Source organism: Coffea eugenioides, chromosome 1, assembly GCF_003713205.1.
Source record: "Coffea eugenioides isolate CCC68of chromosome 1, Ceug_1.0, whole genome shotgun sequence".
NCBI classification, from domain to species: domain Eukaryota; kingdom Viridiplantae; phylum Streptophyta; class Magnoliopsida; order Gentianales; family Rubiaceae; genus Coffea; species Coffea eugenioides.
The window spans coordinates 10,171,184-10,243,272 of record NC_040035.1 but is presented as its reverse complement, the minus strand read 5'-3'; the positions used below and the strand labels follow the sequence as shown (position 1 = coordinate 10,243,272).

The window sequence follows — 72,089 nt, the reverse complement described above, 5'->3', positions numbered from 1 at the left end:
GAATGCAAATATCTTAGGACCTAATTGCAAGATCATGGAATGAAATTGGGCCATAATGCATTGCTGCAAAAATCACAGGGACCCAATTGATTAGTTTTCTCAATTTTGTGGGTCATAATTGCATAAGGTGACACTTGAGGGGGTTAAGAGGCAATTTTGAAGAATTATTTCATGCATGCTACGTAGAAAACTGAAATCTTCTTCACTTATGCAAATTTCTGCCGCAAGTTTGGACAGCTTCAAACCACATACCAGAAAAAACACAAAAACCCATTTGTTTGCCAATCCAAACTCAACTCAGCTTTAAACTAGACAGCAACCACATCTTTATCATCATCCAAACAGGCAGAAAACTTAAAAAATCTCATGCAAAAATTCTGGAAAGAAAATGTAGACATTTAAAAAAAACGAAACTGCTGCAACCTTTCTTAGTTTCACCTTCCAAGACCAGATTTATATTCAAACATATGCCTTAACAAAAGTTTTCTTGATCCAAACTTTGATATCCCAACAAGCAAAGACATGGGAAGGAGTTCAAACAGGGGAAGAACTGATGCAAAATCATGGAAACTTTCATGCCAAACACGCAGGAACACATGAGCCTCTACAACCTAAAGAGACATCTGCTGCATTTTCGTTTATTCATAACCAGATTTGGGCATAAACTAATGCAAACTTTGGACAAATTCTATCACACAAAAATCCAAATTTTGGTCAAGCAACACAACACACAACTTAAACCTCCAAACGAATCAAAACACAAAGGGAAAAACATGCAAATGCTGGGAAATTTTTATGCCAAAAGGTTCGACATTCCTCATCTCATCAGATTTCCAGCAACGTTTTTGATTATAGCTATAGCTCACATATTCTTAGACCCATACTTGCAAACTCAAATCACTCATCCAATTTCCTTTTTTGAAACAAGATTAACTAACACATTATGTGACAAAACTCACTTGATGAGCTATTTATGAAGAAGAAAACAGCAACAAGAAAAGAAATGGGTCATGGCCGAAAAAACCAAAGCTGCGGCAGAATTTCCTGAGTGCACTTTGCAGCTTGTTTCATGTAGTTGGGTCCTAAATAAATTCTATCAATGCCACAAATCAATAATGAATGTAAGACTCTTGACTCATGTTGTTCACTTCATTCAAACACAAACATCTATTACCTACAAGAGAATCTAAACAACTCATCCAAATACAAAATGCAGCAAAGTAATACAAGGATTAACGTCTACTTCATTAGACCAGAAATTCCCTTGAGAGTGTTGTTAGCAACACCCAAATGCACATGTTCACTCTCAATTTGTCCAAGAATGCTGCTTCATACGGAAAATACAACCCAGATGAACAACAATAAAATGATCACTGCTGCAACAAAGGATGAAACAAAAACTGTTGTCCGAAACAACTTTGCTCAAGGAAGACAATTCTGATTTCAAACATAAACTCACAGCTTTGTCCAACAGAATTCAATCGAGATCCTAATCTGTAACTGAATCAGCAAAACATATGTAACACACACAGGAAAAGCTGATGTAAAAGTATAGGGACGTGTTCATGTAAAAGAATGACAATCTGAAATTCATTTTTAGCAAGAAAAATTCAGACATTCCAACGCCCCCAAACACGCAATCCTAACGTCTCTTGTCTAATTCATTTCACCAAGTAGATGATGAGAGCCTTTTGACAGACTGGGTTGTCATGGGCAAGAACGACAGCGAAGGGAAACACAGGGATGAACCTTCAACATATGAATTTAAACGTCCGAAAGAAAAGAAAAGGAACGCATGCCAAAACTGAAAACAAATCCTTATTGCCACATTCTGTTTTCAACTGCTAGCATAGGCAAGAAACAACCAAAAAGATTGGCTAGTCTCAAGTGTGTTCAAGGTATCAGGGCTAAGCAATAAACAAGAAACCAAACTGTAAATTAAAATTTCAATTCAATCGGCCAAAAGCCGACAATTCCAAACTTGTAAACATCCATCAAGAACCCAAAAGATCCAAGCAAGCATAAAAAAGATAAAAGGCATGGCCTTTAAGACACCCAGCTGGAAAACTGTGGCCTTTCTACATGGCAAAACTAAAATATCATTCTTGAACCGAGAGAAAAAAGTAATAGTATACCTGAATCAGCAAAAGATGAAAACGGATTGGACAAATATTCAGCAAACAACTTTGCCTTTTCAATGAGGATAGCAGACAACAATGGAAGCACCGGTTTCCTCCTCAGCTTCGTATTTCTCTCCTTCGGTCAGCCCAGTTCTTCACCAACTTCCTTCCTTCGTTTGAAATTACCTTGTTTTCCTTTCTTCTCAAACTCACGCCACTAATCACTCACATCACCTTCCTTTTTCTGATTTCTTCCCCCTTTTTCCAGACCCTTGCTATCTTTCTATCTCTCACGCTCTTCCTCTCTCTTGCTCACTCCAGATTTTCCAGCCGTCCTCTTCTCCCTCGATTCACTCCCCCTCTCCGTAGCCTCTCTTCAGCCTACAAACGTTACCTTCTCACAGTTTTGTTCATCCTGTTTTCCTCTCTGATTTCTGCTCGTCGATGGTACCAAGGCAGAAAGTATTGTTGTGGTTGAGGTGAGCTAGTGGAGAGAATTCGTGGTTTAAGGGTAGTGGAGTGTTTGAAAGGAAATGGTGAGTGGTGACTGAGATGTCATCCGGCAGAATTGGAGATATTTTTTTATTTTTTTATTTTTTGAAACAAACAAAATTGATAATAATAAAAAGAAATAACCAAAACAAAATAATTAACATTTGATGAAAAATAAACTAGAACAATAGAATGCAATTTCCATTTCTTTTCCATTTCCCATTTTCATCGTTTTTCTCTTTTTTTTTTCATCTTTTTTTTTCAAAATAACTTAACAAAAATAAACAAAATGCCAAAAGATTGAATTTAGAAGACATAAAACATATTTTGTGGGCAATTTTCTTTTTTTCTTTTTTCTTTTCTCTCCTCTTTTCTTTTCACTTTCTCATTTTCATTCATTTTCCAAGAGATTCTATGCTAACAACTTAAAAATAAAAATAAAACTAAAAATAAAAATCGAATAAAACTAAAATGAAAAAATTAAAAATAAACAGCAAATGAAATTACACCAAAATTTGGTGTCTACAAGGTGCGTTTAATAAAACTGAAGTTTGAAAACTGAAATTTAAAATATGAAATCTAAAACCTGAATTCATTAAGTTATTGAATTGTTAAGTATTAAATCTAATACATTTGAATGTATATCACATTTATGATAAGTTAATAGTTTATCACTTAATTTTGGGAGCAGGTTTTGCCTAGAAAATTCAGTGCTACTTACTTAATTTAGATGTTTAATTTTTTGTTATCAAACGGTCTGAATATATTAAGATCTGAATCCCTTAATTTTAAGTGCTAAATTGGGTTATCAAACAAGGCCTAAAATACTGTACCCTAATCAGGGGCAGAGCTAAGACCTCACATTAAATGGGGTCAAATTTTAGAAAACTATTAACTTTACATACAAGTTAAAATTGTACCATACAAGTACTCATTTTTTTTTAAATGCTGCAAAATCAATTCATTGGCAACTTTTTAAATACATCTTTTTCAATGTAACTAAATGAATCTCTTGATTTTTTTAAAAATGATTTGTGAATCACCATCAACTTGATCTTCTACGAGTTTCTTTTAAGAAATTTATATTTACTGTGTTATAAATAAAAATCATAATAATTTAATTTCGTATTATAAATAAAAAATTTACCATCCACTTAAAAAGTTCTTGATTTTAGAAATTTTGAAGTTTGAAAAATTGGTTTTCTCACTCCACTCAAACAATTCCACCCCTTATTTTTGTAAACTTTGGATGAATTTATTCTTGAACTAACTTCCATAAATAACTTGAAATAAATTCAAAATTATTGTGATGATAAGAATTATGAAATTTCAATTGCTTGTAGTCAATATAGATAGAAAAGAGAATTTGATAAAATTTAGTGGGGTCATATAAGATGCAACTTCAAAATTTTCTAAGTTACCTAAACCTAAAAACTAATTTTCCAAAATTAAGTGGCGTCAATTAACCCCATTTGCTTGCATGTGGCCCCACCACTGACCCTAATTGAGGTTTTTGTTACAAAGAGGTGCTAAACCTCCTTCTCTTTTATAGAAATCAGTTTAAAAAATAAGAGTAGTGACTAGTGTAGCTTGTGTGATGAAAATTTTGTAAATTTTATTAGCTTTCTTAACGAAGTTAAATGCAATCAAGTGCATTGCTTGACAATGCCACGTTAGGAACAAGATATGTGAAACGTAGCAAAAATATTCAAGCTACATAATTTTAAGAATCATGAAAATTGCCAAGATCTTACGTGGACGCAAAGGTTTAGCACCTCGATATCAACTCTTCTTAAGAAATGCCTTTTATTTAAAATATGTCTATGTATGCTAATATTATAGAGACACAAAATGGCAAATTATTGGACTTCGTTACACATGATTCCATCAATATCCAGAGTTCCTTTTTTTTTTTTTTCTCTCACCGTTGTGTTCGAAACAAAAGAGATTAATTTTTAAAAGTTAAAAATTCCAAACTCTGCAGAAACTGCAGGATTGTAGTCGCCATATATACTGTGAGGACCCAAAAAAAAAAAATTTCTTATTTATCGGATATTACAAGTTCACTTAAGCATTTATTTACTCATTTTCTCCGAATTATTCATTTCGACCATTTACAAATCCATTGATATGGAACAACGCCTCTTTTATATTTTAAAACATTTTTGTTGGAAAATTCACTTTTCAAAAATTCGTTTAGTTCGAAATAACAAGTACACGTTTTCGAGGCTATACTTGAATCAAGAGTGTATTAATATTGGAGAATTAAAAATGATCAATAGTAGATTAAGAAAGGTTAATTGAGGAATTAATACTAGACTCCTGTGAGGACTCGCAAAATTTATTATTTTAAATTCCTATTTCGAGCTCATTGTATATTTAATTGCCCATTTATTCTGAATAATATTTTTTAGCCTTTTTAGACCTAAGTACATGGTTTTATAGTTTCGTTATATTTCTAAAGTGTCTCATTTTAAAAATAAATAAAAAAAAATATAGATAAATAAACAAATATTTTCTTACAAGCTTATTTAGCGAAAAAGTGAAAAACGTGTCTAAACACTTTAGCCAATTGGGAGTACAATAAGCTCAAAATTTGAGACCTATACAATGGTCCTAAAATAGACAATTTTAGGTTTAAACACACAAGTAATAGCTAGTGGTACGATCGTTATAAGAATTTCTCAAAGGTTTTAATTTTTATTGCGCCTAAATTAGAAATACGTGTTTTCACGTGCGCGCTTAATTGAGGGACTTTGGACCATTATTTTGGAACAATTAAGAATGAATAATATTTATATGAATGTAAGGGCCCTAGAGGTTTAGTGCACTAGTGCAACAAACGTAAGAGAAATCGGATACAAAACGCGCGCGTAGGGTACTAGTTAAAATTGATTTGACGTATCAAAGGATTTGACGTCAAGCGTCTTTTGTACGCAAAGGCTACAGAGCCGAAATTCATTTCCTTTTCTCTGCTACAATGGCCGGCTAGACTGCAGCAAAGGAACAACCAAAGTCACCATTTCTTTTCTTCTAAAACTCAACCAAATTCCTACCAAAACTTCCATAGATTCTCACCAAACTTCACATTCGTTTAGCTTTTCACTTGGACAACAACTTAGGCTGGAAAAGGGAGGAGTTTCACGGCTGTCTTCAGGCTTCATAGGGACCGAAATTTTCTGATTTGAACAGCCATCAAAGTAGGTAGCCATCTAACTTCTTAAACTTGTTTATGGAGTTTGATTTACGCATTTGAGTTGGAATCTTTACTTTAGTAGCTTGTATTGTTGGAAAAAGTGGGCTCTATGAATTCCCACTCTTGGGTTGTTGCTGATTCTGTGCTTGATGAAGTTTATGATGACGGATTAGTGTTTAAGTTAGTGTTTCGTTGAAGAAAAACTGCAGGAAACTCACGTAGAGAGCAAGGGCCAAACTTGACCATTTTGCCCCTGCTCTGTTCGGTCATTTTATTGCAGAAATTGAGGATTTAATGGCTTGATTGTGTAGTTTACATGTTGTAGAAGTTGTGTACAAAATTTCGTTGAAAAATATTGAGTTTTGGTTGCTCAAACGAATTTATTTCAAAAACTAGTAAACTGGAAAACGGTTTCGCCGTAATCCAGACCAGTGGTTGTATTTCGTCCATAACTCCGTACTCCGACGTCGAAATCAGGTGCCGTTAGCGGCATTTGAAACTAGACGTTTCCATGTTTTTATCGGTGTATAATGCACATCCTGGTTTTATGTGTGTGAGCCACACCATTCATCTGAAGTCGGCTGTCCTGTTTCTCCGTTCTGCCGAAATGATTTGATGATGCTGCAACTTGAGCCTTGATTTTGAACCAGTTGCATGCTGAAACTTGAAACGATTTCTTCTGTGAAGTTGTATCCCTATGAATTTATTTTCTAACACTATCAACCATTCCCAATTCCGAGTTAAATTGAGAGAGTTATGATCAAAATACGGCGACTGCTCGTTTTGAAAATCTTAGATTTGGACAGATTGCCTTAAGGATTTTTCCAAACTTTGGTTGATTGAATGACCCCCCTCCCGAGGGTATTTTTCCGTGAAATTTGATAGAGAGATAACCTTCATATGGAAGTATTATACTGCAAAATTTGGTGTCAATCCAAGTCCGTTTCGGCACTTAACTAAAGGTCCAAAGTTGGAACCAAATCTGGAAATTTTGTAACAGTCTTGAATTTTTCCCAACTTTGAGCTACCATATCTTGGTGCTCGAAACTCCGATTCTTGATCCGTTTGTTCTGACCTAAACCTTACTTGCACCTCTAATTGATCTATAAATTTCAAGGGCTGGTTTGCAACGAGTGAATTCTGCCGAATTTTCAAAGTTAGCGAAAAACCAACCCCGGCTCAATCCTGGGTGATTTGGAACAGCAACTTTAGGCTCATTTTTGAGCACTTTCCACTTCGATTCATGGAAAAGTGTCTTCTAGGAACTTTCAGTACTTTCTAAGAGGTTTTCAACGGTATAAAGTTTTCCAATTCTTGACTTATGCCGAGTGAGTTACGATTTTTCAAAGATTCATAACAAAACTGAAATTTTTCCAACTTTCAAGGAAATAGAGTTTTTCAAGAACTCTTTATTCTTTTGATATTATCTAAACGTTTTATCCCCGATTTCCTAGATAAAGACTTAAATATTGTTGAATGTTATCAAACCTCTCTCGAACCTCGATTTACGAGTAATTGAGATTCATTTTCACGGAATTTCCTAGAGTAATACTAGTGAACGAATTATTCCTCGATATTTGGGATATGGGTGATAATTCACTATTATTTGCTCAGGCACGCACGAGGACCTCCAAGAGGACCCTACTGTGGAAGTTTGAACTCTTCCTCCAATTTACTTGCTTGCATAACTTGGTGAGTGTCAAGTGTATGTCTACTTGAACCCTAAAGTCTTGATTCATGCTTGATTCACCTGATTTCATGCTTAGCTTAACTGATTTTGACAAAATGGAGTCGAGTGTGTACTTGATCGCACTCGTTCTCATTCGAAACGAATGACTCATGCTTAACATGATTTGCTTGGTTTACATGACTTGAAATGTCTGCTTAAACCTATCAAATGCTTGAATACATGAAATGGTATGCTATGATTGCATACGTCGATGGAGTGAATCTCCTCGATATTTACATGACAAATGGGGGACGCCCAAACTCATAGGCCGACCTTGGAACTCGAGCCGGCATGGGCTTGGTCGGGAACCTCGGTGAGCCATGAGACTCAAATGATAAGCTTGATCTATTGAGAGATCTCGCTTGGCATACTCGTATAGTATCGCCTTATAAATGTAGTGCGGTGTATGGTGGACGGATGAGAAATAAGTGGTGAACTACGGATATGAAATATCAACCCGGTTGACGGAGAGTCATCATGGGAAGATATACGAATGAACTGGCAAAGCAAGTGGAACTTAGCTCCTGAGAGCTACCATATCCTTGAATTGTTTCTGGTTACATTTTTGGTTGGCATTATTAATTACTTACAATCTATTACTTGAATCGTTACTTGGGCTTGTTATCTGAACTATGTGCCTGCATGCGTGTTCTTGGCCTCACGAGCGTTTTTGCTCACCCTGTAGATTTGTTTTCCTTAACAGGTTTGAACTCGGAGGTAAAATGGAGAAGCCCTCCTGATGTACTTTTGTTTTAGGGTTTGCTATTACTTTTGGTTATGCCTTTGATTTTTGGGTTGTATTTTGGGAAATTGAAATGTAACTTTTGAGAACTGTCACAGTTGGTATCAGAGCCATATGCCGACAGTTGGGACTTTAAGTCCTTCGTCTGGAAAAGCCCCGAGCCTCTCGTTCGTGAAGAGTCACGAAGCGAAACTCTCCGTAGGGGATGCCCGCGTGCGGGTGGTAAGCTGATAGGTACCCCGTGATGTGACCCTGAGAACTGTATTTTGTATACTAACGTGTGGTTTGGAGAATGGATGACTATTATTAAGTTTGAACGCTTGCGCATTTATTGTATCTAAGTTATTGACTTGTATCGTGTGGTCCGGTAATAAGCTTGAATGGAATTGCTTAAGCCCTGGCGAGAGCTAGGCAGGCGTTCCGCGGATACCCTTTGGTGCGCCTTAGGGAGAAGTGGGGGCGTCACATATACACGTTCCTTGGGAACTACAGGACTGAATCAGAGAAAACAAATTTTGTCCCAAGTCAACATATCAGCCCTAAGTAAGTACAAATTTGTTTAGTTTCTCAACTATTTGGGTTTTTTTTTTCCAGTCATGATTATTGGATGTACGCGTTGTTCTGTTGTGGTGATAAAGAATTTTGATTCCAATACCACAGGTTTGTTTGCTTTTATTGATACTATTATTGATAACCAACTAATTTCTCATGAACAAATCTTCATTAACCTTGGATTAATGACTTTTCAAATCTCAACAAGAAATTCAAGGATGATGATCACTAAACTGGAATGGTAAATTTTGTGAAAGATCATTGATTGCCAATTAACCAAATTCTTGATAATCAATTCGGTAGTTGTGCGTTTGCAATCCTTTAGCTGCATGTGACTCCCACCATCGGCTTATTTAAGCAGTTTTTGCATCAACAGAACTTATCTGGATTCCCCATGGAGAATGGAAATCATGCAAGTCTTGCATGCAAAACATTTGCAAAGAGCAGTATGTTGGATCCTTAATCCAACGTTGAATTTATATGTGAATAATTATGGGTTGCAAACTGTCAAATAAGGTTAAATCCAATTAAAGTGATCAAATATGGTTTGGACTTAATGCATCTAATAGGGTGTGGATCTTTAATGTGTAGAGACTTAAAGATATTTTCTATTTCTATGATGGATTGAAATAGGGATCTAAAGGGTAAGAGGATTGTTATCTATAAATAGGGTTATGGTCCCCAGGTCACACGTATTCTATTTGTCATATTTTCTAGTACTACAAAAATAGCATTTTCCTGATATCCCATCGTTAGGAAAGATACCAAAGAGATACTTAAGGGCTCTCTCAAGAATTGACAAATATGTGTTGACCTGGAAGACCATCCCAATATCTTTGGAGATTCAAATATCAGTTTGTCGATATGAATCCAGATACGCTTCCGCTATTTCAATGTTAATTTATTTCTTAATAATCACCATATAGATTTTGGGTTTAATAGGTGATGGTATTCACCAAAGGTTAATTTTAGATAACTACCCTAACAAGTGGTATCAGAGCCGGATATGGTTGATTATTAGGAAATAATTTGGATTTAGTAATTCATAGTTTTGTTAAAAAAAAACTATGATTAATTTAGTTTTTATTTGCACGGCCAACAATTTTGTTCCGTGGTTGTAGTCATGTTCATGATTTGGCTTTATGTTTCAGTTTCGTGTTTTGGCTTTTATAATCCCTAAAAGAATTGCATTCACTTTTGGTTTTGCTGCATGGCCAATGAATCCGGACTACTTATTTGCTAAAGTCATTCACGTGCTTTCTTAATGATTATCGTGTGAATCTGTGAACAACATGAATCAAGTTCCAGCGTTACTACCCAACCTTCTAAGGCTTGGTGGTGTTGGGAGGTCAAGGGTTCGATTCTTGCCTTCCACCAAATTATCACAACATGTGGCGGTTTTCGTTGATCATATTCGATGGAGTTTCTACTCACATCAAATCCCCTCCCCCTCCCCCCGAGATTAGACTAGTTTAGGTTATAAGAATCCTATCGTTGCGACCAAAAAAAAAAAAAAAAGTTCCAACGTTGCGTCTCCATCTCTATGCTCACAACATTGATCGCTTAGATGTCAATTCGTGACGTTAATTGACGTGAATTGTGTCTTTATGCCTTCGGTCAGGTCCCATGATAGTCAAACCTTGGTTGTTGGCTTTGATATTTTTACTTGGCCGATTCATTGTTTATTGCACAGATTCATTATTTTTAGTTAGCCAATTCATTGTTATGCAAATTGATTTTTAATACATTTATGTTAAGGATATTAGGGTTTCTCTAATTTAAGTTAACCTTAATAAAGATAAACAAGACATTTAAACCCAACAAAAGTCCATATGTTTGCCCAACTAAATATACAGTTTTATAAGACATTATGGATTTCAAGAAATATTTTAGGCTTGCATGATAAATTTGGATCAAATTATAGATATGGACTTTTGGTCCAAATAAGTCTTGATCCAATTGACTGGTTTTACTAGATTTGATTGGTTTGACCATATTTGACCACGTTTTGACCAGAGTTAACCAAAGTTGACTTTGATCAAAATTTTTGTTTAATTTGTATAATTCTAAATTTGAATTTTGGTATGATTATATATATTTTGAAATAAATTAATTGAAATAATATGCCACCAAAGTGACTTCTATTGTGAAATTAATTTATTTTAGAATATAACCGATTGAGCACTTGTGATTTTATGAATATTGATTGGCCCAAAGAAAGGTCAATATTTAATAAAGTTACATGTACACTTATAGTAATAAACATGTGATAATTATTCGATTTTTACATGTGAATTATAAATTGGCCGAAAGGAAAATTTATTTTTTGACATGTTATTATTGTCAGTGTTTATTACTACGCCAAGATATCACTTGGAAGTTAATATTTTGTCCAAAGATAAAATATTAATGGAACATCGGTATCTTGAGATGGGCTACCATTATTTGAATTTATTATTATTTGGTTTAAGTGAGTATAGTTTTAATTATTTTATGTTTTTCTGTTCAGTTGTAAATGATCTTACAAATATTACTATCAATATCAATAATATTCCCATGTTGAATGACACAAATTTCAAATCCTGGAAAGAAAATCTCTTGATAATATTTGGAGTAATGGATCTCGACCTTGCGTTAAGGGATGACTCTTCCTCACCTCTTACAGATCATAGTACATCTGATGAAAAAATAGATAAGAAAAAGTGGGAGAGATCAAATCGCTTGTGTCTGATGATCATTAAAAAGATTGTTCCAAAAGCATTCAAAGGAACAATGTCAGAAATAACAGTAACCGCTAAAGAGTTCCTTCAGGACATTAAAAAAAAGTTTGTCAAAAACGAAAAAACTGAAATTAGTACGCTCTTGACACGCCTAATTTCAATAAAATATAGTGGTAAAGGCAATATCAGAGAGTACATTATAGAAATGTCGCATCTTCCTTCAAAATTAAATGCACTTAAATTGACATTCTCTGAAGAATTTCTAGTGCATTTGATTTTAATATCTCTTCCTACATAGTTTAGTCAGTTTAAAATGAGTTATAACTGTCAAAAGGAGACTTAGTTTCTAAATAAACTCATCTCATACTGTGTAGAGGAAGAGAAAAAATTAAAGCAAGATCAGACAGAAAGTGCCCATCTAGTGTCAACCACTAATAATAAAAACAAAGGACTTAAGAGAAAGAAGGAAAAAGGAGTTGCAGGTACAGCGCCACAAAAGAAACAACAAAAGAAATCAGATGATCAGGGAAAGAATAGTTGTTTCTTCTGTAGAGTTGAAGGGCATAAAAAGAAGCATTGCACCAATTATCACGCTTGGTGTGCTAAGAAATGTATGCTTCTTAATTTAATTTGTTTTGAGATTAATTTAACTTCGGTACCTAGACACACATAGTGATTAGATTCAGGTGCAACAACTCACATCAATGTGTCTATGTAGGGTTGTCTGAATTGCTGAAAGTCTAATCATAATGAAAGATATATCTACGTGGACAATGGCAAAACAGTTCAAGTTGAGGCAATAGGGGTTTTTAGATTATTGTTAAAGACCGGATTTTATTTGGATCTTAATGAAATATTTGTTGTACTGTCTTTTTGACGAAATTTAATTTCTATTTCTGCTTTGGACAAATTTGATTATTTTTGTTCATTTGAAAATGAAAATTTTGAATTATTTCATGATTCAAAATTGGTTGGTTCTGATTTTTTAATACACTACGATAATCTATATTTAATTGATACAATTACCTCAGTTAATAAATCTCTGCATTTGAGTACTAGAGAAGTAAAGAGAAAATTAATCAATGAGAATTCAGCTGCATTATGGCACAAGAGATTGAGATATATCTCCAAACGAAAAATGAAAAGACTTGTGTCAAATAAAATTCTCGATCCCTTAAATTTGACAGATTTTGATGATTATGTTAACTGTATAAAGGAGAAACAAACTAATAAAAGGAGATTTGAAGCCAATAGATCCTTAGACGTCTTAGAACTTATACATACAGATATTTGTGGACCATTTTCTACATCTGCTTGAAATGGTCAACAATATTTTATAACGTTCATAGACGATTTTTCAAGATATGGTTACATATATCTCATTTCTGAAAAATCACAGTCACTAGATGTGTTCAAAAATTTTAAAATTGAAGTTGAGAATCAACTCAACAAAAGGATTAAAAGCGTCAGATTTGACTGTGGTGGTGAGTACTATAGTAGATATGACGGTTCAGGTGAACAACGTCCAGAACCATTTGCTAAATATCTAGAGGAATGCAGTATTGTCCCATAATACACTATATCGGGTTCACCTACTATGAATGGTGTAGTTGAAAGACGAAATAGAACACTTAAAGACATGGTAAGGAGTATGATATGTCATTCTACCTTACCAGAGTCACTCTGAAGAGAAGCACATAAGACTGCAACATATATCCTTAACAGAGTTCCAACTAAAGTAACTATCAAAATTTCTTATGAACTTTGGACCGGAAAAAAATTCAGGTTAAAGCATTTACATATTTGGGGATGTCCAACTGAGGCAAGACCTTATAAGTCAAATGAAAGGAAACTGGACTCAAGAACAGTTAGTTGTTATTTTATTGGATACTTTGAAAGATCTAGAACTTACAAGTTTTATGATCCCATAACTAAATCAATTTTTGAGATAGAAAATGCCCGATTCTTTGAGAATGTCGAGTTTGGGGGAGAAAATATAGTAAGAGAGCTTGTCTTTAAAGAAGAATATATCAATATTCCCACAGGTGTTATTGATCTTGTTAAGGATCACATTCCTGATATTGATCATGACATAACAAATCAAGACAATGTCGAAAAACAAACTCTTCCTCTCGAAAAATCAGTGCCATTAAGAAGATCCACTAGAGAAAGAAGAAGTGCAATATCAGATGATTATATTATCTTTCTCCAGGAATATGAGGATGACACTGGATTGATGGAAGATGATCCAATTAACTTCCGTCAAGTCATGAAAAGTTCAAATTCTCAAAAGTAGATCGATACCATGAATGAGGAGATTAAATCCATGAAAGACAATGATATTTGCGATCTTGTCCCATTGCCAGAAAAATCCATTGGTTGTAAGTGGACATTTAAAATCAAAAGGGATTCGAAAGGCAATGTGAAAAGATACAAAACTCGTCTTGTCGTCAAGAAATTTACACAAAAAGAAGGTATTGACTATAAAGAAACCTTCTCTCCGATCTCTTCAAAGAACTCTTTTAGAATTATCATTGCATTAGTGGCGTATTTCGATTTTGAGTTACATCATATGGATGTAAAGATAACATTTCTCAATGGTAACATTGATGAGACAATTTATATGGTACAATCAGAAAATTTTGTATTAGGAAATCCAAAAGAATATGATTTGTAAACTTAAAAAATTCATCTATAGGGGTCAAACAAACGTCGACAATGGTATTTCAAATTTCATCAAGTGATCATCTCATTTAGTTTTGAGATGAATTTAGTAGATGCTTGTATATACCATAAGTTCTATGGGAGCAAGTATATTTTTTTGGTATCGTATGTTGATGACATTTTACTTGTCAGCAACAATATGGGCCTATTGCATGAAATCAAGAGATTTCTAATTAAAAATTTTGAAATGAAAGATCTTGATGATACATCTTTTGTATTAGGCATACAGATACACCGGAATTGCTCTCGAGATATTTTGAAATTATCACAAAAGGGTTATATCGAAAAGGTTTTCAAAAAATATGGCATGCAAAATTGTAAATCAAGTGACACCCCTGTAGTTAAAGGAGACAAATTTAGTCTCGATCAGTATCTTAAGAACGCTTTTGAGCAAAAAGATATGCAAAAGATTCCTTATGCGTCAACAGTAAGGAGTCTAATGTATGCTCAAGTATATACGAATTCGAATATTGCGTACATTACTGAAATGTTGAGTAGATATTTAAGCAATTCTGGATTAGATCATTGGAAAACAACCAAACGGGTCTTACGGTATTTACAGAAAATAAAAGATTACATGCTCATGTATCGAAAGTTAGATGAGTTAGAGATCATTGGGTATACGAATTCCGATTATACTAGATGCCAAAATACTATGAAATCAACGTCAGGCTATGTTTACTTGTTAGTTGGAGGTGCCATATCCTGAAAGAGTGCTAAACAGTCCCTCATAGCATCTTCTACTATGGTTACAGAGTTTATAACTTGTTATGAGGCATCCAACCACGAAATTTGGCTGCGAAATTTCGTCACAAGATTACGTGTAGTGGATAGTATTGAAAAATCACTCAAATTATTTTGTGACAATAAGTTTACAGTCCTATATTCCAATAATAACAGGAGCTCGACGAAATCTAAACATATAGATATCAAGTTCCTGACTGTTAAAGAAAGAATATAGAGTGGACAGTTATCGATAGAACATATCGGGATAAACTCCATGGGTGCGGATCCGCTTATTAAGGGATTGCTACCCAAAATGTTTCATGAGCATACTACTCGTATGGGTGTCATGATATTAAATAATGTACAATTTTAATGGGAGTTTGTATTTTAAATGCTCTTATGATACTTTTCGGTTATTAATGATTTAAGAATATCTTATGCATAAGTAAAGTTTAGATTTATTTACACTCTGACTTTGGTATGATTTGATCTCGTGAAAGTTTAAAGTGGATCAGTTGGAAATAGGCATGTTTTGATCACATTATATGAAATTTTCATACTACACATCCACATCATGATTCATGTCATTCAATTATATCAATATATGTGACCATTGATGGGTCGAGTTACGAAATTGTAACAAAAGCTGCTTTGATCCTATGTTAGAATGATTGATGGACCAAATTGGTTACAAATATATTGTGGTAATGACAGTAAAGTTGAACTCATACGATTAATTCCGAACATAATTATAAGGTTACACATATAGTCCAAATGGGAGATTGTTGGATCCTTAATCCTACGTTGGACTTATATGTGAATAATTAAGGGTTGCAAACTGTCAAATAAGGTTAAGTCCAATTAAAGGGTATTTCTAATTTCCATGATGGGCTGAAATAGGGATCCAAAGGGTAACAAGATTGTTATCTATAAATAGGTTTATGGTTCCCAGGTCACATGTATTCTATCTGTCATATTTTCTAGTACCACAAAAAATAACTTTTCCCTGATATCCCATCGTCAGGAAAGATACCAGAGAGATATTAAAGAACTCTCTTAAGGATTGACAAATACATGTTGACCTGGAAACCCATCTCAATATCTTTGGAGATTCAAATATCAGTTTGTCGATATGAATTCAGGTACGCTTCCGCAATTTCACTATTAATTTATTTTTTAATAATCACCATATACATTTTGGGTTTAATAGGTGATGGTATTCACCAAACCAAAGGTTAATTTTAAATAACCACCCTAACACAGTAAAGATATGGAGAATAGAAATCACTGGACGGAAGCTAAAGAAAAGCCTAAATCACACCCCATGAATGGTGGAGCTGATTCTAAGAGCTATGCTCAAAATTCCAGCTATCAGGTACTATTAATTTCACTCATATCACCCACAAAACTTTATTTTTTTCCGCTTTCTCTACCTTACCATTCCATCACGTGCCACTTAATTGGCATTGTGCATGTGAATTCTTTTTCATACTTCTTGTAGAAAGGGGTGATTGAAGCTGCAAGAGGTGAAATTTTACAAGCAATTAAGGAGAAACTAGGCTTAAAAAACGATTGGCCAAGGACATTTGTGATTGCTGATTATGGCTGTTCCAGTGGACCGAACACATTCCTTGCAATGCAGAATGTTGTTGAAGCAGTGGAGCTAAAGAACAAATCTCTGCAACAGAGCCCAACCCTCAACTTCCATGTTTTCTTCAATGATCTTGGAGACAATGATTTCAATATTCTCTTCAAATCCCTCCCTTCACACCTAAGATACTTAGCTACAGCTGTACTTGGCTCCTTCTACGAGCGTTTATTCCCCAATGCTAGCCTTCATTTGGCATATTCTTTTTATGCACTCCATTGGGTTTCCAAGGTTCCAGAAGAAGTTAGAGATCATACTTCATTGGCATGGATCAAAAGCAAGACATATTGTTCGGGCACCAACAATTTTTGAATTGTTGTCATAAAACAAATAACGTGCAGTTTAGCATCCATTTACATATTTTCAAATTCACTAAAACAAATAACGTGCAGAACCATTGGCATATTTTGCTCAGTTCAGGAAAGATCTCAACAGGTTTCTGAATGCTAGAGTAGAAGAACTTGTCGGAGGCGGCCTTTTGGTGATTTAGTTGCCTGGTGTTCTGAGCGGCGCCCTTCCCTTTAATACTGGTGCAAGATTCTTCCAAGAGCTGTTAGGACCATGTCTTTTTGAGATGGCCTTATCTTCAAAATGTCTCAAGAATCATCTCAATCCGATCATTGTAGCTGAAGTTATAGCCGAAATACAAAAATGTGTCAAGGCTATCAACTTTCCTTCTTCCTACGTGATATGCTTAAGATAATTACAGCTTTTTTCTATGAGCAATAATCTACTCTCAATTAAGCCTTCTTCCTACATCCTCTTTATCAATTACAGTTTTGAAGTTCTACTTTTCTATCCACCAAATAGTTTGACATGTCTCTTTGGTCTTGTTTTTCCAAAATTTATCGAGAATCAACTTGAGACATCAAGGTAATGGGGTATGATATTTAGGCATTCGGAAAAGACCCTTGCTTTGGAAGAAGCCCGAGGAACTTCAACCAGAGAGATTTCTATTGTTGGTATAGATTTTCAAGGTTTGGAAGGTGTTGCCCTGGTAAGACCTTTGCCATGGCTATAACTATATTTCTTGCCGTTGACATGGAGGACCTTTCTATATACTTTCGGATGCTTAGATGAGAATCTCACGTGCTTAACTGTCCACTAAGAAAAGAAAATGAAAATATTGAAAACTGCATCTTAATTATACACATGCATCCACTAAGAAAGAACGCATTGTGTTAGTAAGGCTTCTAAGAACACTTGATATAAGGAATAGAACCTAATTCGATCAGGGACAACTCAAGACAAATTAAGGTTGATAGGAAGGCGCCACAATCAAATGCATTCTTTGATTGATAAACCATAAATGAACACTTAAGAACTCATCTAAAGTATTCAAAGGGGTCGGCGACAAGTCAAGAGAAAACTTTCTAAAAAAATGTCAACTTTCTTTCTTCCCTTTGAATGAAATGATACAAATATTTATGATCCTACTATACCTAAACTAATGGACTCAACTTAACTTACATAATATTAATCAATTAACTCACAACCTAATAAAGAAGTTTATTGCTGGCCGATTATTACACAAGGAAACAACTAACAAAACGACTCAATTAACCAACAGATTTGACAACAAATTTGGATCCAACTCAACATGAGATCTTGGACCAAGTTTATTTCTACCAAATTAACTAGAAATCTGGAAACTAAACTACTAAGTTACTAATAAAAACTCGAACTACTTGAACCTTGAAACATGGCTCTTAAGCAGCCCATATTTCTCATCATATATACACAAGTTGATGTATATAATGCTAGCTACTTATCTTAATTTAACACGTGTTCGTATAATATGCTTGTTCATTTATTATTTGTACCTGATTTGAGCTCATTTGAAAACGTTGTGTGCTAATTCATTGCTTGAGCTCAACTTGTTTAACAAAAATAAGCTAAGCTCGAGTATGAACTCAAAAACTTCAACTATTGACTTAGTTTTAATTTGAAATCCCTGAAATATTGATGAATACGGAACACAAATAAAAGGAGTAGAGCAATATGAAACAAATTAAGTCAAATATAGAGGCTTATTACTAAGATAAACATAAATGTGATTAGTAAATTTTTTAAATGCTGACAAGTGAAATGAATATTTGCAAACAAGGCTTGTGTTCATTTGTTTACTAATTAAGCTTGATTTGGTGTTCGAGCTCAATTCATTTTGTCAAAGAATGATCTAAACTCAAACTTATGCCAGCCAATTGAAGCTTTGGTCTTGACCAGCTCTATTCCTTAACAAAGACTAAAAAGCAAACTGGGAGGGGGAAGGAAGTGAAGAAGAAAGGAAAACAAAGAGGGGGGCGGAAAAAAGTGAACAAGGGGGATGATAAGTATAGTCGAAGGAGGTTCTACAATTGTCTATCACAAGTTTTGAAGAAATCAAGGTGATGAGGAAAATTCTTTATTTTTTTTAAAACAAATAAAGGGCATTTTAGGATATTTGAAGAAAAGTTTAGCATGTTTGGTCTATATTGTAATGCAAACTATTTTGTAATCTATGTAGTAATTGAGGGACGTATATGTAACTTTAAAAATTAGAGGGAAACTTCTTGCTATTGTTTGAAACCTCCCAAAAAGAATTGTTGTTCTGAACTTTTTTATTCATCAACCAAATTTAATTAGCATTAAGAACAATTAGAAAGATCAATTTTCCATGAAACATGAAAGAATGGAGCTAAATAAAATGATTCGTTTGTTACTGAATTTTTCTTCTGTAATTCTTAGTCCTGTTCAAGTTTCAAAGAAAATGCGACCACCTATCAGAAGGAAGGTCTCCATAGTTGAGAAAACTTGGAACAACAAGGAATAGCGTACTTATTCATTTCTTAGTTTATATATTTACCTCGACTTTGGCTTATTTTATTGCTCAAAATTTCTTGAGTTGCTACCTTGAGCCTTTAAATGATAGTCATTTTGCACTCAGAGAACTCAAAAGAGATCTAGCGAAACAGAAATGGTAGTTATTTAGAAAATATCTTTATTTGCTTAACCATTTATTGAGGTTGTATAGGAAGTATTTGGGACAAGATTTAAAAGAATACTCAAACATTACAAATTTCATTAAAATAGTATGTTACTCAACATAATTGGCACATAATTATCCCATGAAGATGAGAAAACGAAACTAAATCCACATTATCACTCCACATAGAAAGTGATACACCCGTGATAGAGAAACAAACACTCGGATTGCTTTCATTAGTATGATATAAAAGAACAACACATAAAGAAACCAACTCTGGCATTTGAAGCAGAGAAACTGAGCATAACATAAGACTCGGCTTCAATGATTTATTTTGGGAAACACGATTTTATTCCAATGCCACGCTGAGTAGAAGAATCTTGCTCAGTTTTACTTCTCGAGGAAAAACTTGAACCATCCAGCTGTTAGTTTTGGATACCTCTCCAGTTCTCTACCAAGAATCGAAGCCTGAAGCCCATTCTAAATTGTCTGTCAGTGACCACGCATAGGATCCTTTGACGTTGGCCCCTTCTCTGCTTGGAAATTGGAACATTTAAATACATCAAAGAATGCTAAGATTCCTAACAAGTAAATGTCAGATAGTTATTCTTTTTGAAGGTTTCATTCTATATTCTATGATATTAAAATGAAAGTTTGTCTAATAAAATCGACAATATGTAGGGAAACACGTGAGATACCTTTCAATATCAAACTGAAGCTCTTCAATTAACATCTTCATGGATATTATTTTGAAGAATTTTTTGATGCATCCAAATCATGCCTAATGCATTATGCAAGTGAAGTTTTCTAAAGTTATTAGCTCATAAAACCAGCTAAAAAGTGCATCACAATCTACTTTTTAAAGAAAAGGAGCACTTACGAGATAACCTGCTTAAGGGCCTCCAGATGTACCCTGTAGTAATTTACTCGATCGTGATCATAAAGGGCTTCCCACATGGACAAATTTTCATCATTCACCTCATCGATTCCTGCAATTAAATTGCGAACTAGGTTAAAGTCCTTTTCAACTAGTGTTTAATAAGGAAAAAAGGGATGGCAATAACGTAAATGGTTGGTAATTCGTGTAACTGAATACCATTTTCTGTGATGTAAAGGATGGGATTATTGTATTTCTCTTTTACATAATGCAAGAGTTTCTAAGAGTAAACCCAAGAAGAACCTGCCTGTAATATTATCAAGGGAGAAATATTAGTCACAACTAAAGGGGAAAATATACATATATACTCCAAATTTTTCTCTCTAGGTTTTGCTTCTTAAGAGTTTTTTTTTCACATGCCATAAATTTCATATATCCAAATTAAGATTTTTAATCTCCTTTTTGTCACAATAAATTGTAGCTCAATTCAAATTGAAGGAAGCAGTATCAGCTCAATTGCTTCAGTTGAAAAACTTGCCTCCTCACCAAGCACTGCAAAAATGCAAAATGAACAATATTATAATCACTCAATATCCACAAAACTGTGTTGATCTAAAATTAATTCTTCAAGCTATAAATAGACTTACTATCACATATAGCTTGGGACTCTGGATTGTAAAAGGTAGTTCTTGTGGGAGGGCTGTTTTCTACACTATTAGCAGTGTAATAGTTCATCCCAATAAAATCAAATGACCCAATCAAGTCTGTAGCCTGTTCAAGCGTAAACTCTGGAAGTCGATTTCCTACAAGTCTTCTCATGCTGTCGGGATATTTATCGAAAACTGCAGGATCAAATAACCTGCGAATATCCATTGGAAAATTTAAGATTCGAGTACCCTTTAAGGTATTAATTGAAAAAGAACATACAAATTTTTGAAAGTCTTTAGTAGTACTCACCATCCAAGCATGAAGTCAATCACTCATTGTGCCGCATCTCTGTCTTCTTGCGTATCAGTTTGTGGTTCAGCCCAATTGATGACAAGTCCAAGCCCAATTTGACCATTTTGGATGTTCTGCGGATTTATGCATAAATTGAATGAATTTGTCATTATGGAGTTCGTTCAATTTTTTTTTTTACTATTTTGAAAAGGTGACTGCAGTTTCAATCAATTTCCCACATATGTTTTTTGTGTATTTCATTTTTATTCCCACAATGTAGATGTGCCACACAATTCATGCAATTCAAAAAGAGCAGTAGTGCACTTATTTGGTCTGGCGGTTCACTCTCCAACCTCCCTACAAACCTCTGCACAGTCCCCCTCCCCCATAATGTAGGTTAGTATAGGCGTAAGATAGACTGTAGCCATTGCGAAAAAAAGGTAGACGCCCCACTCTTTGTCTTTGCCAAAGTCATGTCCAATACTGGCACTGTCAAATTTTCTAATAACATTTATATTTTGACTTTTTTAATTATGCGAAAAGACAAAATACCCCTATACTGCCTTTTAATTGCACAATTTGAGAAAAAGGCATACTATAATTAAAAATAAGGGTTAATTTCACATACCTCCCCTAAGATTTTTGACAATTGCAGAAAGTTCCCCTCAAGTTCTAAAAATTACACCTACTACACCTACCTCCCCTATTTTCACTATTTAAGTAACATTCTAGACCCAACAGGCTATACTTTTTCTCAAACTTTCTATAATGCCCTTGAGTTATAATTCAACAACAAAAATGTAAAGGAAAAAAAATGGTTCACAGTCTTTATTTCATTTATCTTTACTTGTTACCTACCCATCAATATCCAAATCACTACTCCCTCCGTCCCGAAAAGTTTGTCACTTTTCGGGACTCCAACTTATTATCAACAGTGCTCAATTTTTAAAAAATTCATCCGTGTTTTCCATGTTACCCTTCGTTTAAACACAAAAGCTGCAGAATGGATGGTCAAAATGTGATAGTGGGGTCCATATGTTTATTGATTGGCATGTGACTTATTCTAATTTGAAGTAGAGTGTGAAGCCACGGACAGCAATCATTTCACGTTGGTTGGTGCGTGCAAAACCATCAACTAAACTGGAAAAGTTGCAAGTCTTGACGGAAGACTTTTTGGCCATAATAACACCTGCTTTTTAGTCAGGTGAGACAGGGGTAAGTATCGGAAATTATTGATAAAGTTTACAACCATTTTTGGTAAGTGACAAATATTTTGGGACAGATCAAAATAGAAAGCATGACACTTTCAATGGGATGGAGGGAGTATTAAATAAAAACTTATTTTTGTTCTGATATTCCTTTTTTACCTAAAAATTTCTGATACTGACTATTGTATCAATTATAAACGCTGCATAAGATATCCAAAAGTTTACCTACAATCTCATATCAATATCAGATATTACGTAATACACAACAATATTTGTCAATATCCTTAAATTTTAATTCCATGGCTGCCACCTTTTTAATACAAAATAATCTAAACCATCACTACTAATATCAATATCCAATATACTCCATTGGCATAAAGTTCAAAATCAATCAAATTCTCTGTATCAATAGTTGTAAATCAAAAATAGAAACACAATGCAGTTATAAATATATACCAAAAACACTTTTTTTCAACCATAACGGTATAACCTATATTTAGTTTCAATTCCATTTCCTATCCTTAATTTTTATTTTTTATATTGTCACTATCTTCATCTCAATCTAGTTTGATAATGAAATTAGCACTTAATTTGTCATTTGACAATTTCAATTTGCTAATACCTATCAAAAATTGGAAACAAAAATGGACTCAAGGAAACTATTTAATAATAATGGAAAATCAAGAATTGGAAATAGATACCAAGATATATAAGTATTGGTAGTTTGGTGTGTATGGTGATTTTATTAGTGGCGACAGTACACATTTGGTTGATAATAATAAATAAATAAGTTTGAAAGGAAAATAGACGTAGGAGGAAGAGGATAGATAGTTAAATGGGAAATACTGTAGTTTGAATAATTATTGATTGTTAATAGATGAGAGAGCTTTAATATTTGATAGAGTTTTTCAATGAGTTGATAATTAATGAAGGGCATTGTTATTTTTTTATCACACCAAGGGAAGTCTCCGTAGTTATATAAACTTCAAGGGAACTGAGTGAAATTATCGAAATCCTCAGGGGAAGTTTCTGAAATTATCCCTAAAAATAAAGTCGGAGTAATTATGTCATTTTACATGATTAAAGAAATCCATGGATTGCCAGTAACAATTATGTTAGTATGAATAATGATCATGAACTATAAAGCCTGGCATTTATCAAGTAAACAAACATATATAATCATTGGGGTTGATCCAATGATCAAGGGAGGGCTCTTAGAGTTCTCTAGTTATCGGTTCAAAATTTGAATCGAATCCTTTACTTGACAATCAATAGTGAGAAGGACATGGGAGCAGGCCCAGATAACATGGTAGACCCTTTTTTTAAGGGTATGGGAACAAGCCTAGATGAGATAGTTGACCCTTTTTTCTAATAAGTTATTGCCTTTTATGAAAAAAAAGAATTAGAGAAAAAATCATATGAACAGAACCTAGTATTTTCCCATATGGGGTAGTAGCCCTTTTTCTTTTTTTGTTTTTCTTTTTTTGTAATATATTGGCTTTTTAGAGGGGGAAAAAAAGAGAAGTGTATGAATAGAACCTGGTATTTTTTCCTATACAATTTCACTGCCGCTGCATGAGACAAGAGCTGGTTGTGTGTGACGATATACGGTTCCGTGGTTGGGTCTCCAGCTCTGGGTGCAAGGCGACGAGCCAACGCTTTCCTTGTACTTCCAGGGCCGGATGGGAGGGTTCTGGCCATGGCTTCCCTTTGTTCTTCAGAACTAGCACCACGGCCTGGGGCAAACGAACCCACCATGTATCCAAACAAACTATAGGTCCATGTTTCATTAAATGTCAACCATAACTTCACTCTGTCTCCAAATTCTCTAAAGCAAAGATCTGCGTAGTCCATGAAATCCTTGTTGCAGATGCATGATTTCAAGTCAATGAAAGTTAATTTTCTGATCATGGGAATTGGGAAATATATAAATGGGCAATATCAAAAAAGGATAAGTACGTAAAAGGCAATATCAATGACCAATTTATTTTCTAGTTTATATGATCATTGGTTGAGATATGTTTACCTTTTTCTAGGTAATATAACCCTTCTATTGATAGAAAACAAGAAACTGACTATAATGAGGATTCCCCGATTCAGACATGCTTAGAGAAACAAACATTTCCAGAAAAATTAATGGAGTTTCAATTGTTGATAAGTAGTTGCAATTATAGGCTTGTCAAATTGCATTGACAAATGCATACAAGCTTTACAAAGAATGGACCTTCAAAAAGGGGAAAAAACACGTAGACTTCACAATTAGAGATATTGGCATCAAGGTGATTTGAGAAGGAAAAGATGACTATTACTTACATTGATTTGTCACTTAAGAACCCTAGATATTAAATTTCCAACGCCTGAGGAAAATCCCAGTGAAAGAGAGTCACATTTGGCTCAATACCTGGTCACATGTGATTGCAATCTCAGTTAGAGAAGCTTCATTATGTATTTCTTTCTATTAATTTTGTATTCAATTGTTGATATAGACAAAACTTCAAAAAGGGCAAAAAGAAAAATTGGTTGAATAAGGAAATTACCATTCTCCAAGAGCAAGTTAATGACATTGTTGTAGAAGTCTATCCCCTTCTTATTCACTCCTTGCTCTTCACCATTGGGCCCATAAGTTCTCCTTCCGTCTGACAGAGGAATTAACTGTTATTGAGACCATATAAATCTTTCTTGCACTGTTCATGGGCACACAAGGATGCGCAAACTAAAACTTTCAATTTGCATTGTTATTATATAACATGCATCCAAACCTGTTATTATACGCAAGAAAAATTAGTCCTTTTCCATAGAATTGGACTTCTTTTTCAGTTTGACGAATATATCCTGAGAGGAGAATGGAAATGAATTCTTACAAGGTAACACTCTCGGCCAAGATATGGACAATCTGAAAGTCCCATCTCCTTCATGATTTTTATGTCCTCCTACAATACATATCAACAACACCAAAAAGGGTTAAATCAGATGCTCACTTATGTGTAGCCCCCCAAACTATTGTGTGTGACAATATCTGTAGTAGAAGCTATAACTTGTACCGGCAGTAGAATTCAACTGCATTGAGTCCATTAATAGCCACAATATTTGTAAAATCAAATAGAACTCAAATAAGCAGTAGTACTTTTAAGATACTGAATAGCTTGATTCATTATAGCTCCTCCTTTATTTTCTTTTACCCGAAGCTATGTCGCAAAGCTATACATATCTATATTTATCTATATGCAAAATTTATGATCTCCAACAAAAAGTGTACTAGTAAATTTGTAGTTTTTTTAATTTAATTTCCAATCTAACCTTCTAATTCTAATGAAATGGATTTTGCAGCATGTCATTGTTCTACTGTTAAAAATTCTGCTATTCTGTGCCCTTAAGAGGTGAGCCCGATATAGTTGTCCGTAAAAAACTTGAAACACACCGAAGTTTACCTTTTGGGAGTATAATAATGTTCAAACTTAATGCTGGGCTCAAAATGTAGTACGAAGCCAATGAGATGATTTATGGAGATTTGTCAAGACAAAAGTGGATAAGACTTGTACGGTAATAATGATTACTATCCTGTTTCACACGACAGTTGAAAGAGAGAGGAGAAAGAGAACGAAAGAGACCAGGGATGTTTTCCTTCAAGAATGTATCCCAAATGCTTGCTCCCTACCATCAGCATCATGTGCCCCTTCATACTGCAAGACAGAAATGAAGCAAAAACAGAAATAAATTGACATAATGTTTCATCGAAACCTTGACAATACCAAATATGGCAAGGTGGGAAATCGGAAACCTTTATGGTAGGAAGCCCTTTGACCGTTCCTACCGTAGGAAGGCATGCAGAGGTCGACACGTGTATTTGGAGAATGATGACCAAACGGACTCGTTATGTTGCAGTGCTAACGCGCGTGGAGGGGGAGCAAACGAATTAAATCTATCAGTATAACTATATTAGTATAAATGTATTACTAAATTTAGTTTGACTAATTTAGAACTTTTATTAATAAGCATGTATAGTTAATAGTACAATTGACATTATCAATTATATACAGATGCTATTATACATTATATAATACACATAGCTAATAATATCATTATTATAAGTTTGTAACTAATCAAATTAAATATTATATGTAATTAGATAAAATTATGCAAATATTATAATATAAATATAAACAAATAATAATATAGAGCATATAAATATTCATTATAATTATACATTGTAATTATACATTGTATAATTATAATGTATATTATATATTAGATATTATTGTATATTATTATATTGTTACTGTTGTACTAATCTGTCGAAAAGTGAGCATGACAATCTAATGTGGCGTTTCGGAACAGGGTTTGGGAATGGAGAATTGGAATAATTATGGTAGTGATGTATATATTAATTAAAATATTTAAGGACTAATTACATTTTTATTAGAATATTAGTATAGTTATATAATATATTTATAATCGTTATAATATTTTTATAATAACAAATATAGTTATATTTGTATTTATTATAATATATATACACATGTATAATATATTGTATAAATATATAGTATAATCATTTAATTAGTAGAGGACCGTATATTTACGTTATATATGTTATAAATTGATTAAATTTATATACTAATATATTTATATTATTTTTAAATAATATAAATAAATGTATATTAGATGTTGATGTTATTATAATATATATGTTTATGTAATAATAAAAAAATATAGAGATAGCTATATTTATTGTTATGAATAATAATATTATATATAATATTATTTAATATATAATATACATTATATAATTATAATGTATTAGAATAATGAATATTTATGTATAGTATATTAATATATAGTTATATTAATATTACAGTATTTTAATAAATTTATTTAATTATATATAAAATTTAATTTGATTAGTTGTAAATTTAGAATAATGATATTATTAATTATAGTAGGAAGTTTAAACACTGACAGGCAGTTTGGTTTATGGGTATGGTACCAGTTATATTCGAGAAAAGTCGTTTGTTAGTGTTTGGATTATAGGTATCGGATTCAAGATTTTTTCCTGTGAATGCTAAGAAATTGGCGACTCTCAATTGATGACCAAGTTGAGGGGTTTTGTGAAATCCCACGTCTGATTGCAAAGCTAATAAATACTAATATTTTTACTTGCATCTCACTCACTGGTTCACCAACTCTCTTATATTTTCATCGCATTTTCTCTCCTATTTGCTTCCTTTCCCATATCAGACCGCCCTATCCCTTCCCCCTATCCCACTTATTCCAATTTTCTAAGTTCTCTCCTACCGGTGTAGCAGGCCTCTTTTCCAATCTTCCATAGCTGACGACGGCTGTTGAAATGTGAGAATAATTTTAGTTGGCCAAAGAATCTCATCTTCATTGGTTTTTCAAATTAAGACAAAATTGTTCTCTTTTCTAGTTATAATCTCCATATAACAGTTGTTGTTCATTTTTTGTGGGGGTTGTATGGCTGTAATGGAGGGGGTTTAGCAAAAAATGAATTTTTATACCACCGATCGTTTTTGAAAATATATTAAAGGCTAATCAACAACTGATTTATGAACTTAAAACTTTTGCATTTTAAGATTAAATAACATAACACAGATACAACCAATTGCTAAATGCTAATCAACAAAAAATTTATATGTCTAATAAATAAAATTCAATTGTACCTCTTTGTATTAGCTTGCATTAATAAAACTAATTACTTTTAAACATATAAAATTTTTTTCATCTATTTGAAAAATATTACTTCAATAATATTTCAAAAATTTTAAAAATAAAAAATATACCACTAAAATTCAAAATAAAAAATACAAACTTCTCTCTAAATGGGTTAGAAGTTAGTTAAAAATATACCACTAACTCAAAATAAATGAGTTAGAACAATCATATATCTTGAAAACTTTAAACAAAGGGAAACTTGCAGAACTCCTCTGAGGTTTCTGACACTAGCACTCACCTCTTCTGTGGTTTAAGAAATAGCAGTAACCTCCCTTAAACTTACTGATTCTGTTGCATATTCAGTCCAAACTAGAAAAAATGTCATGAAAATATTGTTTTAAGGAGTGAGATAAGAAATTTATACCAGATTTGCCCTTTGTATGACCAAAGTAGTATTAGCAAAGGAATGACAAAGCACTGCAAAACAATTAACAATTAATAAACTTCAGATGGTGTAGTTTATGGGCAAATGGGCATTACCTATTCAAAATACTAGCTTTTTGTGGACATTTTACTCTCAAACATTCAATTTATAATAAATAAATAAATATTTTTTGTGACAACCCCACCTTCCCCTAGGGTGAACCAAAGGAGTTAACGGACTGCCTGCCCAACTCTTGCCAGAATTACTAAGTCGAATACAAGATTTCCAAACCGCATGGTGCCATGATATGTCGAAAGTACGCTTCCACAAGCACGAAACGAAATGAAAACGGAAGAAAAGAAAACGGAAAAGGACTACCACGTCACAATCCGGCCAGAAGTTGGCCGGATATCCAGCTGGATTCAAGGCAGTAGTGAAACCAAATTTTTTTTTCAACTTCCCCTGCCAATCCGGCCAAGTATCCGGCCAAGAACTGGCCGGATTCGGTGAACAGTTTTCCGCCAAAAGTTTTCTTTTCTCGATCAAATCCCGCACTCGTTCGAATCCCCAACGGATACAAGTAAAGTTCATGTAAACCCATCGAACGTACATTTACCAACAAATACACGAGAGAGACATGAATAAACACTTTGAAACACACGTTGGAACTTTACAAGTAAAAGTGTGATACTAGATCGAAATACAATTAGAGTTTTTCGATTACAAAGGAGCTTAACAAAGGAAAATTTACACTAGTTCGACTCTTTCATCCAAAATCATGATTCACAGTTTGCCCCTGTAAGGAAAACAAAGATAACGGGAAAGGGGTGAGCTTACGCTCAATGAGGTACCAAAAATCCAAGTAGTCAAGAATCATGGCATTTCATGTTTAATCAGTCAGATACACATACCAGATATAAAGTAAAGCAGTTAAAACAGTGATTCAAATAGGAAGGATACAGGTGGCTCTCAAGAGTCAGATTCCCGTTGCAGTACCAGATCTTGATCAGGCAATAGTTGATACTCCGTCAACTTTAAAATAAAGTAACTAGTTCAGTAGAACACCACTTAACGCAAATTTCGTCCACCAAACATACCTCTTACCAGGCCCGAACGCCTCAACAGGAACAGGAATGGTAATACTCGAGTATACCGGAATCAAGAGTCTCAATACCCAAAGATTCCCTAGGAACAGGCACCCATTGATTGTCAATTTCCTCAACCAAGCCCTTGCTGGCTCGATTTAATTAACTCCCCATGAGGTTGAGCTCAGGTTTAACAAGAAGGTCGTTGGATACACTTCCAAACGACATTATAACAGGCACAGGTAACAGATTCTAGTTTATACGGTAAACAGTCACACGGGCTAGAGAACGAGTGTGATAAAGTACACCCTCGTCTCATTTAGAATAAACAGAGTTCATAGTTATTCATGTCACAGATTTCAAGTACAGATGACCCAATTAAGCAACAATTCAGGGGAATGGTACACTCGCCAGTTCAATCAAGGATAACTTCAAAAGTTTCCTTCCTTAATCACCGACACTTCCTAGAACAATCAAGGAAAAACACTTAAGACTCGACTTCAAGACCTAGTAAATGAAATTCGTAGGTGAGACTTGGTTACGAGTCATGTGCTAATGCAAAACAAAGATGTGGCTTTGGAGTGAAAAGATAACAATTAGTTCTAAAGGCATGAACGACCTCAAAACCCTTCACCTCTACCCCAAAACCATACCTGCCATGATTTACCATCTCCAAATTTGAAGTGGAAAATGAGAGTAAGAACAATTCTACGAAAACAGGATTTTCCAGTTTTGCGCAACCCTATATGAAAATTCATATCTCAAGCTTCTTAAATCCAAAAGTGCACCCAAACATCAACACCAACCACTTCTTAATTTCAACCACAAGTGCACCCACAAATCACAAGCTATCAAATACCCTTAATTAGAGCCACAATACCTTTCAAATACAACCAAGTAGTAGCTTAAATTAGAAACCCTAAAACTGGAATTAGGCATCCAAGCGAAAATTTTTCGTAAGCAACCACAATTAGCATATAAAAGATTCATTTTACACATAACAAAGCTATCATACCATGACTAGTCAATAATTATCATATAAGGACAGAAAAATTACCAATAAATCTGAAATTTGTCAAGCTCTACCTTAAATCATGAAATCTCCCACAAAATAGCATATTTAACCACTAGAAACCTCTAATTTACCATTATTAGTAACAAAGAGAAGATTTCTTGACAAAGTACCTTAACACCTCAAGAAAGGTAGTAGCTTGGAGTTTGTCCTTCCAAAATCACTCCACTCAATCCTTTAATCCACCTTAGTAAACAACTTTTATGGAGGGTTTTGCAAAAATTCTGGTTGGAATTCAAGATTGGGCAAGAAATTGAAGAACAAATGAAGTTTCTCTCTTGGTTTCTTTCCCTCAAGGTGGCCGGCCAAGGAAGCTTAAAATGGGATAAATATTGGGTCAAAATTGATGTTTAGGAAAGTGAAATACTCTTAGTCAAAGTCCACTCACTAATCGGGTCGCGACACGTGGCACCTCTAAGCTTTAATCTTATCTTCTTCTCTCCAATACTAATTAATTTAGTTAACCTCCCATTATCTCCTAACACCTTGTAAAATAATATTCCTTTACACAAAAATCACCTAATCACCAAAATTTTATCACACTTACCGCACTAGCGGGTCCCACGTCTATAATACATTTCAAACTTAACATGAACCGACTCATACCAGGAAAATGATTTGAAAAACTATATTCACTTATAAAAATGTATATAAAGTTAATATATTGAAGGAAAGTATAAAATGGTAGACAAAGAAATAAAATAATATCTATAAAATATAAAAATTTTCGAGTTCTCACATTTTTAAGTAAAATTCAAAAAGTGTTACAGTAATTTCTTACGAAAAAAAACTAGTAGGTTATCTATTTAACATAAATTAAATATTTTTTAAAAAAGAAATATCCCATGAAGTACCAACTCTTTATGGTTTTTCTCTATTACATGAACCAAGTACCAGGTTTTTATGGGCATTTTATTCTGAATCATTTAATTTATGTTAAATACATAAATATTTGCAAATAAAATTCAAAAGCCATTACACAAATATTTTTACGAAAGGAAAACTAGCATGTTTTGTATTTAATATAAATGAAGTATTTGAAAGTAAAAAAAAAAATTGTCCATAACATACCAGTTCTTTATAAGTTTCTTCCATTATATGAATAAAGTACTAGCTATTTATAAGTATTTTACTTTGAATTATTTAATTTGTATTAAATACATAAATGTTTATAAGTGAAATTCAAAAAGTGTTACACCAATATTATTACGAAAGGGAAACTAGTAGGTTTTGTATTTAATATAAATTAAATACGTGAAAGTAAAAAAAGAAATTACCCACTTTTTACTAGCTCTTTACGGGTTTCTTCTATTAAATGAATAAAGTACTAGCTATTTATAGGCCTTTTACTCTGAATCATATAATTTATGTTAAATACATAAATGTTTGTAAGTAAAATTTAAAAAGTCATATACTAATATTTTTACGAAAGAAAAACTAGTAGGTTTTGTATTTAACATAAACTAAATACGTGAAAGTAAAAAAAAAAATTGTCCATAACATATCAGCTCTTTATCCTCTATTACACGAACAAAGTAATAGCTATTTATGAGCATTTTACTCTGAATCATTATGAATATAATAATATACAATAATATCTAATATGTAATATACATTATAATTATACAATTATAATGAATATTTATATATACTATATTATTATTTGTTTATATTTATATTATAATATTTGCATAATTTTATCTAATTACATATAATATTTAATTTGATTAGTTACAAACTTACAATAATGATATTATTAGCTATGTGTATTATATAATGTATAATAGCATATGTATATAATTGATAATATCGGAGGAAAATAGAATTAGGGTTCCTTAGGGTTAGGAAAACCTTGCGGCTAGGTTTGTTTGGCCATCCTGATGGTGGCCGCGGCAAAGCCGCCGGATGGTGGCGGCCAGATGCATGTGGCCCCTGCGTTTGCGGCAGTAGTTGGCCGTTCCAATGACGAGAATGGGGTAACGCTGGGTGTTGTCTCAACATTCAGAGGTGAGCCCTCTCTTCGTATCTCTCGCCAGGAGATTGAGAGATTGGCTGCACCCTTCTACCAGGCTCTGGTAGAGAGGTTCAGTGCGGGCAGGCCTTCCATGGAGGCCATACGAAAATTCTTCGTGACTCTGGGGCTCAAAGGTCATTGTTCGATTGGCCTCCTAGACGAGAAGCATGTCCTGATTAGACCCTTGGTGGAAGATGATTATACTCGCTTGTTTGCTCGCAAGGTCTGGTTCATAGGCAATTCGCCAATGTCGCTTTCGAAGTGGAGCATTGACTTCAGGTCTGGTCAAGAGCTTGCAATTGCTCCAGTTTGGGTAAGTTTCCCAGGTCTGCCTATCCCCTTCTTCCAAAGGAATCAGTTGATGCAGTTAGCCTCAACTTTGGGGCGTCCCCTCAAGCTAGATGCGGCAACCGGTGATCTTTGTCGTCCCTCTGTTGCGCGAGTGTTGGTAGAGGTAGATATCTCTCTGCCCCTTGCCAAACTCGTATGGATAGGGGATGAGGAATATGGATTTGGCAGCCGGTGGACTTTGAAGACATCCTTCCTTATTGTTCTTTCTGCTCCAAATTCGGTCATGAGCAGGAGAGTTGCTATCGGAGGGATCCTTCCCTGCGGCCTGTGAAGGTGGGGCGGAACTCCTTGAAACTTCAGGAGGTTACCGCACCTGTCGCGAGATTGGACAAGGGTAGAGCTAAGCAGGAGGAGCCGCGGTTGACGCCTAGAATGACAGCAGCAACGTCGGGTATCGCTGGGGCAGAGATTGCTGTGATGTCAGCACCAGTCCAGAAGCAGTTGCTGCTCCAGGGACATGGGGCGGCAACTCCCTGCTGTAGACACCAAATTTTTAAATAATTTTTATTCTATTCTTGTTTTTAGTAATAATTCTTGTCCATTTTTATTTGTTAATTTCATGATTTTTGGTTTTAGATTTTTTTTAGCATTTGTATAGCATTTTAGATTATTATTATTATCTATTGTTTTATTTTAGTTTTTATTTTTATTTTGTATCCGTTCTTTGCCCTTTTAGTTGTTTATTTTTATGGTAAGACTTTTAGCACAAAATTTGTCAAAAGAAAAATTATGCATGAAAAATATGTTTTATTTCTTTTTACTGTTTATTAATTGAAAAAAAAAATGAAAAAAAAGGGGAGCGAGCTCACGCTTGCGTGAGTCACACAGGATCCAAGCTCATTCTTCATATTACGTTGCAAGCAGAAGCATGAAAACAACAAGGACAAAATTTTGCAGCGACATTTTATCCCCAAACTTATCCCTAATCTACCATCTAAGGCTCAAAAGATCCCCAAGAAATTGGTCTTTCATCAACACCATTGATGTGAGGGTTAAGGGTTTGAGTTGGCATATAAAAGGAAGGGAGACAGCGTGAGTAGAATCGGGGGGGGAGGGGTCGAGTGACGGCTAGGTTTTGAGATAGAGAGAGAGTTGGGGGTTTGACAGACGGCTGGAGGGAGAGAAAAAAGGGAGTTGGCGGCGGAAAGAAAGAAACTGAGGGAGAAAGAACGAGAAAGGGACCAGAGAACGAGAGGAGGGGAAGGACGGCTGGTTGAGTAAGGAAAAACCAAGAGAATCAAGAGGGGGTTTTGAGCAGACGGCGGAGGTCTGAGAGTCGGGGGGAGATGAAAAAAAAGGGTCGAAGAAATGGAGGAGTTTCTCCTGGTAGGAAGGGACGGCTTCACATTTTCTTAATCCAAAATCTGATCTGATCTGCCTATGGAATTCCTTCTCCAAATCCTTCCAAAGCCCTCTTACCACCACCACCAGTTTCAGCATGCCCCTTCGCCAAGGCACGACCACAACTCCCCCCTGCCGCCTGCTCGGTTTCTTCTTCACGACCCCGTCGTTGCCACTGTCAGCCGCACATTTCCCCTTCCAACAGCTCTTTAGTGGTCTAGTACTGCCATGGCCTCATCCCTACCACTAATCTCCACTGCCCTTTGTCCCAGTCCAGACAACCCAACCTCCATTTCTCCCTGCTCAACTGCTGGGACGCCGCCACCCACCACAGATCTCCTCTCTTCCTCACGCTATCTGCCCAAGCCACCTCCCGTCCGCATCTGCCGTTGCTGTTGTCCGCCATCACCACATCGCACGCAACCTCCATCACAGCCACCAGCAACCACAACCCTTTTTTCTTCAGCGTGACCAACAAGTGGTCAACGCCTGCCCAAGAACCGGAGCCGCCTCCACCACCAGAATCAACCATCACCGCCAGCGAAGCCCGCTGAAAGAGCACTCTTTTTTTTTGTCTCGAAGCCCAAAGCCTGCAATTGGTTTCTTTTGATTTCTGGGAGTACGATCGCTTCCTTGCGGGATCCTGCTGAGAGTTCAATTCCAGAAGAAGTGAAACAGGTAATATTCAACTTTCTTTCTCGTCGTTTTAATCTTCACATGGAACCAAATCCGCTAAGCTGAAATCTGGTCCTTTGATTCCTCTGCTGGGTCTCTGCTAAACCAATATGCCTCAACCTCGCGTCTGATTGGGTTGAAACTAGATGTTCATGGTTGTTGTTTTCTTGCCGGTTCTCCCTTGTTTGGTAGCTTAGTTGAGTTTTGCCGGCTCATGTTGTCGTTTTCTTGCCATTTTCTTGTTGTTTTCTTGTCGTTCATGCTGCTGCAACTGTGGTAGCTTAGTTGAGTTTCTTTTGGTCACTCTGTTGATGGTTAGCTCTTGCTAAAATGGCATGCTTAATTTTCTTTCTTGCCTTATGATTGAATGTACAATAGATCTGAGTAGCTGAAAGTTATGAAAATGGCGGCTGCTAATTTGCAGAAAGAAACCCAGCAAGTGAGGAAGAAAACTATCGAGCCTCATGCATGGAAATTTCAAAAATTACATTAACCTCCCAAGTCCAGTTTTGTTCTTCTATGGCCCAGAAAATTGAGAAGCTTAATCAATCTTGCCCCTTGAACATGTTATTTTCTTTGATATGATTTGATATGTTTTTTTCTGGATAGATTTTTTTTGTGAATTGTAGTTTAGTTTTGATGGGTTTCATCTTAGACCTTTAATTTTAATTTATTTCATTTTAGACTCTTAAAACTTCTTTAATCCTTTCGATTGGGTCCTTGTTTGTCTTAATTTGTTGAATATGGGTTGTTTCTTTTATTTGAATGCTTTGATTGATTCATTTCGTGTTTATGAGATTATTTGTTAATTAAAGTGATGCCTTGACTCTTTTATTATTTTGGAGGGTAAATAAGTAATTTCACTCCATGAGGGCTCCAACTCAAGGGAGGTACACTCTATCCCTTATTTTACTTTATTTAACCCTATGTGTCTATGTGATTTATGTGCTTAATTGCATGCCTTTTAAATGTTTTCATTATTTATTTATTTATTTATCCACTTTATTTGTTTTAGTTTTGTATAGTTATTTTCAATTTCGATCATTTGAAAGGCACTTGAATGCCAAAGTTGTAAATAGCTAGGTTATTATTCTATTTAGTTTATTCCGTTTCCCCTCTTAGATTGTAGTAGGCTTCCCCCGAATGTAATAGTTAGGGCTTTATTTGCTTTAGTTGCCTTATGTGTGTTTCGCATGTCTACGTGCTATGTGTTACCGCTTTCTTAGGGTTTGGCATCTAGATATGCATGCTTATGTGTTATGTGTTATGTGAATTACGTGCTCACATGCCTACTCTCTTTAATTATGCACATTTACTTATGTATGTATGATGGATGCAAATGCACGAAACCGTGGCTAGTCCAACGCTAGTCATGGTCTTCCCCTCGAGCTCTTACAAGTCCAATGCTTGTGAGAGAGCGCTAGTGAAGGACTAGTCCAATGCTAGATCCAATAGGACCGTCCCTCGCTAGTACATACTTGCATGCCCTTAATACATCTTCATTCATTTTTCTCTTTTAGTTTTACATATTTGCACGACCCTTTACTCCTTTTCCCTTGCACATTTAGGGTTGCATTTCATTCTAGTTATTAAGCTCATTTGCTTGATTAGATTAGGGAATAACCTCTTGGATATGGGATATGGACGAGTTTGGTTTTTCTAGCCTTAGCACGCTCGTATTCCCTCTATTAAAAGGAAAAATTGAGTCACGAGTATTAGTCCCCCGTACCCGACATGATGCATTCCTTTAAGACATATATATTTCTATAATTATTTCATCCCTTTTCTTTTCTTGGAGTCTCATACTTTTTGCATTATTCGTGACCTCTCCAAAGAGTCATTATTGGGCGTCACAATTAATGTGATTGGCACCATTCAAGCTTTGAAGAGAAATTTTGCCCCCCAATGCCCCCTAGGTCTAGGGTTGCATTCATATAGTACATCCAAATGTGATAAATCTTAAGGGTAAAACAAGAAAATCTTTGACTAAATCACGCAACTAGCCTTGGCTAGGTCGAAGGGGTGCCTTGGATTTTTTTCCTTGCCTTCCCCTTCGTCAAATGTGACTCCCGAACCTTTTTCTTTGATTTACGTAGACTTGGAGTCGTTTAAAAGGGGTTTCTCTACTTTTTTCTTTAAAAGTTCATTTTAGGTGACTTGGTACACCTTAACTCGATACTAAGTGGCGACTCCGATTTTTTTATTCGAAAACCCTTTTTAAACTATATTTTGGGTCAAATCGTCGCATTTTCATGTCCCATTTAGACCCGTATTTTTCTTCATTTTCTTTGTAAATCAAAAATCATTTTTTCAAATAAAAATTCACCTTTTATATATTTATTTTTATTTTTAAAAAATGGGGCGCGACACCTGCGTTGCGGCTTCCAGGGGGTGGCGGCAATGAAGGTGTTGGAGACGGCAAGTTTAGAAAAGCAGGAGCCAGCGACAGCAGCGCCTGGGCAGAAGGTTGGGGAGGCCGAAGTGGAGACTGGTATTGCCGCTGACCCCTTGGAGGCTGTGGAGGATGAGGAGATGGAGCAGGAGACAGGGTATACTGCTGCTGTTGTGGATGGTGCGCATCAAGGTGTCAGTTGCGGAGGAGTAAAGGACGTGGGGTTGCAGCAGGAGCAGCAGGGAGACGTAGAACTGGGTGGCAGGTTGGAGATTGTCTTCCCGCGTGCTATTGTCGCTGATGTGCGAGGGCATGGTGTGGAGGGAAGCAACCCTGATGGTGTTGAGGCACGGTCTGCTGCATTTGTGGGAGCTCAGAGGGTGGATTCGAGAAGTGACGAGGAGGCCCATTCAGTGGGTACCCTATCCCCACGATTTGGAGCCCAGGATGAAACTATAGTACCAACAGCTGGAGTTCTTGACAGTTCGGTGGAAGCTCTGAGGAACAAACAAAAAGGTATTCGTGCACATTTTCCTTCTGACAGGCAATTGCGTTCTAAATTGATAAATTCACAGAATTCTCTTCCTGCTTTGTCCCATGATTAAGGGTTTATTTTGGAATGTTCGGGGCATTTCTAAAGTTTCGAAATTGAGAAGGATTAAACAATTGATTCAAATGCACAATCTCCAGTTCTTGGCTTTTTGTGAGCCTTGGTTGGAGGTTGATAGAGCCGAACGGTATAGACACAAATTTGGTTTTCATGGAATGGTGCATAACTCGATGGGCTCGATCTGGGTGTTCTTCCAAGAGTTTTTTTCAAGCTTGGTGGTTGGAGAGAGCTCCCAGCATGTGTCAGTACGGCTTTCTCATGATCACGTGCCGGGCTCCCATCTTGTTGTCTCCTTTGTGCATGCGCGGTGTAGTCCTGCGGAGAGGTGTGAGCTCTGGGAGGGTTTATTGCGGGACAACCCAGGTTCCGCTGCATGGCTTGTGGATGGGGATTTCAATGTAATTTTAGATGCTGAGGAGAAGAAAGGGGGTCGGGCTTTTAACCCTGGTGAAGCTATGGAGTTCAGACAGTTTATCAATGCGGCAAATCTCACGGATGTCGATTTTTCTGGGGCTCGGTTTACCTGGTGTAACAATAGACATAGCAGGGCAAGAATTTGGAAAAGATTGGATCAGGTTTTGGTGAATGAGGGTTATATTGACACGGGGATGTCTTTGGTGGTGTCTCATCTAGCCCGGGAGTCATCAGATCATGCTCTGCTCCTTCTTTCAGTCTCAACCAGACTGGACAATAAACCGTGACCGTTCAGGTTCCTTAATGTCTGGACAAGGCATGAGGACTTCTTGCCAATGGTCCAGGATTCTTGAGGGCAGCCGTGCGATGGCTCCCCTTTGCAAGTTCTATGTTGCAAATTAAAACGGCTGCGGGGTACTATACGGGATTGGAATATGAGGGTTTTTGGGGATATCTTTCAGACAGTTAGGCAAAAGAAAGAAGAGGTGCGGCTAGCGGAGGTCCGTGTAGAAAGCGATGATTCACATGCTGCTAGGACGCATTTACATCTTGCCAAAGGCCAGTTGCGGGCGGTTTTGAGAGTGGAGGAGTTGTTTCGGAAGCAGAAGGCTCGGGTTAGGTGGCTTCAGGAGAGAGACCGAAATACAAGGTTCTTTCATTCTGTCGTCAAGCATAGGAGGGTACGTTCGATCATTCACAAGATTAGAATTGGCCAAGGGGAATGGGTGGAGTCGGAGGAGGAGATTGGAGCAGAGGCAGTATGGTACTTCGAGGGGTTGTTTATGGATCAGCATCCAGCATCTTCCTCTGATTTGCTTCAGCATATCCCAACAATTTTGATTGATGACGAGAATGATTTGCTGGAGCAGTTTTCCTCTGAGGCGGAGATTCGAAGTGCGGAGTTCGCGATGGATGGGGAAAGTGCGCCGAGGCCGGCTGGATATACGGGCAAATTCTTTACGGCAGCATGGTCAGTTATCAGTGCGGATATGGTTAGCGCAGTGTGTAGTTTTTTCTGAGGGGCTGAGTTGCCCCATGCTGTTACAACAACCTCCATTGCACTCATTCATAAGGTGATCACAGGATTTTTCACAATTTCGGCCGATTAGCTTGTGTAACTTTGTTAACAAGTTAATTTCGCGAGTTTTGGCGGATCGCTTGGCCCAAGTCCTTCCAAAGATCATATCCCCACAGCAGAGTGGATTTGTTCGAAGGCGGCTTATATCGGATAATTTCTTGCTTGCACAAGAATTGCTCTCTAATATGGGGAGGACCTTCAGAAATGCCGATGTTGCTCTGAAATTAGATATGTTGAAGGCTTACGGCCGTGTTTCCTGGATTTTTTTTACTACGGTTTTGAGAAAATTTGGATTTAGGGAGCAATGGATTGATAGGATTTGGAGATTAATGTCGAATGTATGGTTTTCGGTACTAATCAACGGGGCCAGTGTGGGTTTCTTTAAGTCTACGCGAGGGCTTCGTCAAGGGGACCCATTATCCCCAGGTTTGTTTATTATTGGTGCGGAGGTGCTGTCCCGCTCTTTAAACAAGTTAGTGGAGCATCGGGAGTTCAAGTGCTTTTCAGTTCCGCGGGGATGTCTTAAGATCACTCATCTCAGTTACGCAAATGACGTCCTGATGTTTTCTAGTGCCTCATCCTCTTCGCTGAGATGTGTTATGCAGACAATCGAGGACTATGAAGCAATTTCGGGACAGGAGATTAATGTTCAAAAGTGCGGGTTCATGGTGCATGCTAAACTGCCTAGTCAATGTGTGGCAAGGGTTCGACGGGTAACTGGGTTTGGTCTTAAGTCGTTTCCTGTGCGTTACTTGGGATGTCTGCTTTTTGTGGGGCGTCGAAAGTGCCTATATTTCATGGAGTTGGTACAGTCAGTCACTTTTAAAATTTCATCATGGAGTTCCAGATTTCTATCCAATGGGGGTCGGATCGTACTCATCAAACACGTACTGTCAGCAGTCCCAACTCACTTATTGGCAGCTTCATGTCCTCCGAAGGGAGTCCTAGCCTTGGTTGAACGGGCCATGGCAAATTTTCTCTGGGGGGAGCGGGAAGGTGGCCTCCGACATCATTGGATCAAGTGGGCAGATCTGTGTGCCGACTCGTCACAGGGGGGGTTGGTGTTCGGTCGTTACTGGATGTTCATACAACATTCTCGCTAAAACTGTGGTGGCGTTTCCGTACAGGTGAGTGTTTATGGGCGACATTTATGAGAACCAAATATTGTCAGCAGAGTCATCCATGCATGGTAGGGGCGGTGCACGGCAGTTCATATATGTGGAGGCGCTTGCTACAAATTCGTGAGGTGGCGGAGCAAAACCTTTGGTGGGAGATGCGATCGGGACAGTGTAATTTCTAGTTTGACAATTGGCTGGGGTCTGGTCCTCTGTGTCAACGATTACAAAGTGTTTCCGATCACTTAGTTAGGGATTTCGTATTGAATGGAAGGTGGAATCAACAGTTGCTGCGGCTTTGGGTTCCCGATAACATAGTTTCAGAGATAGTTACCAAAGCTGCCCCAGTGGGGTCCGCGGACGATCGGGCGGTGTGGGCCTTGACGGAGTCAGGGGATTTTTCCATTGCTTCCACATACGTGCTGCTTGGTAGCCAGACCCCTTCTTCTTTCATGTTTGATAGGGTTTGGCACCCGATAATCCCAATCAAGATATCATTCTTCATGGTAAGACTGCTGCGGGATCGGTTGCCGATGGCGTCGTCGCTAGGAAGATTGCAAGTGTATGGCCCATCCAAGTGTTTTTGCTGCTTGGTCTCGCAATCTGAATCGTTGGAGCATGTCTTCGCAGAAGGTGAGTTAGCTCAATTTCTGTGAACCTTTTTTGGGAATGGCGCGGGCGCGAGTTACAGAGGAATAGGGGTGCAGTCGCGTTTGGCGGCTTGGTGGTGCCAACTGGTTCGGCACTCTCATATGGAGTCATTACACACGGTTTTGCCTTGCATTATTTGCTGGCATATTTGGTTGGCACGGAATATTGCAAGTTTTGAAGGGCAGCTCCTGCGTCGATAGACCATTTGTGATCGTATCCTAGCGGATGTCGTGGGGCTATTTTCCAGGAAGTTTGCGGGTGAGTTTACTGGGACTGGCTCCTGGCTGGCGGTCTACTCCAACATCTCTGGGTAGAGGCCTCGGTATTCCCATAGAGTGGTTTGTTGGGAATTTCTAGCCCGGGGGTTTTCAAGTTAAATACGGATGGGTGCTCGTTTGGCAACCCGGGCGTTAGTGGCGAGGGTGGTGTGCTTAGGGACTCGTCTGGTGCTTTGTTGTTTGGCTTTTCTGTTCCGTTTGGGGAACTGACATGTCTTCAAGCGGAGATCAAGGCTTTGGTGTTTGGGGTGCAGCAATGCCGACTTCGGGGATTCTCGCGTATTCGGGTGGAGGTGGACTCTCTTGTGTTAGTCAACCTACTGGTAAGAAAATTGAGGTGTCCGTGGTTAGTTCGATCGGATCTAGATGCGTTAGAGGCAATCCAGGGATTGGAGTGGACGGTGGAGCATTGTTATCGCGAGGCAAATCAGGTGGCGGATGCCTTAGACAAGGTTGGGGCACAGTCTGAGGGTATTATCATGTATACGTCACAGTCTGAGTTGCCAAGATTGGCAAGGGGGGCCTTAGGTTTAGATAGGTCGCAGACTCCTGCTATTCGTACTCGAGCTGTTTGCCACTAAAGCCTGTGTACCTTTGTTTTCTTCCCTTTAATAAAACCTTGTTTTTTTGATAAAAAAAAAAAGATAATATCAATTGTCCTATTAACTATACATGCTTATTAATAAAACTTCTAAATTAGTCAAACTAAATTTAGTAATACATTTATACTAATATAGTTATACTGATACATTTAATTCGTTTGCTCCTTCTCCACGTGCGTTAGCACTGCAACATAACGGATTCGTTTGGTCCTCATTCTCTAAATACACGTGTCGACCTCTGCATGCCTTCCTACGGTAGGAACGGTCAAAGGGCTTCCTACCATAAAGGTTTCCGTGGGAAATCTTCCGTTCCCTAAGATTTCAATGCACATGGATCCCAATGGGAAGGAATGACTTTTTAGAAATGCACTTTAAAGAAAACCCTATAAGAAATGACTCAATAGATACTTGAAAGGCAGATGTAGCAGAGCTGAAAAGAAAACCCTCTGGGAAGTCCTTTCGGGTAACTGTTCCTGCAAAGTTAGGAGCAGGAGCTGCCATTGTTTTAATCTCTCATGGAAATTTTCCACCACACTTCAGAAAAGCTAAGTTGGTTTATATGCTTCAAAGTTGAAACTGCAGAAAAGCTAATTCGCTGTGCAGATCTTCACGAAATTAGGTCCTATTTATAGTAGTAGGAGAGCCTTTATTGGGTAAGAAGAAAAGAAGAAAAGTTAATGGTAAAAGGCTAACACGTGCTATGCATCATCGGTCTGAAGACAAAATTTTGGCAAATGAGTTATTTGCCTAGTTTTTCTTCTATAAGTTTTTTAACAACTCTAATTATAAAAATCTAAAAAAAATTTCTTAAAATTTTTAAAATTCACACATCAAAATACCCAAAAACACATAAAAGATTTTCTCATCTTTCCTTTCTTCTTCATCTTTTTTCCCTATCTCAACCTACCACCACCTCTGTCGCAAGCTCTTTCTCCTTTCTTTCTTTTCCTCACTCTCTCTATCTCCTCCCTCCTCTCCTCCTCCTCACCTGCTCCCTGTAGTCGAGTGACCAGATTTGGTCGTGCGACTAGAGGGGGGCAGGGAAAGGAGAGGGGGTAGAGAAGAAAGGGAGAGAGGAGAGAGAGAGAGGAAGTAGGAGAAGAGAGGGGGATGGAGGAGGGAGGAGGATAGGGTGGAGAAGCGGGAGGGAGGAGAAGGAGGAAGAGGAGGAGAGAGGGCAAAAAAAAGGAATTGTAAGGTGGTGGCAGATGCCGAAGGCGGTGCAGCCAACGGCCGGTAGTGGAAAGGGAGAGAAGGAGAAAGGAGGATGAAAAAGAAAAGGAAAAGAAAAGGAAAAGGAAAAAAGTAATTTTTCTACAATTGCTACAATAAGTTACAATAAAATTTGGAGTAAATTTTATATATACTGACAGTGTATACACTATCACGATTGGATATACGACACATATGCAAAATTTGAATTTCAAATTCAAATTTGGATTATGTATCGTACATCTAATGGTAAAAATGCATACACTGTCAATTTATAAAAGATTAATTCTAAAATTTTATACAAACACATAAAAAAAACTCACCACCCAAAACGGCCCTAACTCCACCAATCAATTGTTTAAAATAATTGTATTGGCAATGATTATATATTTCATATCCTTCCAATTTATTCTCCATGATTGAGAATTTGAATTGTATGACAAATCTCATTGAAAAAATAACAATGGCGGATAAAAATAAAAAAAGGAGTCATGGTTGTACTTTGACCTAACATTTTGGGAGGTGGTATAGAATTATGTTTCATGCATTGTCGTTGTAAATTTTTTTTCTTCATTGGCACAATTGGAAGCATGCATATGTGCAGTAACCCAATTTTAAATTTGAATACATATTATATATCATGCATTTAGAATTATTAATATAAGATAAATGATTACTCTTATAGTGCTAAAAAAAGTGAATATGATACTTTAAATGAGATTGAGAGCGTAGTTGTTTAAATATAAAGCAACTCAAATATGAAATATATATATATATATATTGTTAGGAAATTGGCTTAATTTCTTTTAGTCAAGATCCTTATTTGGTGTGGAAAGTAACTAGTTTCCCACTTGGTTTTAGTTATTTGAAATAGTAGTCAAGTAAAGTCCTATTTAGCTAGAATTAGATGTTATTTCCAACTCTATATGAGTTTAGGAATTAGTATTGGTTTCCAATTGTTATTTGATTTTTTGGCCAAGTAATGTTCTCTATAAATAGGTAGATTGACATACTACAAAGACACGCAAGAAAGGAGTGGGAGAGTTCTTAGTAGGTGAGAGGGTTATACAAGAGTTGGGGCTTGGGAATCAAGTTGTAATCTTGTGGTATTTTTTCAATTATAGTAAGAACAAGTTTTTCTCTCCGTGGACGTAGGCTTGGTGATTAAACTGAACCACGTTAATTCTTGTGTGTTGTTCATCGTTCATGCTAGATATTTTTTTCTATTAAATTGTTGGTCTTTTCTTTTTCAAATAGTTGGCCTGATACCCTAACAAGTGGTATCAGAGCTCCGTTGGGGTTTTGGTTAATTATTTGAATTGAGTGGGTGGTAGTATACCATGGGGTTTGGAACTATACTGTTCCCAATTCAAACGTTTAATGGAACTACAAGTTTCACTCTTTGGCAAAGAAAAGTGAAGGATGTTCTAATTCAACAAGGTTTGGCAAAAACGTTGAATGGAAAGAACAAGAAGCCAGAGAGCATGAAGGATGACGAGTTTGAGGAGTTAGACGCAAGGTGTTCGAGCACGATTCGGCTCTATGTAGCGGACAACATCATAAACAATGTGATAGATGAGGAAGATTCTGCAGCAGACCTCTGGAAAAAATTGGAAAAGCTTTATCTGGCTAAAAGCTTATCCAATAAGTTGCATTTAAAGCGGCAACTTTATGCACTAAAGATGGAGGAGGGTGGCAGTCTCATGGATCACATGAATACGTTCAACAAAATTTTGGATCAACTCCAAAATGTTGGTGTGGATATTGAGGAAGAAGATAAGGCCCTTTTACTTCTTACCTCAGTCTCTGATTCTTACGAAAGTGTTGTGACGACCCTGTTGTATGGGAAGGACACTTTAGAGTTCGAGAATGTGCAGTCTTCTTTGTTGAATCATGAAAAACAAAGAAAGGCAAACCAGGATGTGACACAAGAAGCTGCGTTAATTGATCGAGGTGAGAATAAAAGAGGAAAACAATTTGGTGGTGGATCTAAGGCAGGTGGTTCAAAGGCCAAAAGAAAGGGGTGGAATCCAGTGCTTTGGTTGTCATGAGTTTGGCCATATCAAAAGATATTGCCCTCATCAAAAGAAAAATGATGAGAATGATTATGATGGTGTTGCTGGATATGCATCGGGTGAAGATATTCTCACAATCTCCAAAGGTAATAATACTTCTTCTCGTGATGGTTGGATTTTAGATTCTGGATATGTTTCACATGTTTGCTCCAGATTAGACTATTTTGATACTCTCCAAAGAAAGAAGGAAGGTTTTATGTCCTTGGGTGATGGATCTACTTGTCAAGTCAAAGGTGTTGGAGTAGTGAAAATCAAAATGTTGAATGGAGAGATTCGTTCTTTGGGTGGTTTGGCTTATATCCCAAAGTTACGAAAGAATCTAATTTCTTTGAACCAGTTAGACTCCGAGGGCTACCATTTTTCCGCTGCAGGTGGAGTCTTAAAAATCACAAATGGCGAGATGGTCTTGTTGATGGGGAAGAAGTATGGTAATTTGTACCATTTGAATACCTCAATAGATTGGGAGCGGAAGGGGATCCAAGAATGCTCTCAAATTACAAATGGTGGTGAGAGGAAAAGTCCTACTGTAGGAGAGAATGAATTGAGGCCCCTCTCACGAGTCAAATAGATGTTGGACTCGGTTAGTTACACATGTTCATTTGCCGATTGAATCAATGAAAAACAAGACCGTCTTGATTCGGGTGTGTAACCAGGCACCAAGCTACTTGGTGGGAAAAAGGCAAATAGAGTTTTTTTTTCAATGGTTTGCTATGTTTGCTAAAAGAAATATTCACCAAGGTGGAGATTTGTTAGGAAATTGGCTTAATTTCTTTTAGTCAAGATCCTTATTTGGTGTAGGAAGTAACTAGTTTCCTACTTGATTTTAGTTACTTAAAGTAGTAGTCAAGTAAAGTCCTATTTAGCTAGAATTAGATGTTATTTCCAACTCTATATGAGTTTAGGAATTAGTATTGGTTTCCAATTGTTATTTAATTTTTTGGCCAAGTAATGTTCTCTATAAATAGGTAGATTGACATACTACAAAGACACACAAGAAAGGAGTGAGAGGGTTCTTAGTGGGTGAGAGGGTTATATAAGAGTTAGGGCTTGGGAATCAAGTTGTAATCTTGTGGTGTTTTTTCTCTCATAATAAGAACAAGTTTTCCTCTCCGTGGAGGTTTGGTGATTAAATCGAACCACGTTAATTCTTGTGTGTTGTTCATCGTTCATGCTAGATATTGTTTTCTATTAAATTGTTGGTCTTTTCTTTTTCATTCTTTTCCAAATAATTGGCCCGATACCCTAACATATATATATAAATACATATATACATGTGTATATGTATATCATAAGTTCTTTGTCATTAGCCAATGTAGTACGAAACCAAAAGATTATCTAATGCCGGCAATTATAGAAATCAACGCAATGCAATGTGATTGGGTTATACACACTGACAGGAATCATTACAAATTGGGTTCCTACAATCATAGTTTTGACTATAAGGTATAATAAGTGAATGAGATTGATTGTAGAACATGATTTTCTAGAAGTGCTGAAATTTGTTGAATTTTTGCATGTTATTGTATTAATGTCAGCATTTATTATATTATTATCTATCTTTTTTGTGTAAGTGTCTACATCGCATCGTATAATTTGGACTGATAATTGTAGAAACCCCTGATCCAATCACCATATACTTCAATCATAAAATCACTTTTAGAAGTATCATTCCTGGTTTTTTCTGTTCAATTTGAAGATATTTTGTTCAAGACAATTGATTCACTAATAATGTTGAATACGAATTTGATCTCGTAGTCTGATTACTTTGTCTAGCATGTTTCTTTAGGACATTTCTAAAAGAAATAGTACAATAATTGAACTTCTTTTTTTATTCATTTATTTATTCATTTTTTCTTTTTTCTTCTTTCGCAGAGATGTAGCTGCTTTTGATTCATTAAAAAAAAAATATCGCGTCACACGATCGTGTCATTTTTTTTATAAATGCCTTTTAGTCGGTTCCAAGCTTCAGTGGTCCTGCATATCCTCTGTAACTGTAGCGGCTACACTTTTTGACGGTTACTGCCTTATTGGTAATACATTATTGGCTTAATCGTTTCAAGATTCTAGGCTAATTATATTTCTCTTAATGATTTCAGTCACAGTATCTTTCAATGTCCTTTCCATTTGTTTTTTGGGCATATATAATTGGTCAATTGGAGCTCAATAATTGCTCATTGAAACATAGTTATTAAATCCATCCCAGCCTGGCGGTTGAACCGGTGGACCCACCATGGAACCGGATCAGTTTAGCAATTGATCAATCGGAGTTGCAAATGACTCGCTTTGAATCGTTTGATCCAGACGGTCGAATTGGTGACCCGCTAAATCCAACGGATTTTAGAAATTTTTCTGAAATTACATTTTTACCCAAATTTTTAATTTGACCAGTCGCATCAACATGGACATTGTCGTCTTTTTGACAATTGAATGAAAAATATTGAAAAGGGATTTGGAAATTAGGGTTTCTTTCTTTCTTTGACACTTAGATTTATCATTTATGTTTGTGCATACTATCAATATGAATTCATGAACTAAGGAACATGTATAGCTATGACTTGTGTGTATGAACTATGAAATATGAATAGGTTATGACTTGCCAATATTTAAGAATTTCTGTACTTATATTATAAATTTATTTATTTATTTATTTATTTTTATTTTTTTTATTATATAGTGTGACCTAACGATTCAACCGTGATCCATCGGTTGAACCACTGACCTGCTAATCCGGTCCTCCTATCGAGTTGATGCTGGGTTGGTTTTAATAACTATACATTGTAGGCAAAACTCCAATGTCAAAAGGGTATCTTTTCTGATGTAAACATACTAAGTGTGATTGGATAGTAGGTTATTAGGGATAATTTTTTGAAAAAAATACTGTATCACTTTTTTGAATATGATATATGTAAAATAAAAATATGGTTAAAAAAAGTGTTGATGATACAAACAAATAAAAAATTACAAATAAACCACAATTCAAACATTCTTAATATTTTTTTGCGCTTGAAGACAAATGAAAATTATTTTCAGTGCGATAGAAAATCGTACTGAATTATTATATAAATACTTCAATGATTACTAAAAAAAAAGGAATCTGCAAATTGTACATAGTGTTGTAAAACTAATAAACTACTATAGTATGAATAGGGATATTAGAGAAAGGAATAGAGAAAGGGAGAATGATATTCTTATATTCCAACCAATACCAAAAGGCATCCCAAAGGATGTCAATGTACCTCTATATATAGGTACTACAAGATTAAAGGTACATCAATCCTATTAAATACCCACTATTACAAGAATATGAAGAAACATATAAAACGGTTTCTCCATTACATGAATAAAATTATGGATTGTAACTTCTATACATAATGTAGCTATAAATCATGAATTAATCATCTTGGGAATACAAAGAGACATCCACACTTTTAATTATTTCATAACACTCTCCCTTGGATGTCCATTATACAAAGAATATGCCTCGTTAAAACCTTACTAGGAAAAAATTCATCGGGACAAAAATCCTAGTGAAGGAAAAAGAGTACACTATTCTTGTGTATTAATTTCTTCTCCTGATGCAAACATCATTTGAGATCTTTTAATCGTCGCATTCCAATACTCTTCACCAATTTCTCAAATGTTGCAGTTGGCAATGCCTTGGTAAATAAATCTGCCAAATTATTATCTGATCAGATTTGTTGCGCATCAATTTCACCATTCTTTTGCAAATCATGAGTAAAAAAGAATTTTGGTGAAATATGCTTTGTCCTATCTCCTTTAATATATCCTCCTTTCAATTGGGTTATACAAGCTGCATTATCTTTATATCATATAGTTGGAGGATTTTCTTTTTCGAAGGATAACCCACAACTCTTCCGAATATAGTGGGTTATTGTTCTTAACCAAACACATTCTCGACTGGCTTCATGAATTGCTATTATTTTAGCATGATTCGATGAAGTGGCAGCTAATGATTGTTTTGTAGATCGCCAAGAAATGGCTGTACCTCCATATGTAAATAAATAACCAGTCTGAAATCTTGCTTTATGCGGGTCAGATAAGTACCCAGCATTAGCATAACCAACCAATTCAGGTTTGGATTTATTTGAATAAAATAAACCAAGATCAATTGTTCCTTGGAAATAGCGAAAAATATGTATAATACCATTTCAATGTCGTCTTGTAGGCGAGAAACTAAATCTTGCTAATAAATTCACTGCAAATGATATATCAGGTCTTGTACAATTAGCAAAATACATTAGTGCACCAATTGCACTAAGATATGGTACTTCAGAACCAAGCGTCTCTTCATTTTCCTCTCGTGGTCTAAAAGGATCCTTATTAGGATCTAGTGATCTGACGACCATTGTGGTACTTAATGTATGTGTTTTATTCATATAAAATTGCTTTAATACCTTCCATGTATAAGCAGTTTGGTGGACAAAAATTTCACCTTTCAAATGCTCAATTTGTAAACCAAGGCAGAATTTTGTCTTTCCAAAATCTTTGATCTCAAATTCTTTCTTCAAATATTCAACACTATTTTGAATCTCTTCAGGAGTTTCAATCAAATTTAGATCATCAACATATACAGCAATTATCACAAAATTTGTTCCATTTTTCTTGATAAAAATGCATGGACATATTGGATCATTGGTATAATCTTCTTTTGTTAGACATTTATTGAGGCGGTTATACCACATACGTCCAGATTGTTTGAGCCCATACAGAGACCTTTGTAATTTAATAGAATGAATATTTTTAGGATTTGATTTGCATGCTTCAGACATGTTGAATCATTCGGGGATTCTCATATAAATATTATTTTCAAGATTCCCATATAAATATGCAGTAATAACGTCCATTAGACACATATCTAATTTTTCATGTACTGCAAAACTCACAAGATATCTAAATGTGATAGCATCCACTACAGGTGAATACGTTTCATTATAATCAAATCCACGCCTTTGTGAAAATCTTTGGGTTACAAGTCTTGCTTTATGTTTCACAATTTCATTTTTCTCATTTCTTTTTCTCACAAATACCCATTTATAATCTACTGGCTTTACACCTTCAGGTGTTTGGACTACAGGTCTAAAAACTTTTCTTTTGGCTAGTGAGTCCGATTCAGATTGGATCGCATCTTTCCATTTTGACCAATCATTTCTACCTCGACATTCATCAACCGATCTAAGCTCATGATCCTCGTCCTCTACCATAATATCAAGTGCTACATTATATGTAAAAATACTATCAATAATTATTTCTTTTCGGTTCCAACTTTTTCTTGAAGTGACAAAATTTATTGAATTTTCTATAATTTCATTCTCTTCAAGAATTGGCTTTTTAGGAGTGACCTCTTCAGGAGGTTGAATTTTGTTACTAATTGTTGATTCATCTAGTCCTCTTTTCTTTCGAGGATTTTTATCTTTGGAACTAAGAGGTCTCCCACGCTTCAGGCGTGCTTTAGACTCATTAGCACTTGTAATTTGTCCTTCAAGGACATCGATTTTAATCGGAGCATTTTCAGCAGGAATATGTGATTTAGTAACTCTTTTGGAGTCATTAAATGTATCCGGTAATTGATTTACAATTTTTTGCAAATGTATAATCCTTTGAACCTCTAGTTCACATTATTTGGTACAAGAATCAAGGAAATTCAACGATTTTTTCCAAGTAATTTCCTTTTTAGGTTGATTTTTATCTCCCCCTAATGTCGGAAAATGTGATTCATCAAAGTGACAATTTGCAAATCTCGCAGTAAATAAATCACCTGTTAATGATTCCATATACTTAATGAATGAAGGTGATTCATATCCGACATATATCCCCAATCTTCTTTGGGGGCCCAATTTACTACGTTGGGGCGGTGCAATTGGGACATACACCGCACAACCAAATATTAGTAAATGAGAAATATTGGACTCATAACCAAAAGTTAATTATATGAGAGAATAAGTATGATAACTTGTTGGCCTAATTCTCACAAGTGTTGCTGCATGTAAAATGGCATGTCCCCAAGCAGATGAAGGAAGTTTAGACCTCATCAATAATGGTCTAGCAATTAATTGTAGTCATTTAATAAGTGATTCGGCTAGACCATTTTGTGTGTGAACATAAGCTACAGGATGTTTAACAGTTATTCCAATGGACATACAATAATCGTCAAAAACATATGTTGAATATTCATCAGCATTATCTAGACGAATTTTCTTTATTGGATAATCTGGAAATTGTGCTCACAATTTAATTATTTGAGCTAGCAATCTCACAAACGCCAGGTTGCGAGTAGATAATAAACATACATGTGACCATCTAGTTGATGCATCAATTAGCACCATAAAATATCGAAATGGTCCACATGGTGGATCTACAGGCCCACATATATCACCATGAATTCGTTCTAGAAATGTAGGGGATTCAGTCCCAACTTTGGCTTGTGATGGTCTAATAATTAATTTTTCTTGAGAACAAGCAACACAAGAGAATTCATTGGTTTTTAATACTTTTTGATTTTTCAATGAGTGGCCATGTGAATTCTCAATTATTCGTCTCATCATTATAGACCCGGGATGCCTGAGACGATCATGCCAAACCATAAAATCATTGGGAGAAGTAGACTTCTGATCTACTAGATAATGAATTTCAATTGCACTAATTTGTGCATAATATAAGCCAGAAGAAAAAGAAGATAATCTTTCTACTACGTATTTTTGCCCAGAAATGATACTTGTGATTAATAAAAATTCACCATTTGTTTCAGTCATTATCTCAATATGATATCCATTTTCGCGGATATCTTTAAAATTCAATAAATTTCTTCGAGACTTGAGAGAAAGTAGTGCATTATTTACGACAATTTTAGTCCCTTTAGGGAGAAATAGAGTAGCTCTTCCGGAGCCTTCAATCAATCTTGCACTACCACCAATGGTATCAACATTTCTCTCTCCTATTTTCAAACAAGAAAAATATTTTTTATTTTTCAATATGGTGTGCCTAGTAGCACTATCAATGAGACAAATATCATCATCACCATTATTTAATCCCAAATATTTGGCATCCATTTCTTCTTCAGGAAGAAAATTTTAAACAAAAATAAATATTAATAAAGATGCGAAAATAAATATTAAATAGAAAGAAAATTACATGAAAAATATAAAGTATCATAAAATATCTAAATAATCATGAGGTATTTGTTGACATCTTCAGGATGCTCAAAAAAATCAGCAACATCGAGATGTGTCATATCAGCATCATCACCATCATCATAATCATTCTTTTGATCAATGAAATTTGTCTCAATACCTTTGTCTTTCTTTTTCAATGATGCTTGATGGAAATCAACAAGATGCTTAGCCGTACGACAGGTACGGGACCAATGACCTTCCATACCACACCGGTAGCATTTTTCTTCATAAACTTTCTTTTCTCCATTTTTCTGATCGTAGTTATTTTTCCTCTTTTGAGAAATATTTTGTTGTTTGCCACGGTTATAATTTTCACGGGGCACAAATCTACTACGATCACGTCCACGGCCACGGCCACGTCCACGACCTCAACCAGAATTTTGAAATTGAGTCGCATTCGCTTCAGGGAATGGACTTGCACCAGTTGGTCAGGACTCATGATTTTTCAGCAATAATTCATTATTTTGTTCAGCCAAGAGAAGACATGCAATAAGTTCAGAATACTTTTTAAATCTCTTCTCTCGATATTACTACTGCAGGAGCATGTTCAAAACATGAAAAGTAGAAAATGTCTTCTTTAACATATCTTCATCAGTGACTTTTTCGCCACATAATGATAATTGAGAAGTAATTCTGAACATGGCTAAATTATATTCATTGACAGATTTAAAATCTTGCAGTCATAAGTGAAGCCAATCATATCGGGCTTTTAGAAGAACGACCAATTTCAGGTGGTCGAATCTTTCTTTCAAATCTTGCCAAAGGACAAGAGGATCTTTGACAGTAAGATACTCTATTTTTAATCCTTCATCTAAATGATGATGAAGGAAAATCATAGCTTTGGCACGGTCTTGGTTTGAGGATTCATTTTTTTCAATAATAGTGTTACTAAGACTCATTGTCTCAAGATGAATTTCAACATCCAACACCCATGATAAATAATTTTTTTCAGAAATATCAAGAGGTACGGATTCTTGTTTTGTAAGATTAGCCATAAGAAATTGAAATAAGTTTTTCAGTTAGAAATTTATCTCAAAAGTTACTTGAAGAAATATGGGCAGAATTTCGGCAAAATCTCGTCTTTCACTTTTATTCTAGGTGGAGCCTCTGTTTTCACATTTTGCTCAAAAGTAGAGATTTCGTACTGATAACGTGTTGTAAAACTAATAAACTACTATAGTATGAATAGAAATATTAGAGAAAGGAGTAGAGAAAGGGAGAATGATATTCTTATATTCCAACCAATACCAAAAGTCATTCCAAAGGATGTCAATGTACCTCTATATATAAGTACTACAAAATTAAAGGTACATCAATCCTATTAAACACCCATTATTACAAGAATATGAAGAAACATATAAAGCGGTTTCTCCACTACATGAATAGAATTATGGATTGTAACTTCTATATATAATGTAGCCATAAATCATGAATTAATCCTCTTGGGAATACAATGAGACATCCACACTTTTAGTTGTTTCATAACACATAGTAGTTTTTTTTAAGGGGGGCAGTGTACGTAGTAGGTTTGGACTGTTGATCCATGCATGTAAGAAAAGTTTAACCAATCTATTGTATTAGTAGTTGAAAATTGTCTCAGTTTTATTAGGTGTTAACAGGCATTTTAAGTTGGATTAGTCAAGGTGGAAACATGATGAGGATCCAAGTTCTAGGAGAATGGGTGTCAGTTTCGGTTCATTATTTCTGATATAAGGGTCTGTTTCTTATAATCTGTGTTCTATAGCCATTGCATTTGGTATGAGAAATGCAGAAATAAATAAATAAATTTTTTTGCCTCAATCAGCTTTAGGTTTTATTTTACTTACTGATCTTTGATTCGGGTAATTTCTTTATTGATTTTGGAGAGGAAATTATAAGGAATGGGAAGCTTTGAGAGTAGACACTCAGCCATTGACTTACTAGGAATAGAGCGAATCATATTACAATATCATTTCACATTTTTTTTAAAGATTTTTTTTTAATAAGAAAGGGGTGGAAGATAAGAAAGAGGAAGGGGATTAGAGAAGTAGAATTAAGAAGCTCTGATTTCTAGTGATTTTCAACTCATATGTTGCAATGTGAGGTAAAGTCGATGTCCCATTAGACACAATAATTCTCTCTCTCTCTCTCTCTTGCAGGATGTCAATAATAGCTATCATTGCATCTCGTCAATCATTATTACCTACCACTTTTAGTGTCAATCTTGTTTTGCTGAATGTCCCAAAACACTATTACCATACACGAGATATGCATAGAAACATAGAAAAATCTTCTTTGTAAAATACCAAGATTGTGGATGAAACTTTAATCTGGTGATGAGAGTTGAGACCAACTGAGTTAGTAGTTTTAGATTCAAATCTCAATATACCAAGTTTTTTATTTCAATATTTGTGAATTTATTTGTAATATTATTGAATTTTAATTCTCACCATTCATGAGTTAACTTCTTGATGATATATATTACTCTAACTATTTTTCATTATTTGTAATCTTATCAAAAACATAAACGTGATTATTTTCCTCAAACAAAACATGTCAAATTACCCAAACTTAATGTTCTCGAATTCTTGAACTTCATTATTGAGCTTTGCAGAGTTATAATTCTTGCGTTTGCTATACTAACACCAATACTTGCTCTTACTATTTGGAGTATTTCGTTTTGTCACTTGTTAATGATCAAGGAAATTAACCCGCTGGAGTTACTTTTCTTCAAACAATAAAATCATATGCTCTTCAAATTTTACTAGTTTCTGTTAATTCTGAACGGACTAATTCTATTTTGTACGCCATTCTCGATTTGTATCTAAAAATTTAATTTTAGACATATTGAACCTAACCTCTCAGAATTGTTCCGCCTAAGCCCAGTCGATAATATGATTAATAAAATTGGTGAAATAGAAGGCCATGTAAGTCAATGATAGGGCATCATTTTATTCTAGTTACGCTTCTTTTGCTGTTTTTTACCATTTTTAGTGCATTGTTATTGATTTGCAATTGACGGATTAAAATCTCTTGTTTCAACTTCCAAGCATCTCTTCATATGTACTGGTCTTCCGTTAAAAGCATCACATGGGAGGTCAAAACTCAGCACTCTGCAGCCATTTGTTGCCCGCTGAAGATCGCAATTTTGGCACTGTGAGATTGAAGCACATTTTCCGCGTAGCGACATTTATTCTTTGGGAAAATATCCAATCATTCTAAAAAGTTATTCACTTATATCAAAACCTTAAATATATTCATCGTCCAATCAGGCTGCAATGCATGTTTCCACTCGTTGGTTGGCGATGTTGTCCTCAAATTCCCGAGCCATTTGGCTATCAAAATCACGTACTGAAGTGATATACAGCTCCTCTATTGGAAGATAGGGTGCTATTGAAATTATTTGTTTATAAGATAGCTCAATTGGTGAAAAATGATTTTTCATTTCTCGTCGGAGGAGGAATAAGTTTTATTGTTACAAATTATCTGTAGATTTTCTATGTCGGTGCTTAATATTTGATCCCAAAAGTCTTTATCCTATCAAACTGATTTTGAGAAATCCTACCCAAAAAAAAAAAAAGGAAGCCGAATGATCATATGTTCCTAGAAGATCATAACATCCTGGGTAACAGAATAAGACGCGTAACTGCATGTAGCAATTAGTGATTTAAATTGGGCTGCCTTTAATATGGTCCAATTTAAACTGGTGAGTTTAATGTATTTAATGCAAAATAAAATTTATACAATCAAAATTAAGTCATATCAATTGGATTGCAGGTGAGATATTCACCACACTTTAGCTCGGGTGCAGGGCTGTGTAATTGCAGGTGCAACAAACCTTGCTTTTCATGGTCCAAATCTGAGAAAATCAGTTAGAATCAAACTGAGCTGTTTACTATAATTTTTTTAAAAAAAATGTAAATGAATGATCTAAATTAGACAGAATTAATATAATCTAATTTGAACCTCACCGCAACTGCAACTGCAGAGGCTTCAGCTCTCTTTTTAACTCATTTTGGTACATCTCGACGAGACATTGCCTAAGGCCCTGAGGCTCAGGGCAGATCCGAATCATTAAAACTTGAGATATAAAGTGCAGAAATTTCTTATAAGGAGGAAAGCAGGAAAGAGATTCATAGGAAAATGTAAAGCATGGGCAGTTGTCCCCTTTTGTATAGCCAGTGTGCCTTGAACATATGAATACAATAGTAAAAAGGCGGCCGGGGGGGGGGGGGGGGAGGGAGGGCGGGGTTTACTTTGTTGATCGTATTATTCTATTGTGGGTTCTTTATAATCTTATTGAAAAAACTAAGAAAAATAATCCTTATAATACAATTACATGTCAAATTACCAAACCTAATGTTTTCAAATTCTTAAATTTGAATTGAGCTTTGAAGAGTTATAATTCTGGAGTTTGCTATGCTGAGAATAATACTTGGTGTTATTATTCTAAGTATTTGCTTTGTCCCTCGTCAATGCTTAAGGAAACTAACCCACTCGAGTTATTTTTTTCAAATAAATAAGATCGAGTGCTCTTGAAATTTTAATAGTTCTGCTTAATCCGGAAATATATAATTATTAGTGATTAAAATCTCTTGTACTAACTTCCAAGCATCTCTCAAATTGAAGTATGGTCTTTGAAGGTGTTAAAATGGGTGACTTGGGCGGGTTTGGGTTGGATAAAATGGTAATGGGTATAAGTGTGTCAACCCATTTATACCCATTTAATTAGATGGATATAAATAGGTAAGTCAAAAAATGAATTGGGTAACCCAATTACCCATTTATAACCCATTTATTTTAAGTTTTTGTAAACTCATTTAAATTCATTTTTGCAAACTAAGTTATCAATTTATACCGCTCTTTGTACCCATCATTAATTTTAAATATTTACTTATAATGTTCAATACGCCTAATTACCAAATTTTTTTTTCATTTATACTCTATATCGCAAAATTACATATTATTTAATAATTGAATAATAAGAATAAAAAAATTTGAACTAAGTACTATAAAAGTTAATATAAAAACTTAATCCAAAAATTTTGAACCCTAACATTTTTTTCACATATAAATTTAAAATTTCATTTTAGAAAGATAAGAAAAGAGGCTAAAACTTATCATAAATTGGTAATGCTAAAAAATAAGCAAGTTAACAAACAAAGAAAAAAATAAAATAATAAGATAAAACCAACAAATAATAATAATAATGAAACAAAAGTAGTTAACATCATGATAAAATGAAAAATTTGAAAAAAAAAATGGGTAGAGGAAAAGAAGAGACTTGGGGGAAAAGAATTCTAAATGAGTTAATTAGGTTTAATGGGTATTATTGGGTAACTCATTTATATCTATATACAAAAATTTAAGATATTCATACCCATCTATTCATGAACGAGTATGGATAAATTTGGATAAATTTAGTTAAGTGAGTTGGTTTGCCATCTATAGGTCTTCCATTACAAGTGATCTACGAGGATAAGTATCCAGCCATATATTGCCAGCTGAAGATGCCAACTATGGCACTATAAAATTGAAGCCCGTTTTCCGCGTAGCAATAATTGACTATAAGGAACAATTCAGTTAATTCTCAATCATATCATATGTACGTTCACCGTCCAATCAGGCTGCATTATTTGTTGTGTTTCCACTCATTGGTTGGCAATGTTGTCCTGAAATTCGCGAGCCATTTGGGGTCTGTTTGTTTGGGTGAAAAATGTTTTCCGATGGAAAAGAACTTACATCGAGAGAAGAAAAATAACTTCGTTATCTATCATTCTAAAATTATTTTTCTTTCACACAGCTTTCACCGAGAGACGGAAAATCACAGCCTCACTCCACCTCCCATTGAGACAATTGAAGACCCACCCACTACTAATGGTTTGATCAGCATCTTGACAACTTTGTGAATTCTAGACTTACGGGTCCAGCCGCTGAACCACCATGTTTGCCCTTTTGGGCTGCCAAAGACGCCGCACCACTGCCAGCTGCCCTTGTCCTGCCCACGGCAGATGATGATGGCTCAGACAGACTCCTCTCCAGCATGGCTTGCTTCAAATGAACCTCGAAGGAGAGCCTCTCGTACTGGTCCAACAACGTGCTTTGGCCCTCCTCCTCCTCCTCCTGATCACAAGGATCGTCGTCTCCAAATTTCCCGAGCACCACTGCCATTTGATCATCAAACATTCTACTCCTAGTACGGCTTCGCTCGCTCATCTCTCTGTCTCCCCAAATTATTATGTAATTTGTACAACCACCCACTTGTACATTCTTTCACTTATAACAGTACAACTTTAAAAAGCAGCCAGCGGACGCCTTCCCTGAAAAAACAACATTCAGTTTCTATGATCTTTCTCTGGTGCAAAGTGGAAAGTGGAAACCCCCTCGAGAAGCAGAAGCATCCAATTTGATAAAAGAGACTCTTCTCCCCTTAATGATTTTTTTAAAAAGGAAGATAAAAAGTCAATTAATTAGTATCATTAATAATTTCATTTAAGAATTCATGGTGTAATATGAATAAATATTTTATAAAAATGATAATATGATTATAATGGATAAAAACTAAAAATAACTTGTAATAAAATGAATGTTTTGAAAGTAGAAAAATATTTGCAATATATCAACAAACATATCAGAAAATATTTTCACTGACAAACCAAATACCGGAAAATGATGAAAAAAGGAATTTGGAAAATATTTTCACTAAATAACCAAACACTGGAAAATTACTCTGTCACTGAAATTATTTGTTTATAAGATAGCTCAATTGGTGAAAAACGAATTGTCATTTCCGGTCGGAGAAGGAATTAAGTTTTGTTGTGACAAATGAATTGTATCTATGTCAATTCTTAGATTTTTTTTTTCTTGAGAAATCCTACGAAAACAATTGGAAGCCAAATGACCATATGTGCCTTAAAGATCATAACATCTTTGGGTAACAGGATAAGAAGCAATTAGAGATTTAAATTGGGCTGCCTATAATATGGTCTAATCTACATTAATGAGTTTAATGTCATACTTTTTCAAAATAAAATTTACAAATCAAGATTAAGCCATATCAACTAGGATTATAAGTGAGGGATTCACCACACTTTAACATGGATGCTTTTTATGATTCATATCAAGTTGGTCCGATTTGAATTGCTCATAGTTCATTCAAAGTTTTCTTTTTTTAATTTTAAATGAATTTGTAGTGTAATCCAATGTGGACCCAGACAAGTGCAGGAGCCCACGGCCCCCTTTAACTCATTTTTTCACATCTTGAATTGATGGGCCCATTGTCTAAGGCCCACCAGACCATAATTTTTTGGTTTGGTGAAAACTGAAGCGAATATTAAGTGGTCACAACCAAACTGGACCAGGTAGTTAGTTCAATCAATTGAAACGCAAACCAGTTATCCCCTGATTTGATTGAATGCTACACTAAGAAACTGATAAATTCAGCCAAACCCAGTGAACCGGTAAAAAGTCTGTTGAACCTGGAACCGTAGCTTTTTGAACGGGGTTAGTGTTGTATTTTTCTTTTCTTTTTTTTTTTTTTTGCTTTTTAACTGCTTTTCCTTTCATCTTTATATTTTCTCTAGTTTTATACAACTTTTATATTTTATTCATATGTATTTTGTGGCACTGGTAAATTCTTTCTGCATTTCTTATATATATATATATATATCAAATGTATATGAGGCAGTACTAATTAGTTAGTTTTTTCACAAATGGATGCTGCATTTTTTCCTAATTTTTTGGCATCCTTTTTTAAAATATAACTGTAGTTGTTTCCTTTTAATATTCTTTGGAATTGATTTTTGTTGATGAAGATTACCTTGTGGCTTTGTAGGTGTAAATAATGAAAGATGATATGAACGTCTAATGATGGAGTCTCAAGAAGATAACTGTAGTTGTTTCCTTTTAATATTCTTTGGAATTGATTTTTGTTGATGAAGATTACCTTGTGGCTTTGTAGGTGTAAATAATGAAAGATGATATGAACGTCTAATGATGGAGTCTCAAGAAGATTTCTTGAATGTGTTGGAATTCTTTCTTTTTTTTCTAGCCTTATGATGAATTTGAGTTTCAGGAAGATTTCTTGATTGTGCTTGGACTTCATTTTTTTTTTATATATTGGGCCTTATGATGAATTTGACTTTCAAGAAGATTTCCTCTAAGTGTTTGGACTTTTTTTTTTTTTTTTTTTTTGCTTTTTGGTTGGCCTTATGATGAATTTTGCATGTCACAACTTTGTTTGTGGGCCTTATAGACTTGTTGTGTCTTAGTTCACAATGTACAAACTTAATGTCCAAGTCCAAACTTTTAGGGATGATATTTTAATTTTTTTTAAAAATGGAAAAATCAGAGAGTTAAGGTTGAATCGATCAAATCAGTTAATCCGCAAATCGAACACTTAACCGATTCACTCTTCTATTCGAGTTTAAAAACATTGGTTACAACTCTGGCGAAACACAATTTAATGGTACGTACACTCGCTCAAGATGACAAATGATTCAACGCGAAATGGAAGTCCATTTTCCATGTATGTGTGTATACTTATGCTAACAATTTTTTTTTTTTTGTATTTATATACTTTTCTTAATTAATTAAAACTCTAACACCTAAAGTATACCAGTTGGGTACCGTCAAACAGACCCAAAAATAAATAAATCAACTCTCAATCATACTTTTTCCATCCGACCACACTGCTTTTATTTCTTTCCACTCATTTGGGATGGAAAACCTTGGCATTAAATTCCAAGCTACATAGTTGGTCACCAAAATCTATGGTATTCAGTAGAAGAGGTCTTTAGTTGTTGATTGCTTATGCCATCTTGTCTTCCTTTCTTTCCATGTAGACTAATATACCCCCTTCCCCTTGACTCAGCATTATTTTGATTCTCTGTTTTCCACCCACACATGCAAAAGATAAAATGTTAGTGAAATTTCTTTCCCCTTTTGCCCAAATGGGGGCCGAAGCTGGATTACTAAGCAAGATCTCTATATCGGGTAAAAACCATAGAAGTTTTAGATAAAAATAATTTGATTATCTCAGGAAGATTATAGAAGAAGAATCAAAACTGTTTTTGGCCAAGTTACTGAAACAACTAAAAATGGAAAACAAAATATGATGAGATTAGGGAAATGTGCATAGGTTGTGCCATTTTATTACTTGGTTATGGCTAGTTTTGTCATCTTCTCCTTGACCCCAAAAATAAAAAAAAATAAAAAAAAAGGTGGACGGACAAGTTCTTCTTGGGTTTATTTTCATCCAGAGGGAATGGTGAAACCCTTGCACTATGTAAAGGAATAGTACAATAATCCTGTTGCGTACATCACGGAGAATTGGTATTAAACTAGCTGGTTTACCAATCATTGATTTACATTATTTTATACAATTTTTTTAAAAAAAAGAAGAAAAGTGAAGCCCATCATTTCTAAGTATGCTTTTTTTTCTTCTGTCCTTTTCACACGTAATTTTCAGCGATTGATTAGAATTTGTCAATTTGGGAGCCATTTATGACAACCACGGAGTATCTTACTACCATTAGCATCCTCTGGTTACTAAACAGGCTGTCCCGTAAGTGTTTTTCTGGTTAACTTTGTCTTTTATCTAGACGATTATACATGAATTATTATGTTATTTTTCTCTGTGGACGATGAATGATGACAGAAGTTGGCAAATTATTTGGCATGCCTGTGTGTTTAGATAGGCATCATTTGTACAAAAGTTGTTTGTTTGTATCACAAATATATTTTTCAATATACCTTTTATCTTTTCAATTATCTTTATTTCTCACATACATCAAATCAAAAAAATTATTACAATAATTATTTCAAATAAAATTCTATTGAAATACATGCTCCGTGTTATCTACTTTTGTTGATCAATAACATGTTATTTTTCTCTGTGGTAGCTGTTGCAGGAATGAATATTGGTCCTACGTTCTGCTTCAATTTGGACACTATAATTAACTAAAGCTTTAGGGGCCAAATTCATTAAATAATTATATCTTTTTTATTAGAAGAATAGTTGCATCTTATTTGTATAATCTTCTTCATACTCTTATGTGTGGAGTCCTTATGCTAGCGCACGAATTTGAGATGCTTACTCTTAGGCATGTGACACTATTGAGTTCCTGAAAAATTGCAAACTTCCAAATGCTACCCAAGTTGGCTGTATCGTATGTAGTTTTTTTTTTTCTCAAAACCATAAATGATTTTATAGTTTATCAAAACCTTACTGTTACGAGTAAAGGTTCGAATGAACTATACAATCTGTGTACTTTGACACTAAGGAATCCAAAGTTCCTCATATTAGATTATGCCTATGACATATGAGCTAATCCTATTACTAATATAATTATGTTCCTTATTTACTAAATGAAAGGAGCACATTTAAAACAACAAACTTAAGTGATAAATGTTCTCCACCAAGGTTGCCACTCTCATATCATGCGTTTTCCTAGATAAAATGCAGTTGAGCACTTGCTTGGTTTGGATTTGGATCTCGATCTTTCTCCAGTTTAACACTAGAGCTTTGCTCATTAGTAGCTTAATAGCTACCACTTCATCAATGTGTTGGTGTCCAGTACATCTCTCCTTCAATGCCCAGCTCGTAATGAGATGTTGATTATCCCCCATTGCCGTGACACCAATCCCCATTTCTGGGTTGTCTTTCAGCTTATGTGTTGCAAACCTCAACTTTATTATGTCTTCTATATCTTCCTGCCGTTGAAGTGAAGTCACCTGTGTTGTTGTTTCTTCTGTGCTCATTCTTGATGCTTTTGTTTTGGCTTCCTTATACTCTAACCATTCCTCTTGAGCATTTTGAATAGTTTTCAATGGGAGGTGCTGTTTGCCATTGAACTCTCTTATCATTTCTGCTTTTCCAAATCTGCCAAATGATGTTAGCGGTCAAAGGTAGATGCTCATTTCCATCTGGTTGTTTTCTTGCTTCTGCTATTGTAGTCCACCATCTACTGAAGCTTCCTTGTTGATCCTGAAGTTCATCCCACTAGATTGGAGCAATCCTCCATACTTGTTTGACACAGCTGCAATTAAGTAACGCATGTTCCATTGTCGCTCTTTCCTCTCCACACAATCTGCATACTAGATCCCCTTTCTTAGCTCTACCGGCGATAATTTCTCTTACTGGTAATGCCCGGTTCAGGCATTTCCACAAGAAAATCTTCACCTTTTGTTTGATATTGAGTTTCCGCAGATGTTTCTATACCTTCTGGTTCTATTTCTTCCAACTTGTACAGATCTCCTCTTGGACTTCTCCTTGTTGCTCCTTCTGATTGCTCGATTGTGCTGTATCATTTGTAGTTGTCCTTGTATTTTCACAAAGTAGTAAAAATATCCAGCCTCTAAGTTGAGAAAATCATTGGAAGATCGCAAGTTCCCGAAGTTCTCATTTGAACACAAAAAAAGGGATAATTTCAGAAACCTTCCCTGAGACTTTTGACAATTTCACTGAGCTCCCCTGAAATTTAAAAAATTACACATACATCCCTTGATTTGATAGTTTTAGTAACAAAATCTTAAAATAATATTGACTTGGTTAAATTTTTAAATGAATACCCAAAAATGCCCTTGTATAATGAGTTTTAATTTACTTCCCTATAGAATTATAAAATTATCCAATGTAATTATAAGGAAAAGGTTTCGAATTTTTCATGTCTATACCTACTATTTGATAAACTACTATAATTCACTATGATAGAATACTTTTGATAGTATTTTATTATGGATTTAGATTTATAAGATAGAAAATAAAATGTTAAAATAATTGATTCAAAGTTCATGAATTTTTTGCACAGTGGGATTATCATACTTTAGTAGTGATTTTGGACAATTTATTTTTAATTTATGGTTAATTTTAATACCAAAAAATAGAACACAAAGATTAGCAAAAAATATCAGATTATGTATAAAGTTTACTCATCAAAAAAATCATTAGTTCGACATTTGGTTATAATAGAAACTAGAAACAATAGTAGTAATTTTATAATTTTATTGGCAAAAAATTAAAATAAGAAGGAAAAAGAATGAAAGAATAATTTTAAATTCATTCTAAATATAAGCATACCAAACAAGGAAATTTTATTAAAATATTTAAGGTTAGTATTGTCGTTTTAAATTGCAAGGGAGGTATGTGTAATTTTTCAAATTTTAGGGGAGCTCAGTGAAATTGTCAGAAATCTCAAAGGAGGTTTCTGAAATTATCCCAAACAAAAAAGTCGTGGACCCGATTTTTGAAATGGGAAATTGACCAATTTAGTAGTCAAACACATGGGTTTTGGGCTAATTTCACTTAAGTATAAAAGTTTTCTTACTGCCAACAATGATTTTACTTAAATGGGGAATAAAGTGAGATAGATTTTATACTTTGGCAACTAAAATGGGAGAATTAAATGAAATAGATTTTAAACTTTAGAAATTAAAGTATCCCACTTTGAAATTTAGGGACTATAGTGAGAAATTGAGTATAATTAAAGCATGCAAAGTGGAATGAACCCTTTGCTTTTTCCATTGAATAGACAAGAGAATGAAAACTTAGAACAAATTTTTTCATTTGGTAGCAGCCACAATCCCAAATAATACTTTTTCTTTTCTTGTGAAAATGCACACCATCCATAGCTATGACATCTTTATATTGGATACAAAAAGTTTCATTTGTACTATATACAATTTTTTTTTGAGTTATTATCACTTTATCCCCTTAAACTATGTCACTATTATCAATTTACACCCTAACGTTATCTTTTAGTTACTTCACCCCATAAGTTATTCAATTCAACATATTAAGAAATTTTGAACAAAAATACCCCTTTATTCTATAGCATTATCACATTATTATTATCACTTTATCCCTTAATATTATAGTGATACAATTGCTTTAATTCCTAACATTATTTTTTAGACATTTTATCTCATCGTTAATTTAACTAGTATGGTCAAAAATTTTTAAATATATTTTATCTTTTTTATATATAATTAAAAATAAAAAGTTGAAATGGTTATTCTTCCTTTTTATCACTTTAAGAGATATAAAAACATAAAAATAAAAGGGTTTTCTTAAATTTCTTTTTTTACACTTATTAATACTAGGAAAAGAAAAGGAGATAGGAAAGAAGGGGATAGAAAATTAGATTTTGCAAAGAAAGAAAATAAAGAAGAGTCTAACATTATTGTATTATTTTACAGTTGTTGGGGATTAGAATTGGAATTTGATGGTAAACAGAAAAGTTAAGTAATTTTAAAATAATAAAAGTATTTAATTCTTTCTTATTTTTATTTTTTAAAAAAAAGAAATTGAGCTCTTTCTCTCTCTGTATCTCTGTTTCTCCCCCTCCCCGTCCACATCTTTCTATTTTTTTCAATATTAATAAGATTGCCAAAAAGAAAAAGATTAACACTTTGATTTTTTTTATACTAAAAAGAAGAAGAGTCACTCTAAATTTTTTATTATTTTTAGTATACAAAGAGGATGGTACTTTCTTCTAAACTTCTTTAATTTACTAAGTTGGTTTAATGGTGGGATAAATTGCCTAAAAAATAACTCAATAGGGTAAATTGATAATGAAACTATAGTTTATGGGAGTAAAGTGATAATAATTTGAAGAGTTAAATATGTCTTTTCACTTTAATTAACAAATTTCGCTAAATTTAACTGTTAGTTTTGGAGGTAAAGTGACTAAAAAGTAATATTAAGAGGGAAATTGATAGTAGCGCTAAACAGTAAGGAGGCAAATGTTAATAACCTTTTTTTTTATTTTTAGCGGATGGGTAACACCAAGTTTGTCCTCTAATCAAAAAAAAAAAAATTGGGTCAAAAACGAAAAAGTGACCCAACTTTGAAGGTTGCACAACTAGGTATTGGCCCGTCCTCAGCACAAGACTTCAAGACAAGCAATTGAAGCTTAAACGGGCTTTCATTAGGAGCCTCATAAGATGGTTTAATTTGCATGACTGAACACAAGGCTTAGTTGACGGGCCTAAATCCAAGGGAGAAGGCATTTGTTCCTTACTTAAATAAATCAAATACTGCTGAAAAGCTTTATGACAAAGTAATATTAGTGCTCTAAAACACGCTTTGTTATTACGATAGCAACATAAAAAGGGAAAAGCAGTTTTTCTTTTTGAAGGAAGGGGAAAAGCAGTTTCAGTCCTTAATGTTTAGTACACGTGTAATTTTGGTACTTAATGTTTCGATAAAAACAAATCTAGTTCCCAATATTTGGTACTTGGTGCAATTTTAATCCTTAAAGTTTTGACAAAAATAAATATGGCCTCCAATATTACCAATTTGAAGCAAATAAAGGACAATTAACAAATTTTTCCAAATGTTAATAGGATCAATCACGTGTAGTCACATGTTTATTGAATCAAATTTCATTAAAAAAAGGAAACAAAATAGTCAATAACCTTAAATAATAAGAATAACTCATGTAATGGTATGTTAGTATTTAATTAACTTAGAAACTAAAAAAGAAAGGAAATTTGTTAATCGGTACAAAAAATAAAGTACTATGATTTTTTGCTTGAGGCTAGTATGTGTAGAGAGTGAAAATGAGTTTTGGATCGATGAATTAGGTGCTCCGACTAGTTTTAGTTTTAGTTTTTTTTTGCTTAAAACTTTTCTTTCCTTTCGTTGGTTAATTAATTGGCACAAGAGTTTCAGTTCTTAATTTTGCTGTTTAAAATTAGGTACTATTTTGCTTCTTTATTTTAAAATCTAATTTAGCAAACACATAATTAAACGTGACTAAATTTTGTCAGTAATTGTGAAAATTCTTTAAATGATCTAAATCTACTTGATGTTGAATATATTAAGAACTAGATTTGCTATTACAAAAACTTTATGGACTAAAACTGTACATGTGCTAAATATTGAGAACCAGATTTATTTTTATTAAAATTTTAAGGACTAAAATTGCACAGGAACTAAAACTGTAATTTTCTCAACACACCTCTGTAAGATTTCACGGTCCAGTCAAAGACATGAAAATTTCAAAAGATACATTCATGATTTCAACAATTCAGAAAAACGGGTCTTCGTCCAGCTGCATAGGACAAGAAGTCTGGCCCAATATGGGATTTCTTTTCTTGTATGAAGAACGTGATGACGGAGGCAAGGAATATATTTGTGTTTGGATAGCACAAATATCTCAAATAATATTTCGCTTGCATCATAAACACATTTTTCAATTCACTTTTTTTATATTTCTAATTATCTTTTTATCTCACATACATCACATCACAAAAAGTGTTACAGTAATTATTCCAAATAATATTTCAAATAATACTCTATCCAAACAATTTGGATAGAGTGTTATTTGAATAGAGTATTATTTGGGTCTTTTCTTGCATAGACCGTCTCTCCCTTTTGTTGCTGACCAAATTAAGCATTGAGATACAATATTGTTGAATGTGTTTCATAACTCGAACAAGATAGAGAACTTGTAAAATAAATTTAGGATTTTTGGTGTTTAGATTGCAATTTTTTGAAATTTTTGTAAAGAATGTGCTGTGACGATTTAATTAATATATATATATATATATATATATATATATATGATAAAAGATATGCTTGAATATCTCATACTATTTTAGACCAAGAAGTTGAATATGGAGAAGCTCAAACATACATATTTCAAGAAAACAGATGTATTCTTTCAGAAATTTGGCCAGGACCTTATGGATCATGAAATTACGAGATGAATTAAAGTATTAAGATTTTTTTTAATGGCGATCGATACTGGCAATATTTAGTGTACTGTCTCTAGTCGAGTCTGATGTTGACTGTCGTCAAAGTAAATGAGAGCAAAAGGAAAGACAAACCACGCGGAACTATTAGGAAAAACAACAAAATAGTCAAAGCACGTGTGTTGAGTACCTAATTACGGTGACATAATTCTCGAATCAACTTAAAGCCGAAGTTGATCAAGAAGCTTCAGTTGTTAATACATTCTGATGTGTATGTACATAAACTATATTATAGAGTTTAAATATAATTACGGCTTGTTCTTATTTGCTTTAAATATGGAAAGTGATTATTAAGAATAATCACAATTAATAAAAATTATTCTTTGATAGATTATAAGTTTTATTTTTTTGACTATTAAAAGAAAACGAGAACATCAGCAAAATAGATTATCAAAAATCAAAATATACAATCAACTAAAATAATCAATAAAAAAAAGTCCTTATTTTTATTATATTTGAGGTATTTTTTTTAATTTAATAATAAGCATTACAATTTTATATCACTTTCAAGCACCTTAACAAGTCAATACAAAATCTTATAACTCAAATTCATCGTATATTCATTTTCACTAGAGGTGGCAAAATGGGCGGGATGGGCGGGATTTGCTTGGATTTGTGATGGAACCGGGTCATATGGGTTTGGGCCCAATCTTACCCATATGTATTTTGGGACTAAGTTAGGCGGGATCACTTTGGGATGGGTTTAGATTGATCCCGCCCAATACCCAAATCTATTTTCTACATATTTTTTTCCTTTAATTCATTTTTATTTTTTATATAATTTTAATATTTTTGATTTATTAAATTTTTTTAAAATTTTATTAAATAAACATGCAAGTGCTTTATACTCAGGATTCCTATCAAAAATTGGATTAACAAATAAAGGAAAAAATAGATATACAGTCATATTCCAACATATATCAAGATGGCCAAGGTACTTAAGGTATTGAATATTTATTCTCATCATTGTCCAAAGATGACAGGTCTAAATTGACTGAAATGTTGAAAATTCTTGTGGATAATGACTAGGAAAACTACTAGATTATATTCTCTAGTATGACTATAAAAATTGTTAAAGATAATTTTTGAATCTAAGACTCCGTTTGGATTGGCTATTTTTTCAAAAAATAAGTTTTTCAAATACAATGTTACAGTAATATACAATAACTCAAAAAACATCCCATCCATATTAGTATATCAAATATTTCAAAAAAATTTTATAGTAAAAATTTTTCATATACACTGCTATAATAAAATATTTCAAAAATACCCCCCAAAAATAGTTAAACCAAACAGAGCTCTTGTTATTTGAGCCCAATGGGTACCCAAGTATTTCCCAAGTATTCCCATCAATTAATGGGTACAATTGGGATTTGTCCCATTTTAAACCCAATATCAAAATCCAATACCCATCCCACCCAAAGTCTCCATGGGCATGGGTAACCCATTGGGACTTGGGACAAATTGCCACCTCTAATTTTCGCCCATTTACAGCTTTTTTAACTTAAATTTGAGTGCAAAGCCTCATTTGTCAAAAAACAACAAGCTGAATTTAGGATGACTAAAAAACTGAATTTAGTAAAAGATAGTGACCAAAGGTCAATCACATCAAAACAAATTACCGTGTTAGAAAATTTCAGAAATGTTGAGATAGGATAAACATTGATGTGTGAAATCCTTGCGGTCACACCTTGAACTTCTTAGAGGCTTGAGGAACCTTTAAGAATTTCCCAATCGCAGCTATTGGACAGCTAGTTAGAGAGAAAACCATACACAGGAAATACACATATAACTACAGAATGGTTGCATTATTGGAAAACAGGAGACTTCATGAAGCCAATGGCGATGGGATACAAGCTAATTGCCAACTTAGTCTAATGGTGGCAAAAAGCTTTCCATGACACAAAATAGTTTCAAATCCACTTTGCACCCTTCAATTATACCCACAGTGTCATTTTGGTCCCTAAACATTAAAATAGAACTAAAATATAAAATTGTTTCCATTAAAGTAAATTTGTTTGATGATAGAGGGAAAAATTTTATATTTCAATGGGAGAAATTTTATATTTTTGAGACTTAATTGAAGTAAAATGTATACTTCAGGGACAAAAAGGAGAATAATTTTATATTTTAAGGGCAAAATTAAAATAAATTTTATACTTTAAGGATTAAATTGTCCCACTTTCAAGGTAAAAGACTAAAGTGAAAAAGCAGGTATAATTTAAGGGTGCAAAGTGGAGTTTATCCCACAAAATAAAGATCACTAGAAGTAATGTAGATGTCAAAACATCATGTATATTGATGACAAAGGAAGGATATCTTAATTAGTTAATACATACTGCCATTGAGGAAGCATGATCCGTGAAGCACACAGGCAAAGTGCAACCATAAGAAGAAACCTATAGTTCTTGATGAGTCTTATAAAAGCGTTAAACTGACTAAGCTTTTTGGAAATTTGAATGCATCGAATATCATCATCTTAATGAGCATAAGATCATCTTTCCTTCTTCCATTTCTTCTCTCCAAAACAAGAAAAGAAGGATTGTCTTGTGTATTCAAAGACTCTTAAGAAAATCAATAGAGGAATTTAAGAGGCACAAGCATAATAAGAAGACAAAGAAAGAGCAAAATGGAATTCAGTTTAGCAGTCGTATCAATCCTTTCAACAGATTCTGTAATAGCAGAAGCTGCTATGATCCAATCTGTCTTATCTTTTGATACTGCTTATGCTTTCGATTTCTCAATGGATAGTTAGCTAGTAATGCATCTACAGAACTCCTTTTGGAACAACTTCACGACGCCCGAGCAACTCTTACACTTGTGAAAAGAAGTTCATCCAAGCAGTCTGTGTGTCAGTAATTAGTTTCCATGATCGAATGTGTGCTGAGATCAAGAAAGAAAAGGAGAATGATCACCAGAAACGGCGAACACTGAGCTGCATAGGGTCAAGTAGGAGCATAAAGTCATGGGATGGAAAATCTTGTGATTTTGACTTCTCGTTGCTGGACTTGTCTTCAGATGGTGCTCAATCGACGATGTCATCTTTGCTGACCATGTCCAATGTTTTCAAAGAATGGAACAGAGCTAGAATGGAGGTGGCCAGAAAACTCAAGGAATTGAAAAATGTGGGTAGTTGAACATAGCATTTGCAAGAAAAGGCGGGAGGAGGTGCTGGACTCTCTTTACTCCCCATGATATACCTCATTCATTTCTTCCTAGGCGGATCAGCAACTTTTTGGGCATAGGTTCCCTCTTTGTTTTAGTTTCCATTACCCTTAGCCTATTGGTTGGCCCGGGCGCCTATGAGGTGTGCCGGCTTCAAAACAAAATCCATAAAAGTAATCACTTACTATTTTTCGATAAAAAAGCAATCCAGTAAAGGGCATTTGACTAAACTCTTCCAATAATCAGCAACGGTCTACCCACTTTCCTTTCGGTCAGGTGCCCCTCAACCGCGTCAGAGG

At 34.9% G+C, this 72,089-nt stretch overlaps 1 protein-coding gene, 1 long non-coding RNA gene and 1 pseudogene across 3 annotated transcripts; 2 read left to right on the top strand and 1 right to left on the bottom strand.

The window, feature by feature from the left end:
• The first annotated feature begins 5,569 nt into the window (after window positions 1–5,569).
• On the top strand, window positions 5,570–8,338 carry LOC113751833. 2 transcript variants are annotated; one of them, XR_003464864.1, is made up of 3 exons: window positions 5,570–5,812; window positions 7,423–7,500; window positions 8,241–8,338. It is a non-coding gene; the product is annotated as an uncharacterized LOC113751833 (long non-coding RNA). The 2 variants fall into 2 exon arrangements; XR_003464863.1 differs by having other exon boundaries at window positions 5,570–5,816.
• Window positions 8,339–16,271: 7,933 nt separating this feature from the next.
• On the top strand, window positions 16,272–16,961 carry LOC113767561 (probable S-adenosylmethionine-dependent methyltransferase At5g38780). Its single transcript, XM_027311702.1, has 2 exons — window positions 16,272–16,376; window positions 16,503–16,961. The coding sequence occupies exons 1-2, from the start codon at window positions 16,272–16,274 to the stop codon at window positions 16,959–16,961; spliced, it is 564 nt and encodes a 187-aa protein (XP_027167503.1).
• Window positions 16,962–20,004: 3,043 nt separating this feature from the next.
• LOC113767555 lies at window positions 20,005–42,911 on the bottom strand (annotated as a pseudogene).
• Window positions 42,912–72,089: the final 29,178 nt, after the last annotated feature.

Bases quoted from the DNA above. Each gene is read 5' to 3' on its own strand.
- LOC113767561 (XM_027311702.1), top strand. From the start codon at position 16,272: ATGGAGAATAGAAATCACTGGACGGAAGCTAAAGAAAAGCCTAAATCA. The intron at 16,377-16,502 runs GTACTATTAATT...TACTTCTTGTAG, and splicing joins CTCAAAATTCCAGCTATCAG to AAAGGGGTGATTGAAGCTGC.